Source organism: Gossypium arboreum, chromosome 5 (assembly GCF_025698485.1).
Source record: "Gossypium arboreum isolate Shixiya-1 chromosome 5, ASM2569848v2, whole genome shotgun sequence".
Classification (NCBI taxonomy): Eukaryota; Viridiplantae; Streptophyta; class Magnoliopsida; order Malvales; family Malvaceae; genus Gossypium; species Gossypium arboreum.
The window spans coordinates 8,398,591-8,461,235 of NC_069074.1; the positions used below are offsets into that span (position 1 = coordinate 8,398,591).

Here is a 62,645-nt window from a genome sequence, read left to right on the forward strand (position 1 = left end):
ACGTTAGGAGGGGAATATTATAGCCCAGTCGCCGTGGCCTTCACGAATATATATCTCTTGTTTTCATATTTACATTTACCGATTTGCTATATTTATGTCGGAAACTAAATGTCTCTATATTTAACCTTGGTCAATACCATCGAGGTATTAATAGGAGACACTTTAAAGTTTTTCTACTCTGAATATTGAAAAGGTTATTTAATTAAATTTAGAATCAGACAAAAATTTATACCTACTTTTCTCATATTATCATAATTTCTTATTCAAAAGATGAATATGAGAAATAATTTTTAAATAAATAATAAATTAAAGGTGAATTTAAATAGATGATACATTTATCTATATTTACCATAAAAATAATAACAATAAAATATTAAATACTATAGTAATATTATAACTTTAAATAATAAATTAAAAGTTGAATTTAAATAGATGATATATTTATCTATATTTAGCATAAAAACAATAACAATAAAATATTAAATACTATAGTAATATTATAAGATTAAATAAAAATAAGATAAATAACCGCATCTCACTGCTTACCTTAAAACCCTATCTAATTAACTATTACCTTTTTTACGGTCATCATTTCATCAAGTCAAATCTGTCAATCAAAGAAAGGACATTTATTGGAATATTATACAATGTAAACTTTCCTGATATGGTATGCTCCAGACCTCTTTTGTTTAATGGATTTTTCATACTTGCGGCCAACGTTTATTTTAATGCCTCTACTCTAGCTGAGACAGCCTAGACTAGATGTGCAATTATTCATTCAGGGTATTAAAATTTTGAATTTGGAACATTTTTTTAATAAAAATAAATGACGTAAGTCAGTCAGACAAATCTTTTAATATATATGAAAATGCTATTGTTTTAAGTACCTGTTTATTTTTAATTCAAATTATTGTAAAGCATCTCAAGACTAGTTTTCAGCATTGTTACACGGCTGAAATTCGATGTTGTTAAAGTTGTAAACTCATATGTGAGTGGGGCGGGGCAAAATGGAACTAGGCTCAGACAAGGAAGTTAATGGTGCTTGTGTTTGTGAACCGGAATTACTAACTTCTCAAATTCACTATTTGATCCTTCTCCGAAATCAAACTCATTGATATTCGTAATTTTATAAATATATCTTAAAACATTGGTAAATGTGTATAATACAAAGTTAATGGGATAGAGATGCAGATTGTGAGTAAAATATGTGAGCTTTCATTTTGGGGACGTGGCAATTCAGAAATAAAAGTTTTGAGGGAGAACAGATGCACTACACTAGTAGCATGTGGAAAAAAACAAGCAGCCACCTTAAACCGGCAACTGTGAGCGCCCAGCGGAAACCTATTAACTGCACCCCGACCATCGCGCACTCTCAAAACCCCCCTCGTGCTGCACACGCTACCCTTTTGTTTTGTTTGTACGGACGAGTAGAGTCAGGTGTCATGGAATTGGAATTCATATTAACCCTTTTTCGCCATTACCGATGTTACACATTTTTAGCTATATAATATTTAGGTTGATAAATTCAACTATCCGTATAATATATTATTTATTTGTATCATATGATGGTATGAACGTCTAAAATAAATCTCATTCCCATGATGAATAAAAAGGAGAGTGGCGGGGCCGCCCGGGGAGTAAATCATTGAGTGCCGGGCCACCACAGTGATATATCATATATTCCCATTTTCTCTGTATGAAACCAAATAATACTCTACTCAACATTACATTTCTCAATCCAATTCTTAATCTACAATAGAATACAATAGAACCCCCCCCCAAATTTTTTTCCTAGTGTAATTTCTTGTATTTGGACGTCCCATCATCTATTTGATTTTGGTTTTCCTTCGTCTTTTTGGTTCTTTTTCTTCCTTCAAAATCTTCTATCTTGACTCTGACGATCACAAATAAAGGAAAACAGAAGCAAATCTTTTCCGTGAAAAGATTCACAGGGCCGGGGACGGGGAAGAGAGCCAGCAGTTCTTGGGATGAACCCTAAACACCTTCCACCGTAGTACTATTACTGTTTGCCTGATCAGACACAAGCCATGGCTACAAAGAGATTGTAATCTGTTAGTGAAAGATATAGGTAGCTTAGAATTTAGATAGTTTAGGCAGAGCCCTCCCTTCGGCCTTGTCTCTACTCTCCGGCACTTGAAATCTAGACAAAAACAAAGTCCAAGTTAAAAAAAAAATAAATCCCACAGAGATAACCAAAACACCAACCCTTGTTTTCATTTTTTTTTTTTTGTTAATGGATTCTGCTTCTGTAGGGGGTGCTGCAACCGATCCGAATAGCATCAACGAGGGTCCATCATCTGCTGTAGTTACAGCTCTAGCAACGCCGCCCACGGTTTCACAACAAGGTGGAGCTGGTGAGTCGTCTTCTTCCCCAGCTCCACCGAGTCGCTACGAGTCACAAAAGCGTCGAGACTGGAACACTTTCTTGCAGTACTTGAAGAACCATAAGCCCCCATTAACACTAGCTCGTTGCAGTGGTGCCCACGTCATTGAGTTCTTGAAATACCTTGACCAGTTTGGCAAAACGAAGGTTCACATAACGGGTTGTCCTTATTTCGGACATCCAAATCCACCTGCTCCTTGCTCTTGCCCACTCAAGCAAGCATGGGGTAGCCTCGACGCGCTGATCGGACGGCTTAGAGCTGCTTATGAAGAAAACGGTGGACGTCCAGAATCAAACCCTTTTGCCGCGAGGGCTGTGAGGATTTATTTGAGGGAAGTGAGAGAAGGGCAGGCTAAAGCTAGAGGGATTCCTTACGAGAAGAAGAAGCGAAAAAGGTCTACAGTCAACACTACTGCTGTTGGGGTCAACTTCTCGGTGGCAGCCACTCAATCTATTGATGGTGGTGGGGGTAGCGGCGGTGGCGGAGATGATATTGCCGGTGGAACTGCTGCTAATGTTGCTACTGCCACCACCGCTACTGCTACTGCTACCACAACTAACGTATAGTTTTTTTATTATTTACGTTTTACTGATTTTATTCTTTCCCTTTTCTTCTTTTAATAGCTCTTTTATATATATGATTATGAGGTATATATCTGGCGGTTCTCTCTGAATATTGGATTGATATCCCATGAACCAAATTTAGTTGAAAATCTAGTTTTCAATCTCTTGCAAAAGATACTCTCATATTTTATTTCCCTGTTTGATAAGACTTTTTATCTTCTTTAATTTCTTGTTATGCATGAACTTTACTACTCTGCAACTAGTTACAAAAGCATACATATGAAAGGTGAAATACAACACATGAAGTTCTAATCCATTTGGTATGTTTCGTCTGAACTGTTTTGATGGGTTGAATTTAGGAAGAACTGCAAGTAGCCTTGAAAAAGAAAAGAAAAGAAAAGGCCTTTTTTATTATATTTCTGTCTCTGTATCTATCTATCTTCTCTCTCAACAAGAAGCAAATGGGTAACTTTGCATTCCTACAATGCCTCCTGGTAAGCTCCAATTACTTGCATGCATTTGTGTGGAATTCAATACAAAGAAGAAATCTATATTTTTGAAAGGAAAAAAAATCGGTTTATTCTTCTCCCTTCCCATTATGGCCATACATTACACAATGTATAAGAAATCCACCATTAAATCTTCAACAATTGCGTATCTTTTTTTTTAACTAAAAAAAATAATTGGGCATGTTTTTATTGTTTGGGTTTACCACGAGTGTAGGGCTAAGATTGGATTGTAGCAAAGGCAAACTTCAAAGAGCGGGGACAGGAGAGTGAAAGCAAGAAGAGGAGGGTTGTTGGGAAGGTAACACTCACAACACAAACACTTGTAGGCTTTTGCTACAAAAATATTTCTACTTCAGCTGGGCTCCCCCAGCCCCAGCTCAAGGGCCAATTTCAGTGCTGTTGTAAATGTAACATACAAACCACACGTGCTCCTCACTGAAATATTTACATCTTTGCACTTTCAGTTTCAGTGTCAGGTGCTGGAGCCTTTATATCTTGATCTAAGATTTTGGGTGGGCATTGAGTTTTGTTTTCTGTTTCTCTTGATTTACCCGTTTTTCTCTCGGGTCCTCTCAAGCTCGATTTCTCACATTCTGGTTCTCTCTTTCTCTCTCTCTCTGATACCTATGAAAACAACATTTCTTTCTGTGATAACAACAACAACAAAAAGATATATGGCTGAAAGCATCAATGAATATTTAAAATAATCCTAGTGATTGCTGCCCTTATTATTTTATTTGGGTAACCACCACTCAGGCTCAGTGTGAAAAGGACCTCTAGCCAACCATTTTTTCTTTCTTCCACCCTATTGCGTTGCTTAACCATATATCATCTTATTATTAATTATATCTGATTTCACACCCAATTTGTATAATATTCTGCTTTGCTATAATAACCTAGACAGACCCACCAGTCACTCTCCAACATAAACCCCATTTCTGGACTCCATCTTATCCAATTAGATTATTGCTACATTTATTGCTCTTTTCTCATCATCATATCTTTATTTCAAATTGAATTCTATTGTTGATTTGTTTTCGGTTCTTGTTCATCCTTTTTCTTTTTGGCTCTTTTTCTTTTTCTTCTTTTCATCAACTATTTTGATCCCTCCCTCTTCAAATAATTGAAGGGAACTTTCTAATTTCTTTCTTTTCATGGCTTAAACTATTTATTTGTAGTATTATTTTGTATATAGTAAATCTCTTTTCTTTTTTTTTAAATAAATAAATAAAATTCTGTATTAACTTTAAGTACCCTATTGGTTCCACATATGAAGTCAAAAAGGAAGCTAGTAGATCCCTTTTGTCTTTAAATCTAATCATCTAAATGCCTCCTCTTTCTTCTTCTTCTCCTAGCCTCCGCTCCATCCTCATCGGATACAGAGTACAGCTAATTCAAATTCTTATGATTTACATAATATACTGAACCAAGTATTTCGAAAACACGTCCAATTAAAGCCCTTTGTGGTTATGTATCTTACATGTTACTAGGGTACCAAGTGGGATAGGAGTTTTCTGAGTTAAAGTGCTAAAAGGGCAATGTCACTGAGTTCATTGTATGACAGGGAAAGCCCTTCATGGCTCTGCTAAAGTACTTGTTTCAGTTGCCGCTACTAAAGGGTTTTCGTAGTTAGTTTGGTTGGGGCCAACGCCCGAGGGTCCTTGATTTAATTTTAAGAGAGAAAGTGGGTGGGCCGTGGGGTTGTCTAGAGGCACCTGCCTCGACTAGTCTTGTCTACCGCCACCGCCAAGTGTTATTGAGGAATGGATCATTGAAAGGAATATACATAGTTAATTTATTTTATGGCTCACCATTTGCATCCAAAGAAGGAACCGAATGCCCCGTTTTATATGCACAAAATTGAACGGACAACACCTTAACACGTGGGGGGGGGGGGGAGGGGGTTTAATGTCAATGGCTTGATCATGATTTAGATGACAGACCAAATTTTGAGAGGCCCCAACGAACCCCTTCCTGCGCATTGCAGTTTGCTGTTACCGGCTCTTCAATTCATGTCTTTGGTTTGGCCATCTAACTAGGAGAGTGTGTTCGTCGCAGATCATCTCTGTAGCATTGGGATACAGTAGAGAGCCTGAAAACCTTGCCCGGGTTTCTGTGCACAAGTTACACGGTAATGTTTCGGGACAGCGATAATTTGTCTTCCAGTTAAATAAGTTTGTCGAGTTCCAAATATGGTGCAATTGACATGCTTTGAAGCGAAGCATGTAAGAAATCAAAGTAATGGAGTAATAAAGGCATGAAAAAGCATGCATGTGAAACATCCAAGTGCCACTCGGATAAAGTTGACTGGGCACTTGGTCGGCACCAAATGGATGGAGCAACCTTGAGAAAAGGGATAATCCATTAACTAAGTAGTGTTGATGATTTCAATTTGGTACCAAATTGAATTAATAATACACATATATGATGCTGGCATGTTGTTAAATTAAAATAAATAGAATACTGGTGAAATTTCAGCTGCCAATCGAGGTGGTCATTTAAATAATTCTTGTCATTTTTGTTTCTGTCTTGTATAATAATATATGTTAATTTAAATTTGTTTTCTACCTCTTATAGTACATCAGAATCACATGCTTGTTCATTTGAAAGGAGTAAACCATTTAGATTCTAACACATGGAATTTGTAAGTACATATTATATATAAAGGCTTTTTTCAAATATATTCAAAAAGATGACGTTACTCTTTAATTAATCTTTATTATAGCTATTAGATATATATTGAGTTTCAACATACACCTGCAGGATTAATGGCTTGCTTGCATACTATTTTTATGTCATGGACCTCACTCTCTCTGGTGCAGCCATTACAAACAATATAATGCTCTACTTAGTTCGTTTTTAAGTATGAAGAAACTGCCCCATGAGATTTTTATGTTCTTTTTCCTTTCTTTTAGGGGCAAAGCTAAATTTTTTTTAAGGGATCGAAATTAAATTATAATTTTACGATAATAAAAATATAATTTCACTATTTTAATAGTTTATATCTTTATAATTTTGTAAGGATTAAATCAAATTTTATTATTTTAGGGAGTTAAATGTATAATTTTATTTTTATTAATTTAAAATTTTAAAATACTTAAATAAAATTTTTCTATTTTAGTGAGAAAGCTCTCTTGCTTTCTTTTCTTTAATTTTTTTTTATTTATAAGGGAAAAAAAAGCAGGAAAAACTAGATTGAGCAGAAGAAACTAAACTATTTAGCTACACAAAACTAAAAAGTGGGACAAAGTTAGTGGTAATAATACCGTTGGAAAAAGAAAAATTGAAGATTAAGGCTGGTTTCTGTTATTATTTAATGGAGTAGGCGGATTTTTATGAGGTAACTATGGAGTTGAAAGTGCGCATTATAGCATTTTTTTTTTAATCTTAAATTTAAAATTTTTTAAATTCGGATAGTTGGATTGACACATGAATAAATTTTAGATGAATATGATGATTTTAGAAGGTTGTATTTTTCAATTATTTCGAGAATCTTGGGCATAACTTTTCAGTAAGACATTTTCAACAGAAGTATTTTTAAAATTTGTGAAGTTATGTCTGATTTTATTTGTCAAAAGAAAATGTTTGAATTATTTTCCCAACATTTCTAAATGTGTTTTATGTCTGGTAGTAGAGGCTTGTTATAGAAAATAGAAGCATTTTCATATCCGGTAGTAAAGGTTTCTTGTAAAACGAAGATGATATTGAGAGATTTTTCAGAGTTTAAATAGATTTTATGGAGAAAATTTGCATGTTGATGAGAAGAGTGTTGACATTAGTTGTTTTTAAGTCAATTAATTGTAGGCGCCACATATTAAGATTTATTTAGCATTAGAAGAATTTAATCAACTTCAGTATATATGTTCGTGCGAATTGCTGCCTTTTCAACTCAATAGAATATTTATTGAAGTGCTTGAAATTTTTTTCCAGCTATATGATTCTTATCCGACCACCACTAAACTTGTTGAGCACATTCGTAACGACTGATCCATCCATTGAAAAATCAAGTTATAAAACCACATCTTCAAGTGTAATCGTACACTTATCACATGATAAAAGCATCACTTACAAGGTGTTCTTTTGTCACGATAGATTTTAATTCAGTAAAAACGAACTATTTCTCTAATTAATCGAATAATTGATCTATTTTTAATTTAATTTTTCAATCTTGATATCTTGTAAAATTTTTATTATCTACTTGCATTGATTATACTATAAGGAGATGGTAGGCTTTTTACCTTTTATCTATTATGACCGTTTAGCGGTAGAAATTACGATACAAAAAGACTATTTAATAACACACAAGAAGAGAATTTAAGCCTATCAAATAGATGATTGATAGGATCCAAAGAAATTTGTCAGCATGCATGTCAATGGCTTTTTTTCCCCTAAGCAAATATTAAATAGTGTAAAAATTCATATAACATAATGTATAATTATTAATAAATATTAAAATGAAAAAATTATATAAGAAATATTAATTCTAAAAGAAAAGAAAAGGGGGAGGGATGATGATGACTGGACCCATAATAATTGGCGAGAGAGAGAGGAGAAATACAAGCAATAAAGCGAAAGTCCAAGAAAGACTGAAAAAAATAAAGAAAAAGGAAGTAGAAATGAGATGAAAATGGGGGTGGGAGTGGAGTGGGTCCTTTCCTGCTTTGAAAGACTTGTTGTTAAGGTCGCCGACAGCATATCTTGGGTGTAGATTTCTCTAACAAACGCAAAGGTGCATTCATCATCACTATATATGTAATGTAATGTATGTAGGTATAATATGCTTTTGCTCGCTTTTTTATTATTATTATTATCTCCTTTCAAATGTAGACGTAGTCCTCTGACATGGGATTCCACCCATGCTGTAGAGGTAACTCATTATTTTTTAGGTGAAATTATGACTATATAGATATTTTTCTTAGTAAGAATTATTGTAGTAAGATAATGATTAGGAGAATTTGAAAGGTATTATGACATTAAAATTTTTAAGGTTTAGTCAAGGATTAGCTTAAGACCCCACTATTCATCTTATTTGATTTGCTACCGTGCACGTAGGCACTTGAGAATCGAGGATACATGTGGGATGTCCTGGTCTTGGGCCTTGGCCTAGGCCTGGGGTAGCCATAAGAGCATGAGGTCCGTATTTTATTTCAAGAAATACCCAAACCTAAAGCCCCAAAAGCAATGCCTTGGGCTTCAAACTATACAGTTGACGCAATTGTACTATTTATATGCCTGCAGTGGAAGAAATAAGCGGAAAGACGGCCTTTATTTATATATTTTTCACTTCACACATACTACATATCATTGCACTGTAGTTCTGTTTCGCTTCGTGAGGGATAAGATTAAGAATACCAAAAAGCCCTATTTACATCTTTAAAGGATATTATGTACGGTCAGGACGGAGGTCAAGTTGCCCATCCTTACGACGGTGGTGGTGGTGGTGGAAATGGCGGTTATGTTGGCGGCCGAGGAGGAGGTGGGGGATACGGTCCTAGTTCTAAAAATCGCGGTAAATTTCTTTGTGCTTATTAATTTTATTCTGTTGATTTATGGGTTAGTGTTGTTAACCCTAATTTCTGGCACTTGTCTTGTCGGGTCATACAAGATCGATCCGGTTTTCCCTGTTCTTATTTTCAATACAATGTACACGGATTATTCAGTAGGTGCTGGAGGTTATCAAGGAGGAGACAGTGGAAGAGGTGGTGGCCGTGGTGGAGGAGGCAGAGACGGTGATTGGCTTTGCCCGAATCCCAGGAAAATTTATCTGTTCTCTGCTTTTGATTTTTTGTCAAGGAGGCAGGGTACTTGTACGGTTTGTCTTAAACAGCTAAATTTTGGTTTGTTGATATTTCAATGTCATTATTAGTTGCCTAGATTTGTGAAATTTAAACTGGTATGTCTTTGAAGTTGTGGGAATTTGAACTTTACAAGAAGAGTTGAGTGTAACAAATGCGGTGCATCCTCTCCTGTGGGTTCTGTGATCGTGGTAGTAGTGGTTATAACAGAGGTAGCACTGGGGGATATGGTGGTAACCGTGGAGGTAGAGGAGATGGGGCTAGAGGGGATATGATAGTGGGAGGAATAACAACTACGCAGGCAGAGGTGGAAATTATGATAATAGAAGTGGTGGGTATGGTCATGTTCCTCCTCCATCACCCAGTGCTTATAGTGGCAGTGCTGGTGGAAATTATCCACCTGCTCCTAATGCATATGATGGGAATACAAATTATGGAATGGATGCAGTTCCTCCTCCTACAAGCTATACTGGTGGACCCACATCATACCCTCCGTCTTATGGTGGCCCTGCAGGTGGTTATGGTGGCGGGGGTTTGAGTGATGTGAGAAGTGGTGGCCGGGGTGGTCATGCTAGTGGATATGACAGTGGGTATGGGCCTGGTGGTCCTTGTCATCAGGGAGGTGGTTATGGAGGTCATTCTGCCGATGCACCAGTTAAGATCAAGCAGTGTGATGAAACCTGTGGGGATTCTTGTGACAACACAAGAATCTACATATCAAATTTGCCGACCAATATTACTGTTGAAGAATTAAGGGACCTTTTTGGCGGCATTGGACAAGTAATGGTCATTTCTTATATTTTAAATCAATGTGTTGTCTGATGGGTATTATGTCATCTACTTCGTATTGTTATTTATTTATTTATTTATTTATTTATTTCCGGAGCTGGTATCATGTTTGTTTAATGTAATTGTTCTTTTGATATTGGTTTTATTCTCTGGTTCCATGTTTTGATGGAGTCTCTTCTTGTTTAGGTAGGAAGAATTAAACAGAAGCGCGGCTATAAAGATCAGTGGCCATGGAATATTAAAATACGCGAGGATGAGAAAGGAAACCAGAAAGGTGATGCAGTTTTGACATATGAAGATCCTCAAGCGGCACACTCTGCTGGCAGTTTCTTTAACAGTACGCAGCTGAACTTCTCTTTATTTAGTTTTTCACCTTCAATGTTTGTCCTCACCCTAGTGGAATTTTTTCTCTCAGATCATGTCATGAGAGGCTATACGATTAATGTGGCTATGGCAGAGAAGACTGCACTTACAGTATATGATCATGGGTGTCATTTTAACCCTTAGATGAACTTACTTATAACATGTTCCATTTAGATGCTCTTTCCTGACAGGAAGTAATTCAGATGTCCCCTTGGCCTTTTCTTCAGTTCATATGTATATATTTGATTTAGATGATTTGTTTCAACATGCAGTTTATTAACTTATGATGCTTAGCTAGATTTTTCTCATTCTATTGTATTGTATTTTGCCATGTTGAGTTCCTTTTTTTAGGCTTTGCTTTGTTTAATTTATTTTTGAAACCAAATTCTCAAATGATCACCTTTATCTACTGTTAACAGCTTTCCTTAACAACTTCTGTATGGTTTGCATGTGATAGTATATGTTCTCAAATGATCCCTTATTACTTTGTCACTGTGGAGTAAACAATAGAAAGATCACCCATTTTTTTCAAAGTGAAATTGTTCTTGGCTTAACTAAATTGTTTTGATTGAAACTGCATTACTGAATGTCGTTATGTGACAGGGGCAGGAAAGGTGGCTATGGGGACAGGCGCAGGGATAATTACAGAGGTGCAGGATCTGGGCCAGATAGACATCACTATGGTGGAAACTGTTCACGCCCATACTGAGGGATATTCAGCGTCAACTATTTTATGTACTAAGGATTTGGAACTGAGGGATCTAGTTGTGTTCCATTCACTGGGTTATTCTTGAACAGGAGACTGAGAGGTAGGTTGTTCACTTATTTGGGCAATACCCTTTTGTCCTTCCTCCTTTATCTTCTATTAGCTTTTCTTCAAATTGCTTGCTACCAAGGTAGGTTGATAATTTCAGGTGGGTGCTGCTTTTTCAAATCACAAACTTATACCCTTTTATTTGGGAATAACCCCTTGGCGGGGGACTTAATTTTGTTGCTCATCGTTTAATGTGGTGGAACAATCTTGTGAATTATATGCATGGATGGGTACCCTTTAGAGTTTAAATTGAAAAATGTGCTTGCTATTAAAGACGATGGGATTTAGCCTTCCATCCTAGAACTAGATTCCATTAGTGAGTCTCCAAGTAGTTAAAGAAAATTCAATTTTGATTCTGATCTTTGTATGGCTCCATATCTATATTCTTCACAGTTCTTTAATGTTGGCTAATAGGTATCTGTTTCGGCCTCGAATTGTAGTAAAAATGATAGTAGTTTTATATGCTGAATGCAATTGTATGTCGGTGTGTGTAGTGTTATTTTTTTTAACTAAATAAATAGTTGGTTGGGCACGGTAAGTTGTCGGCATTTGATGACGATGACTTTATGCATGGCGTGGCTGCTGTCACTTTCCTCAACTATGAGAAGAAAGTTGCAGAACAGTGGGTGGCGAGTTTCAAGAGCTTTGTTTCTTTATGATCTTTTTGTGACTGGGAGTTGAACGTCACCTTCGGTTTTTCTTTCAAGGAGTGATGTGAATTGAAATTAAATCCTGTCTGGTGCGCTAATAATTATTTGTAACGCCCATGGTAATATGGTTTAGGCAGCACCATAGCAGATGCTAAGAAAAAAATACCTTGAATATTTCTTGATTGATAATTCATTTATACCCATTCCTTGTTCCAATGATTTCATTTGATATATGCCTCTTATTTTTACTTCATTATTTATATATATTTACATACTCTTTAGAAGGTGATTTAAATTACTTTAAATACTACATATGAATTAGTTGATCTCACGAGTAGTTACATATATTATACAATCTGCGGTTGTGAAAGCACCGGCAAATGCACATTTTTCCAGGCTATTGCGATTGCAAAGAAATATAAGCCCATTTGGGTTGGAAAAAATTCCAAATTCTGGACTAGAATTTTATATACGAGTTTAAAATGGCTATAGCTGAACTACTTGGTTTTCTAAAGGAACATTAGACACGGATTGTAAACCAGTTTGATTGACATTAGGTGTATGAGACCCTTGACCCTCTAAAGTAACAGGGGGCATCGTCCCAGCCCCAGCTCCAGGCACAGATTGCGGGCATGTCGCACCAGCCTGAAATCAATTATTAAGCATTTCTCAGTTACCGACTCTTGAACGCGCGAATAAATTACAAGTACAAATCAATCAGACAATCATCCTTCCACATTTTAAATAAAATTAAATCCATGTTCAGTTGCTTTCTTAAATTCCATCTTGTCTACCATCTCCACGACTCCACCTATGTACCCGATTGCAAGTCTAATGTGAAATAGGAAATGGCTTTTTGTATTTGTATACACGAGACATACCTGAGGCATGGAATAGCTTCCTCCATACTTGGCATCAATATTTCCATAGTTTCCATTGTATGTGGGGACTAAACGTAAAACAATATTAAAGGTCAAGGATTGATCTAAGGAAGTAAAAGATTATACTTGGGAGAGAACAAGACAAGAACAGATCATTACTTGGGTTGGCTGTTGCTGTTGCTGTCGCTGTTGTTGGTGCAGCTGCCTCCCTTGCTCTCTTCTCTGCATTAGCAAGTCCAAGTTGTGCTTGAAGTTTTTCTAATTCCCGAGCCACGAGGACCATATTTTTCTCCAAGATTTTACGTTGTTCAAGGTTACTAGCACGTGTCTTCTTTTCAAGTTCAATAGCAGTCCTATTACAGACAAACAAAAACATAGTTTCACAAGGTAACATCGATTGGCGCGTTACTACAAACTTACTAGTTGATTTTCTCTTGCATCAACTACATCCATATATAAAAACCACTACTTAATATGTAGGGAAGATATAATCTTTCAACAGTGAGTTCTTATTTGCCATCTTGTACTTAAATTTAAATGGTGGTTCTCATTGACACAGATTAAACACCTTCATTGAATTAAATGGGAACCAGCAGTTGGTTGAATTCAAATTAGGAAATGGGTATCTGAGCATCCACTCCAAGGCAAATACTGCATTTTGAGGTAATACTAGTCATCCTCATCCGTTACCATGCGTAATGATAGGATAGGGGTTAAATGGAGCTAGAACTCCCTCATTCTCAAATCTCAACACGCTTTTTAGGGCCAATTGTATATCTAATACTAATAATTTCAATCTTGAACTAGTGCATAATCAAACATACTCGTTCGTTTCCTTTATTTGAACTTAGCCTCTCGACCCATGTATCAAATTACAATAGCATTTATAGTAGACGTGAAATTGATGACTTGCTTTCCAATCCCCTGCATTCCCAATCTTGTAATTACCAAACCAATTTCCTCACTATTCTTTCCATTAGGAGCATAAAAGAAATGATATTCAATAATTCACGAATTTCCATTCGAAATCCGGAGAAAAGCAATCAACTCTTTGTCCAAAAAGGAGAAAGTTTGCAGAGCATTACCTTCCTTTATGGATTTCTTTCCGTACAGCTTCCATATCCGCCATAAGTACGGGAACTTGCTTCACTTCCATTCTTGCCTTGGCTAGCTCATCATTAACAGCCTCCAATTCCGCAGTTAGCTCCTTGTCATCCGCCATAAACTTCTTCACATCAGCCCGTACACAAGCCAGCTCAGCGGTCATAGCATCCACGGCGCGCGCTTCGGCGTCCATCTTCAATGACCTCTCGTAGACCTCCCTCACCTCCGCGTCCCTCTCAGATTTGACGTTGGCAGAGGCTGCCGTTAAATGACGAATTTCTTGCTGGGCGAGTGCAAGATCCTGCTTAAGAGCCACATGGGCGGCGGCGAGGCGTTGGTTGTCGAGGAGGAGGGTTTGGATCTCGCGGTGTTGGATGGCGATTCGGTCTTCGAGGTGGTGGTGCTGATGACTGATGTGGCGTTCGGTGACGGAGCGGGTTAATGATGACGGCGGTGTAAGGTGGTTACGACCGGCCATATTCGCCGTCGATACAACAATCCTTGTTGCTCTTTGTTTAATATGCTGCCAAACTGCCTTATGCATTGTCTAATTCATTATCCTTTTTCAACATTTTCCCTTTGTGGGCTTTCAGGCCCAAAATAAAGGTCATTTAAAGCAATCCCTTACCCGCCCAATTCCCTCCTTCATTCTGCAATGACATTTGCGGGTATGATTCTTATAGGCTTTGAGTTGGTTACTTTTTTTTAACAAATCAATATGATAAATTTTGAAGGTTATAATATACTTTTTAAGATTTGTATTCTTTGGGATTTAATTTTCATATTTTTATTTTTATATTTTTTAATTTAAAAATAAGTTCAGTTTTGTCATCATTAAATTCTTCTATTAAATTTACTTGTGTAACTTTTGAGATTAAAAATTTTTATTTACAGTAGAATTGAATTTAACATACAAAATTAATTGTGTTAATAACTCTTAAAAATTAAATTAGCATTTTAATATGAAAAAGGTATTTGGCTTACGTAATGACATTGAAAAATTGAAGTTAAAAATTAAATCATAAATTTAAGCATAATAAAAGACAAAATTGAAGTTCCATCATTATTATGTAATTTATAAAGAAAAATACAATGCCATACTACTTTGCCATGTTTATAATTTATTTCTTTTCTAAAAAAAATCTACAAATAACCTCTTTTTTTTTCTATTCTTAAACACTTGTAAACATATAAAATCACAGAGAACCTTAAAATTAAAACATACATTAAACAATAAAAATTAAATTTATTTATTAGAATCCCAAAATTTGGTCCATTGCTCAAGGGCATTCATGTCGTGGGACTGAGTTGCAAAATTTGCATGCTACTGTGTGTATGTGGTAGTAATTTGCTCTTTCGCTAGTGATGTGAGTTGTATGAAAATATATATTTCTTAACATTCATATAAATAATATAATTTATAATGCATAAAATATAAATAAATAATTATAACATAGCATAATTATTTTGCATATAGTCATTGAAAAATTTAAACACCACAAACGGAGTTGAGATTTTGTTAGTGTACCAAATAATTATATTAGTAAAAATAGAAATAAACTTAAAAGTCTTATTTTAACGGATTTAAAATTTATAATAACTTATTATGTAAAATTGTAAATTAGATTATTAGATATGAGCTAATAGGAAAGATTTATTATGAAAATATAAGTTGCAAACACGTATAAAAGACAGAGGGTTTATGTTACAATATTTCTCTCCACAACGGCTTATTTATATTCCTTGTCATATGTAAAATTTTTATAATGTAAGAAACTTACCATGTATAAAGAGAATCTTGTTATACATAATATATACTAATTTTATCACATCCAATGTATATATCTATTAAAATATTTTTATTTAAAATAAAATGACTAAAAATAAAATTTGAGTTCTTAATTTATGATATTATAATAATTTAAGAAAAATAATATTTAAATATGTATTTATTTTAATATCTTTAATGTAATTCCATATAAATTAATACTAATATATATACTAAATAGGTATATATTTAAGTTAAAAATTATCGTAACTATTGTAGAATTTTAAATAATTGAATTAATTAATATAGAAAAATAAAATAAAAATATGCGCATTATATATGTATTTATTTTGATATTTTGTTTAAGATATTATATCTTACATACTTTATATGACTTTTTAAAACTAGTATTACCATATTTTAATCATAATTAATTGTATTCATTTAAAAACATTTAAACCGACGATAACTAAGTATTTAAAAAAAAACTAAAACTTACATTTACATTGTCAATATATATGATTAGAGATAAATTCAATCAATTTTATTCCAAATGTAATTAGACAATATTTGATTTATTAAATATTTTAAAAATATATTTTCATTCGGTTATTTCAAAACTAAATGTGACAATTACAATTTAATAAGGACTAATATTGTAATCTTAACAAAGGTTATTAAGTATATTGATTCCAATAATATTTGGAAGAGGGATTAAATTGTGAAACTATCAATATTCAAAGAATTTATAAAGCAAATAAGCAAGGACAAAGCTAACAATTTATTATTGCAGGGGCCAAAATAAAATTTTAGATTTTGAGGAGGTCAAAGTTTAAATTTTTGTTTAAAAAGAGCTTAAATTAAATACTTAATAACTAAAAGGGATATATTATGCCCTTTAGTTAAGGGAGTACCAAGGCGACTTCCTACCCCATCTAGCTATACCCTTGAAAACCCTTGAAAATAAGTCCAAAAGGGTATGAACATATGTCAAGACTATATTTGATAAATTAAATAATTACGTGTTGAAAAATAAATAGTAAAAAATTAAGTATTGAATTTAGGTTATAAAATTGTTTAGTATATTACTTAAAATTAAATATGGAGTATAATTAGATTATTTGATAAAGATAATATAATCATAAAATAAATAAAACAAAACTTTTGTAAAAAAATTTGGAATAATATTTTATTCAATGTCGTGTATAAATCTTATACATCATTAGTGAATAATAACATGATACATTATTATTAAATTAAACAAAAAATATGGAGGATCAAGGGCAAAGTCAAAAAAAAAAATTTAGGACGGGCGAAATGAAATTGTATTTTTATGACATCTGAAATACAATTTTACTATTTTAATACCTTATATATTTCCAATTTTAAAGGATTAAATTAAGATTTTATCACTTTTAGAGGGTTAAAGTACAATTTTATCATTTATTAACTTAAAATTATATAAAATTTAAGGAATTAAAATTACATTTTACACTTTAGGAGGAGGGAACCCTGCCAGTCCCCCTCCCTCCGTTCTTGTGGAGGACTTATACATAAATACTAGTAATTTTATTTAAACATTAATAGTAACTATTATAAAGAAATATTAATAAGTCTCACATTTATGATCTTGAGTTTAAGGGTTTATGATTTAGGGTTTTAAGTTTCGGTTTCAAGGTTTTAATATTTATTTATAATTAATTGTTATTTAATTATATTTAAATAAAGTTATTAGTATTTATTTATAAGTCTTTCACTATTTTTTTTGTTTTATTTAATGATGAGATGTTATGTTTTTATTCATCGATGATGCATTGACAATATATCAAATATTGTCTTAAAAAATTTTAACCACTAATTTCCATTGTGGATTATCAAATGTATTATGAGTAAATTATTAATTATTAATGCAGGATAGAAATTATAAGCAACTCAAAAAAATAACCTAAAACTTAACATTTTACCATACTCAGTTGGATACAACGTTTAAAAGATGCATAATAAGGAAACATCAAACATGTGCATTCATTCATTCATTCCACATTAGGCGAGCACCGCAACTGAACCATTATAAATAACCATTTTAATCTCCGTTCTCCCCAACACTAATTCCTATTCTCAAGCAATAATTTTGTACGTTAAACAAAAGATTCGTGTGCACGATTGGATAGTTTGGTTATTTATTTCTGTTTAGAGATAAAAGAGTCATGAGAAGTTGTTCACCATGCGCAGCCTGCAAACTCCTCAGGCGTCGCTGCGCCGAAGATTGCATCTTTGCCCCTTACTTCCCTTCTCAGGACCCGCACAGGTTTGCTATTGTTCACAAAGTCTTCGGCGCTAGCAATGTCAGCAAAGCGTTGCAGGCTAGTTTCCTTTCTTCATTTACACCTCATTTGATTCTTTTTTTTTTTATTTTTTTTTATTTGGGAGCATGCACAAATGTTTTCATTGCATCTCAATTGGGTAATTTGCAGGTATCATTGATAATCAATATAAAATACATATAACAAAGAAAAGCCTTTTGATTTGTTTGAAATAATCTTGTAGGAGCTTCCTGAAGACCAGAGAGGGGACGCTGCGAGTAGCATGGTTTACGAAGCAAATGCAAGAGTGAGAGATCCTGTTTATGGATGTGTTGGGGCCATATCCTACCTTCAAAATCAAGTTTCCCAGTTGCAGATGCAGCTTACCGTGGCTCAGACTGAGTTACTTCGCATTAAGATGCATCAAGATTCGCCTTCGCCACCTTACCTTGCACCCACTAACAACTTCAATAACATTGATTCTCAGCCTGAATACCTCAACTTCCCTCCTTCTACCAATGTAATCCAAGACCCATCTCTCAAAACTGAATCTATTTGGACTTAACTGTAATTCCCTCCAATTTTATTTTTGCCTTTCTCAAATGAATTTTCATTTTAAGCAAATTGTTGGGTATGTATGTTTGTTGGCGCCTGCAAGAAACAAGAGAACCATCCTCCATTGTTAATTTGAGCGAACTGGGAGAAAAAAAAACCTCATTATAGATTTATGAGGCTTAATCTCTATATTTTAACCCACACACTGGTCGACTTCTACCCTACAATTAATTTCTTTTTATCAAATCAGAATTTTGGAAATTTGATAAACTATCAAAAACTTTTAGTAACCACTTGAAACTTAATATTTTATTTTTAAATATGTTTAATAAAATTACTTAACAAAAAAAAATGGAAAATGATAATTAAATAGAGACTTATTTATCATGAATACATTCAATTCTTTTTATTTATCTTTGGATATTCTTTAAACACTTTTACATTTACTCACACTTTTTCTTCAATTTATTCTTTTTCAATAAAATTCTAAGTTAATTTTTATTCTTGATATAATATTGTTTACAATATTTTATATTTAATAGTATAATAATATTACAAATATTTCATATTTATAGTCAATACTTTTTTAGCTATCTTATTAATGTGGTTAATTTTTATATGACAACCAATAACACATACTAACTTTTACAGTTATTTTAAGAATTTTATCCATTGGGATTGACAGGGCTCAAACCCACAGCTTCCGCCTTGACAGGGCGGTGCTCTGACCAATTGAACTACAATCCCAGGAAAATAAAGAAAAGTGTACAACATAGATAGTCTTATAATTCCATTCAAGTCATTTTCTATTTAGATTTGATATTTGAAGCCGGGTTATAACAAACAAAGGCGCGAGTGATATATTGATATCCACATGGGTATGCACTTTGAGTGAGAGCGACGCGGATTGCTAGTTACTAGGAATCCTTTTGTTATTGCCAAATAAATCGATCAATAATTAATTTGAAAATGAAAACAAAAAAGAATCTTCTTTTTTGTTTACTTTACTTTTTTTCGTTTCATTAAACTTTCTATTTATTGATCCTGCTATGAATCTAGAGCGTTATCAAAATTATAATTTATGGAAACAACTAAATAAATAGAATAAACTAAAAACAAATAGCGGTAGAAATGAATACGTAAGTTTAAATGAATTAAGATGTGTATTTATGTAGATTAATTGTGAGGGTGTATTTTATTAATTATATCTATTAGTTTGAGGATAATTATATAACATCATAAGAATAAAATATAAAACCTCATGTCTTTGGAAAATTACGACGTATTTTGGCAAATTTTAGAACTTTTATAGTTATTATTATTATTATTATTATAAATATTTGCAGCATTGTGTTATTAGCTAATAGTGCCAAATGATTAAAATAAGTATTTTCAAAAAATACTTGGCGGCTAGCACATGGCATTATGATATTGGCAAATATTTCCAAATGATTAAAAATTTGACTAAATAAATTTAGATGCTAAAAAGAAAATATGAATTAAGGGTTTCTAAATTAAAATACTAAATGCAGTAAAAGGAAAAAAGGGTACCATCTACATCTAAAAACTAAATATGAACCCATTTTATAATCCTGATTGGTGGGTCAAACTCTGCATGTGAGGTATAGAGAATATTAAGGTTTAGACATTGGAAACTTTCTCTTTCTTGATTATAAAACAAAAGCTTTTCATCACCCCCAAAAAGTAAGTTCCATCCTGTTGTAAACACAACCTTCTTAGTTAAAGTTAAATGAATCTAATCTGGTTTAATAATTAATACTACCAAACTTAGTAGAATTAGTTGGGTTCAGGGAAACATCCTACGGCATCCCAACCTTATCTTCACTATTAGTTTTTCTTTGTTTAATATATATACACATAACCTACCTACGTACAGTTATCAACTGCTCATAATGCTTATACGTATGTATATTTAATAATAATACTAAGGTAGATAAGACTTTCCTTGTAATAATTCTAACTCTTATACGTATTTTATACTCTACTCAGATATATCATTTATATCAAATTCTACATAAATTATTAAAAAAATTCTAACTATTCATCTTATTTAAAAAAACTTTCTAACTATTACATATAAATCAATATAGATAATATTTTAAATTGATATGATAGAGGTATCAGATCGATTCAAAATTTTAAATGCATGACAAATACTAACATATTAATAAGTTTAATGGTCGAATTGTCAAAATATTAATCACATAAAAAGTTATGAAATGAAATAAAACCACTTAAATTTTACATCAATGTAAATGAATCTCTCCCATATATATTATAAAGTTGAATACATATTATGTACTAGTGTCACGGGGTTAGAACTTTAGTCGCAATCCGTGCAACTTTAGGCTATTTTTTTATTTCAAATCCGCTAAAGTCAGTTTTAAGGCACTGAAAATAAAGCCGAAGTCACTCAAAACGAAAAAGCAATGAAAGAATAAAAAATGTTACAAAAAGCAATGCATACAAGGTGTTTGAGTAAATGTAGGGGTGAAGCCAGAAAATTCTTTTAGAGGGGTTGAAATTAAATTGTAATTTTTACGATAATAAATTTTTTTAATAATTTTTAAAGCATTAAATCAAATTTTTATCATTTTAAGGGGTCAAAGTGTAATTTCACTTTTACTAATTTAAAATTTTAAAATTTTTAAAGGACCTAAATGGAAAATTTTCTATCTTAGGGGGCTGGGGCCCTGCCAGCATCCTTGGATACGCCCCTAAGTAAATGCACTAAAAGTATATCTATTACTTTGAAAGATTACAACTAAGTGATTACAAATGGGGAGAAGACTTCTATTTATAGTTGAGCTCCTCTAAAATCAATGAGTAAAAATTGAGTTACATCGATGATCAACATTAGAGTGTAACGAACCATAGTCACAGGTGTCGGAAAGTGCATTTCTGGGACTCCGTTACCGTAAATCAGACTTGTAAATATTTTTAATTTTACGAAGCTAGTAGTGTGGTTAATTAGGTTTTGGTTAGGTGAAATAGCATAAATTAAGAGTAATTAAGTGAAAGGACTAAATTGCATAAATGGTGAAAGTTGAATTATTGAGTTTGGACTCCCTTTTCTTATAATTTTTATGTTTTTGGAATCCTGGTATTAAATACTACCCGGTCAATGTCAAAATTTTAGAAATTATTGAGTTTTTAAGTGTTGTCTTTGTTGAATAATTTTAGTATTAGGGATTAAATTGATAGATTTTTAAGTTAGAAATGAAAAAAGGATTGAATTGTAGAATAAATTGTAAATTTTAAGTAATAGGGACTAAATTGTGAAAAATTCAAAATTTAGGATTTAAGTGAAATTAGAGATTTAAATTTAGTTTAAAGTGAAATTTGTGTGAAAATATAGGATTGATTGTGAAAAAATAAAATTAGTCTCTGTTTAGGGACTAAATTGGAATTTAGGTAAATATTGAGTAAAAATTAAAATATTAAATATGAGATTAAATTGTGTTGTATTGATTAATTTTAATTGTTTTAATTCGTAGCTAACGTCGTACTGAATAGCTCGAAATTTCTAGTTTGTATTTCTATAATCCAAACTAGTTATTAATTGTTGTAATTTTTATTTAATGTATATGGCAAGTGTTGAGGTAAGTAATCGATATTTTAATAATTGATTGAATGAATTGAATTGGTAGATATATAATATTGAATGGGATGATTTTTGAATTGAAATGATTATATGTGTAATTATGTGATTATATGAAAAATCAATATTGGATATTGATTATATCTGAAACGTGAAATTAAACCTTATTAATTGTATCAGGCTAAGTCAGATATAGATGGTATGCCATAGGATTGGAAGAGTTCAGGGATTTCTTCGACTTCGAGTCGATGAGACACTGAGTGTCAATTTACTACTTCGGATTAATTCGATGAGGTATTGGGTGCCAATTTACTTCGGTTTAGCCGATGAGACACTGGGTGTCAAATTATTACTTCGAATTATCCGATAAGACGTTGGGTGCCAAACTTGTGTGTTTGGTTGGATCCGTGTATCTATCTGAGTCCGAGTTATGTTAATAGGGGTAAATGAATAATAAAATTTTATGATTGATATTGAATTGACATGGTATGAGAAATGGAAGTGAAATAGTGAATTGAAAATAAAATGTGAAATATGTTGCAAATATATGGAATATATGAGTTATATACTAATAAATTGAATATAGAATGGATAATTCCATTGTTTGAATGGAGTGTGAATCAAATTGTGAAAAGCTATTTATATAGCAAGTATGAAAATTGGGATATTGTGAAACAAATGAATTATGATATGCTATCATGTATGAATTCAAAGAGTTGGCATATGGTAGTTGTGATGATTTTTAATTATTAATATGTGTCTATATTTCAATTATACATTTGTAATCTATTGTCTTTAATTATTCAGATTATAGAAATACTACTGAGTTTTACTCAGCGTATGGTGTTATTTTCCGTGCGCAGGTTAAATACTAAATTTTGATCGTCGATTCAGCATGCAACAACGATCCCGAACTCAAATGTAGTGACGTATGTATTTTGTATCAACATGTATCTAGAGTGTCTAAATGTCAACTATTTTACGGATTGACTGTAAATAAGATTATAAGTTAATATTGGTTGGTTATATATATATATATATATATATATGAGTATGTGTTACATTAATGCTATAATATGGCATGTTTTAAATTAGTTCATAAATGAACATGATATAGGCAAATTAGATTGAATTTGGTATCTTTACAAATTTGATTTGAATGATGTTTAAATTAATATGTTTTGATGATATAATTGTGATATCTACGAGGATATATTGGTTAGACACCTAAGTTGATTGTTTTGACATGTTTTGGGTGTGTTTAATCATGTTTTGAATAGGTTAAACGAATGATTTTTGAATTGCTTAATGTCCAAGCTTGTAGGGAATGGTAAACTTGTTATTTAAGGTACATTCTAGCCACATAGCCATGGGAACCCTGCAGTTTTGAAATTTTTTATTATTTTTCAAAAAATTCTCTGAGTTTCCAAATTAGTCTCGACTTCTTTCTAATACGTAATTTGGGCCTCGATGACTCGAATAAGAGACAATATGTATGAGTTTGATTAATTTTGTCTTTAATATTATATGATGTGAAATGCTTGAAATTATGTATGTTTGATCGATAATACTCCGTAATCCTATTTCGGTGACAAATGTGGGTTAGGGGTGTTACATAGAGTTTATCTTTAAGATTACAAAATTAATTTTTCTAATATTTCTTTTCATATTTATCAATGTTGTCCTAATTTTCCTTAATGCTTCACTAGGCCACCAAGGTTTCAAGGAAATGAGCTTATCCACATGTTCTGCGAATCTGGCCAGTTCAAGTGGATTAAATGAACTTCATTTAATCGATTGACCTCTATGAGACACTTTTTATGCATTCATTAAGGGCTTTCATCCGCAACCCGTGACACTATAACATTCATGCGAAACAGAGAATGGATAATTAAAATAAACAAAACATCATTTTCCTTTATTTATGCATGCAAAACTCAGATTTAGAAGCTGTCTCTGTCTTGATGTTCTCTTCACTAATTTATCTTGCTGCTCTTTGTTTACTGGCAAAAAAAGCCACAGACCTAGAGACATTTTTGTTGGTAAAACCTAGCTATTTGAATCCTTAGAGCGTTAACCTTTTCAGGGATTGATTAATCAGAATCTCTCCTATACATACTAATCAACTAGTATCATGCCTAGCTAGTTAAATTATTAAGAGAAACAGGGTAGCTGCAGCACGATAATGGGCGTTAAAAAATCCAAATAGCCTATGTATATTCATCATTCACTTCGTTGATTTTGAGGAATCCAATCTGAAATTAAATCTCTGCGCCTTTGCCTTGCTCTTTCTTCCCCGGTTTTGCCCTTAAACTATCAACTATTACTGCTCTGTCGCCCATATAAGTCTCGTTAACGTGCTCTTGCTGTACTCCTACTTGTGGCCTTTAACTTCTTCCTCTTTGTTATGTTGAGTGATAAAAGTTTAGTATTCATTAGGTTAAGTTGAAGTTCAAGTTTTGTGGGCGAAAAAAAGATATCTTGAGGAAGCTTGCTACTGTCTAAACTCAAGTCTAGATTTAGTCTAAATCGATATAATTATTGTATATTAAATATTTCAGAAAAAGAAAAAAAGTAGCATGGAATGGAAATAAACTTTCTTTTAATCACGTGCTTCTTGATATGATGAACATAAATATTTTCCTTCTTTTTCCATTGGAGAGAGAGAGAGAAGTTGATTAGTTGATATTTCAATTTTCAATTTCCAACAATTAAAAGAAAAGTGGTCCCGATATGAAGCAAAAAGGTTCAAAAGGCCCCATTGTCTTATTCCAAGCTGGAACCCAACAGCCAATGGGGAGAATGTATAGGGGGAATGGACTAATAGAAAGAGGATAAGGTGGCACGTAGGATAAAAAGAGAACGGAATAGTAGATGTTTAGTTGAAACAGGGGTGCATAATAAATAAAAAGGGAGTAAAAGTAGAGTAGAGGGACAAGAGCAAAACTAAGATGGGGTACAATTCAATGTTAAAGACCCCCAAGAAGGAAGAACAACAAGTTCCAGATGCGAGTACCGCTCCTGAATTCGACGATACCAAAGGAAGCTATGCCCATGGAGAGATTGATATTATTGAAGAACTGGAAGGTATTTTGGGGGTTGAAAATGAAGAATTGTCAGGGGATAAGGTACATGCTCATCTCACTTGGGACTTCATGGATTGGGAAACAGGGTTCCAGAATGCGGAAGAAGAAGAAGGTGAAGAAGAGGAGGGAGACCGGAAATACTTTGAAGAGTATAACCAGGCTGTAAAGACGGAGCATCTTGGTTTCTGGGAAGTAGATGATGAGAAAAGGGTTTCTTTGAACTTGAACTTGAATTATCAAGATGTCTTGGATGCATGGTCCGATCGTGGTCCTCTATGGGCAGATGATTATTCCATTTCAACCGCCACAAATGGCAATGCCTACTATGTTAGTATTCCCCTTTCCTCTGCTAATTCTTGTACGTTTCTGTTGAATATGTCTCTCTCTCTCTCTTCTTCTTTTTTCCTACTCAATGTTGAATATGTATTTAGGAAGGGAAAAACAGAGGATTCTGCATTCTAGGCTTAGATTTCTGTCAGAGGGCTTCCTTTAATTTTGGATTTTGATGGATAAGAAATGGTAGTCTAATTATGAGTAATCTAAGTGTTGATAATGATATATATATAATTGAGTTTAACAATTACAAGTGTGTGTAGATGGGAGAAGTGCCAATGATGGAATTAGAAGAAAGAACAAGAAGGGAAGCTAGTGTTCTAAGATACAAAGAGAAGCGTCAGTCTAGACTGTTCTGCAAGAAGATAAGGTATCAAGTCCGCAAACTCAATGCAGATAAAAGACCCAGGCTCAAGGTTTGTCCTCTTTCTCTTATTATAAATTATAATTACAAAATACATGCAATGCATTCAAATTTGGATATTAAGAATGCCGCTACTTTTTGGTTGCTACAGGGCCGGTTCGTGAAGAGAGTTTCCTAAAGAGAAGATAACCCAAACGTTGTTTCAAATATCTGATAAAATATCTTTTACTCTGTGGACTTTTTCATGCATAATCTGCCCTTTTTTTTTTTTGTTTGTCTCAATGAAAAAAGAAAATATCTTTTCCGAGTCTCGCCCAAAATATATAATTGTGATTCGCCAAATATCTTTTCATCCCAAGCTTTGTGGGCACTTCCTAATGGGGTGGCTTTCTGTCGTGGACCAAACCTCCATTATGCACATAAATTGACCCTGCCATTCAGTATCATAAATCATAATCACACCCAAAGAAGAAGGATGGTGTATTTGTAGCATTTTGTGATGGGCTGCATCTGCGACTGCATGGCATCATCAACAACAATGCACAAAGCCTAGGAAAAAGGTTTTCATTGTATATTAGAAAACAAAAGGTCAAATGTCAGTGAATTACTATAAATCAAGTTCCTGTGGGGACTAGACCAGTGGTCCTTTTGTATGCTCATGGTTGATGGGTTTTATCTCGGGTCTTCCCTCTTTATGGATTACCCCCCCCCCCCTTTTTTATGTCTGTCTACTGTCGTTTTCTGATAAGAGAGAGGCCGGGAAGGAGACTGCCAATGCCATTGATTATTGATATAATTGGAGTAAAATCCACAAATATTGTGCTGTTTTAACTTTGTCAAAAACTAGCGAGTGTGCTTGCTTGTTAAACTGCAGACTATTACTTGCCGATTCAAGATTACGTATCTTGACAAGCATTTATCCTTGTAATTAACCACAGAAGATTCATATAAATATTATATTCTTCCCATCTTCTTTCCTACTTTCAATTCCAGAAAAGGAAAAAAAAAAAAAAAACCGAAATCTATAATTCATTATCTAGTTAGTGTAATTTTGAATCGTTAAAGAACATTGATCTCTAATGACAATTTGTAAAATAATTAAATATTAGACGTTTTCAACCGCCAATTATGAGATCCGTTGGAGGCTTAATTTCCCCGTATCTTAATTACGAAAAGTAAAGGCACAATGTCCTTTCCTTTTTCTTTTGGAGGACATTGGATTAGATATTTCCTACCATGATATCCGTCGTCATTTATCAGCTTCATAAAAAAATATTTTAGTATTTAGATTTTAAATTTATGTTTTTCTTAAATCATCTTAAAATTTAACTTTGCTAACTTAAATTCGTATCAACAATTAATTAATATTTTAAAATTAAAAAAATTAATTAATTACTTATGCGACATCCACGTAATGATCTCCGTGTATATCATGTCAGTAAAGTTAAGAGATATTAATTTTTTTGTCCATAATTGTACTCGGTAAAAATGATGAAAAACTTCCATCAATTACTTGATAGAATTAAAAAAATAAAATAAAATATTTAAAATATATATAATTTTAAACTAATATTCATTTCTTTTATTTTCTCTCCTCGTATTTGTTATTTGTTATTGAAGTAATTATTTTTATAAAATTGGAGTACAAAATAATGCCTTATGCTTTCCCTAATTTGGAGTGGTCCTCGCTCAAGGACAAAGAATGAGGCGACTGTCAGCCCATTTCCTTCTCTTTTAGTCCCCATTCTTGTCCACGATGCATCTCACTAGTACTCAAAATTATATAGGTCTAATAGCTAATTTAGATTGTAAATTATAGTGAAAATATTAATCTGATAGTTTTGTATTTTATTTAAGGGTAAAGTAATTATTTAACTATTATAAAAAATTATTATTAAATAATAAAATTTATAAAATGATTATCTAATTATTTGATTTTTTAGCACTTCGTTGCTAAATTATAAATGGGAAGATGACATGGCGGCTTATAAAATTAATATAATAACAAATTGGACATTTCATATTTACACATTATGTTAATTTAGTTTTAATATTGCGCATTACCTAATTTTATCCTATATTTTACATGGAAACATAATACAATACACATGTGTAAGTTAAAATAAAAACAAAAATATATATTTTTAAAAATTCGTTTATTATTAAACTAGACAATTCTCAAATACAACGTGTAACACCCCTATCCCGTAACCGTCGCCGGAATAGGACGAGGCGTTACCAAAAAATTTGGAAGCAGATCAAAACAGTAAAATTTTGAACATTTTTTTTTCTTTTTCGTGAATAAAGATTGTTCATGGCTTATTCGCATGGCTTATAAACAATAGTTATGATATCATTCTAGTATAATATATCCTATTCATGCCATAAGCTAAATCCAAATCACAAGGTTTCCATAATAGTAGATAGTGTGATGAAGTGCTGATGATCCCCGAGCTGGTAATCAGAGTCCACAATCTATAAAACAAAGACAAAAGACAAACGGAGTAAGCTTACATAAGCTTAGTAAGTCTTAAGTAAAACGATAATTTTGCAGAATCAAATTTAATTATCATTTATCACTCGATTTTTCTAATCAATGAAGTCAATCTAGAGCTCCATAACGAACTATAATTTCAACAACCACATCATTTAGTTACCACAAATTATTTCATGATAATGACCAAAATGGTCAAATATTCGTATGCTCACAAGGCACACTTAGCTCATAATTACACTCCAATCTAAATGCCTCTATTATAGTTTAATCAAATACATTCTTATGGCATAACACATTGGCCAAATGTATCATAGTCACATGGACTGTGGTCACATTTGCATTTATACACTTATTCACATATGCATCGCTTTGTATACTTTTGATCTAATCCAATTGAAAATCACATACGAGTACCGATACATACCGCCAACTTAATGTCTTGAACATCTTTAACGTCGTTTCATTACTAAGCCTCATCGTCTTAGACCTTGCAGAAACCCCTTTTAACAATATCAAGAGATCTCACCATTCCGTCAAATAGTTCAAGCCTCATGCACGCATATATAGTTTATCTATTTCTTCCAAATTTGATTCACTTAGTCCTTCGCATCTAGAAACCTCATATCTACTTCTAATTCAATCAATCAAACTAAAACATAATACTTTTACCATGTTTAGTTTCCATATTTAGAAGCACATAGTAATATCATAATCTATCATGAATAGATTCATAGAGTCACTACTCATTTAGCATAACATATACTCTTTCAATAATCATAATCACTTGCTCAAACGTACTCGTTTCATGCACATACATGAATATATATATATATATATATATATATATATATATATAAAACTTAATTCCTTATTTCATAATCGCATCAAAACTTTCGAGTATTTCAACGTGGCATGTATTGAATTACAGTATGGGTACGCAAAGAACCAAACATAAACCTTATCACATATACGTAGGTTGACAAAATACAATCCTTCCCTTGCATTTGTACATCTTGTAACGCCCCAATTTTCGGGAATCCTGTGAATGTTGGCATAGGTTTAATTATGTTAGTGGGCCTCTAGAAAGCCCAAACTTAAGATAGAACCCAACAATTTTAGTTAATTTTTGTTCCATAAGAAAAAGGGGGTGAAATTATGAAATAGGACCTATGTGAAAATGTTTGAAAATGTTATAGATTAAATTGAAGTGGCCAAATAAATAGGAGTGCAAAATAGGAGGATTTGCATGACAAACCTCCCATTTTACATGAAGTGGCCAGCCATCATGTTGTTGTAGACAAAATGTACACTTGATATCCATAATTTATGGTACAAATTGATACAAATTGATAATAGGTTAGGTAAATGTTCCATGATAATAGGTTAGGTAAATATTCCATGATAATGGGTTAGGTAAATGTTTCATGATAATGGGTTAGGTAAATGTTTCATGATAAGAATTTCATGTCTTTTGTATTAAAGAATTAAATGGATGAAATATGAAGTTTTATTAAAAGAAAAAGGGGTGAAAAGAACAAAGTTTTGTCCATCTTTGTTCATCATAGCTGAAAGTTAGAGAAGAGAAAGGAGAGGAGAAAGCTCTTGAGTATTCGGTCATTAGGAGGACGAAAATTGAAGGTAAGTTCTTGGTACCTTGCTTCAATTTTGAGGTTCATGAGTTCTTCTTGATTCTACCTTAACTCTTGAAGTATATTTTGATTTTTAGTTGTGTTGTGAGCATTTAGTCATGAATTAAAATGAAGGAAATGGTTGTTGTTTCATGTTCTTTTGATGAAAAATGGAAGATAGGTGAAGTTGAGCCAAACAAATGAGCATGCATGTGCCTTAGATGTTAAAGGGAAAAATCAGCTAACATGTTGTGCTTTAAAATGATGAAATGGAGATTATACTTAAGTAAACTCATAGATATGTGATGATTGATTGGTGATATACATGCTTAAATAACAAGCATGCAAGTTAGGTGTGAAAGAGTGATTTGGTAATAAATCTGCTTAGGACAGCAGCAGTAACGTATTTTTGGAAAATCACCATAAATTGTGGGAGATGAGTTAGAAGCTGCATAAATTATGTAATTAAAGCTTAATGAGTCTAGTTTCAAATGGAATAAATGAGAACATATTTTGAATTCTGTACAATGAGAAATTTGATTCGTAATGAAGAGTGGTCAGATTAGTCAAACAGTGAAACATGAGAAAGTTTGAGAAAAATCTGGTATTGATTGACTAAACCAAAAATTCTGAAAATTTTATGGATAGAAGATATATGAGTCTATTTTTAGGGAAAATTAACGGAACTTGATTTGGAGTTTCGTAGCTCCAGTTATAAATGATTTAGTGACTGTTGCTCAGGAAGACAGCTTGCAGTGAAATTATGATTATGTGGTAAACATTGACAAAAAATTGTTAATGAGTTGCTTATTGTTTTCTTATAAGCTTACTATGATCTGTAGGTGTGGTTGGCCGAATATTGTAAGGGGTTAATGCGTAGTTTGTATTTGAATAGTTAGATTAACGTGTTAGTAATCCAATTGTAGGCAGTTTGTGTGTGGATCTCGTCAAGATATCGTCGCAAAATGTGTGTGTAACTAACACCTCTTTCTTAGTCTGGATCGGCAAAAGTCGAAAAGTCGAAATGCCGAAAACCGGTATTTTGTAGATTTGCGAGTGTGCGAATGCTCGTGAGGTAAATCGATTAATGTTTTTGGTAAGCTGCAATGTTTGGACTGCAAAGTGCATGATTTACGTGCCTCGATATTTTTGGGCCTAATGGGCCAAAATTGGAATGATGGGTTAACGGGCCCAATTCGGTAAGAACCCTCGACGTGATTCGTAGTACGTGAAAGGTAGGAATATGCATGAAAACCCTAAAATAGATAAATTATGAAATACCTTTAAAAGTGAAAAATTTACGCTTTACCCTAAGAGATAAATTACCAAATACCCCTAGGTTAAATTGACCTAAATGCATGTTTGATTGTTGTTATTTACTGCATGCCATGTTATTATTATCGATGCATGAGACCGGGATATTGACGGAGGAAGTCTTGAAAGTGGCTTGTCCACGTCTTGGAGGCTTTGCCTCAATTCTTTGATAATCGAGCGAAGAATCTTTGAATCGTGAGTGTTGAGTTTGGGTGGGTTGAGCTATCCCCACATGGAGTGTATGGCTGGTACGGTGGAATGTAGTGGTTGGTGGGTTGAGTAGTCTCCCCAAATGGGCTTGCATATGTTATTGATGTTGCATGTATTTCCAAATGGGCCTATGGGCCATACTGTTATTTGAATAAAGGGCTAAGGCCCAGTTTATTGTAATCTGAAAAGGGCTCTGGCCCAGTACCACTGTTACCTGAATGGGCTTAGGCCCAATGGGCTTGAGCTGACTTGGGGTTTGAATGGGTTTTCCTTACACACGAGTTTCCCCAAACTCACCCTTTTATATTCATCCACGCAGAAATCCCCAACCATAGTGGGCTTGGAGTCGTGAGGGAATTGGAGTGGCCACCGCTCGAAAGTTTGATTTTCTTCGTGAACTGGACATCCTTTTATTTACGTTTGAAGTTTTGGGTTTTAAATGTAATAAGGTCGCTTAATTATTTTTGATGGTTTTAATATGTATTACTAAGATAGGTATTACTTATTTTAATGTTGAAATTGGATAGCTTTAGGCGCGTTTTCAAAAACAACAATTGATTTCAAAATAACACTACAACAAGCAAAGCTTCCGCAATGAAAGTATTTTCCAAAATTAATCACTTTTCCTAAAAATGACTTAATCAAATCGGTTTCCTAGAAATATCTATGACGTTAAGGTGTGGCAATGGCGGTATGCATGTCTAGGATTGGATCCAAAGGGAGCTTGGTACTTAAGCAGTTCGATGGACTCACCACCTCTTTTCCGGTTTTCTACCTGGTGCACAGCTTCCATTCACTTTAATATTTAATGAATTAATCTTTTGAACATCAAATACGATTTTCTGGACTTAGAATGGAAAAAAATTTTTTTTAACGTTTTTGATGTGGTATGCCAGATCCGGCCATAACTTCTGGGCCGGGTTTGGGGTGCTACACATCTAGCCGAATACAATTTATTCTCAATTTATAAGGCCTTTTTGGCCGAATATGCACAATTACATATATAAATCTCAGCACATACTTTTCTTTACTTAAAGCTCATACGATAAATTTAAATCGAATACTTTGTCATACTAACAACCATTGACCGAATAGATTATTCCCTTATTCAAAGATATAATAATCATTCCCACATATGTATCGTTCTTTAATACTAATAATTCACCGAATCGTTGGCCGAATGTACACGAGTACATACATGAAAGCTTAGTATATACTACATTGTACAAGCATACCAAGACTGATTAGGTCATCCTCATTTTTTCAATATAATAATCAATCACATATACGTTTTTCTTGAATGCTAGTGATTCACTTTGAGGTAAACTTACAAATGAGGAGGTAATATGTATCTGAACATCTTAAATGTATAGTAATTACTTGATGGTAGCTCACTGCGAACATTCAAGATCATAATCTTAGTTAATTCACCAGCATTAAGCCTGCGGGACTTTAAACCCGGATACAATCCCAGCATGAAGCCAGCGGGTCTCTAACCCGGATACAATCTCAGCACAATTCATTTAATATATATTTATATTTTTACTAACTTTGGCCTCATTAAATATCTAATATTGCACACTTTTCACAATTGGTCATTCGGCCTTATCACATATTCACTTACACATATATCACATTAACCATTCGGCCTTATCACATGTATGCACTTTCACATTCATCACATTGGCCATTCGGCCTTATCACATATACACACTTTCACATTCATCACATTGGCCATTCGATCTTAAGCTAGATATTACGCCTTGTCATTTTATTTCGTCTTAGGTACAAAATCACATTAGTAAATTGATTCAAATACGTAAAATTTTCCATTCGGCCTTAGAACATATCATGGCCACATCATATTTTTCAATTTAGCCATTTCTATAATAGTATCCATTAATCAAAACTCAAAATAGGTTTAATTACTTAGAGACTTACCTCGAATGTCGTCTAGCGACTACGGATCGGCTATTTGGTTAGTTTAGCTTTTCCCCTATCCGAATTAGGCTCCTTAAGCTCTTGAGCTTAATCTAAAACAAATTTAACTTATTAAAATCCCATTGTGCTTGCTTATGGCCGAATACCACAAGAAATTTAATAGGCCATATAACTACTTTTAGCTCAATATAAAATAATCGTACACATCTTTAATCACCTTAAACAAATTACTAAGTATTATAGAAAATCAAAGCATACTCATCGTTAGCCTTATTCGGCCATCTCAATACGTTCTAAGTGACCATATGTATATACGTCTATACTAAAGTGCTTTACATTAATAACACCATATCAACAATGTATAATGCCGACCCCTTTAAACCAATTATCCATACAAATATTATTTGTACACATTTCCTTACCTAAATTTCACATTCGGCAACCACTTAATCAACTTAACAAATTTTCTATACTTCAAAACCACAAGTAAATATCATAATTTGTATCATTACATCGATTAAACTAAATCATGCATTAGCTTTTAGCACATTCGGCCATTAAAGAGACAACCCAATTAACATTCAAACCTTTTTAAGCTTAGATTTCCCAAGGCGAATATCACATAAAAACCTTTAATACACATGCAAAGTTTACACTTTAACTAATTATACATATACTAATAAACCGAATATTATTTAAACAACCATTTGAATAATTCTTTATCACATGTTCACAATCGGCATAACCATGTTACAAATTCAATACATAAAAATCTTCTTATCCAAGGCTATATTTGACCTATATGTATTTTCTTTACAACCATTGATCAACAATTAAGCACATGTTTAATGGCCGAATGCACATACCTCTTACTCATCCTTAACAGAATTTTTTTTTTATCAAGCTTCCATTTCCACTTAACTACGAACCATTTAAAACAATTAATATTTTACACATTGCCGAATGCATATATATATATATATATTCATCCAAACTCATAATTTCACAAGCTTAGCCTCATTTAATGACTACTTGTTCATCAAGACATTAAACACATCATGCATAACATACAAAGCATCCTTAGCCAAAAAAATACTATCACAAAACTTCTTTGGCCAAATGTCATCTTTTTCCATTAACTAGATTTTGCCATGGGCTTGCTTCAATACTTGAGACCACTCAAATAAATATTCAAACTTAATCCTTCATTTCATTTCTCATTTTAGCACATATTCGGCTAATATATAAATATATGCTATCAATTTAATTACAATTATAAATTTTCAACTCAAACTCATTCTTTACCTCGTATTTCACCTTAATTCAAATTCGGCAAGTATATAAACATATATTAGCAATTTAATTATAGCATTCCACAATTAAGCACAAGTTTCATACTTCACTTTAATTGCCGCATACAATTTGCTCATTTTAATCACCTATAACCTCACTTAACAAAATTCCTAAAACCACATGCACTCATTTAACCACCTTTTTATTCATCAAGGCAATTAACACTCAATTTATAACATATTGCAAATTCACGGCCGAATGCATCAATATTTTAATAAACAATAATTTAGTTCAACTCCCCATTCAATTCCTCATTCGGCATCCGTATAATTACAATCTAACATTTAAAATATAATTTCCAAGAACTTGGCACAACCTTACTTTACACTTTAACAACCGAATGAAATTTTACTCAAACTTGCCCTCATAGCAAATTTAATTAGTCTATCCTCATCCATAAACACTTATCATCAAAACATCCACAATCTAATCCTTGAAGCCATGACCGAATGTTTTATGAAATAAATTCACAAAAATTAACATATGGGTCATGTTGTGAGCTACAAAACTAACAACATTTCTCAAAAATTAAAAATAAAATACATGAAATCTCACCTTAATTCCCAACACCAAGTGACCAAGTGCCTTTGGTGTTCTTTCCTTTCTTTCTTGCTTAGTTACGGCAATAAGAGAAAACAAAGAGAAAAGTTTCTTTGTTTTTATCACCATTCTTTTTTTATTTAATTCATGTTTTCAAATTATAAACTATTAAATATTATTTACTAAATATAATATTCACATAATGCCAAAATCATAACATCATTACCATCCACTAATGTTAAAAGTGGGTCATTTGACATGCAAGTCCACAACTTTAGTAATTTAACATTTTAATCACTTGGACATTTGCCTATCATATTTTTAAAGTTTCTCAAATATGTCCTTTTTAGCTAATTTCACATCCAAATGACAAAATTAAAACATGAAATTTTTACACATACTTATTCACAAATAATAAGTATAGAATATAACAATTAATTATTTTTGTGACTCGATTTTGTGGTCCCGAAACCACTTTCCGACTAGGGTCAAATTAGGGGTGTCACACAACGCTTTCTTTATACCTCAAATGTCTAAGAGCTTGATATCTTTTAATAATAATTAATTTTTTTTTGTAAGCTTGAACTAATCACCATTGATGAAGCAAATCAAAGTTTACTTCTTCTTTTTTAACATGTTAGACTTACAATTGGTTGAATTAATGAGGTGAGTATTTTTAGACTTACAATTGGTTGAATTAATGAGGTGAGTATTTTTTTAGGCAATTGAATTGATCATTTTTTAAATTTAGGTCATTTTGTTTCTTGTCGTTATTCATTTTTCCATCGAATCAAAAACCCCAAATTTCCCAAATCCCCCAAAGTTTTTTTAAAAATTTACCAAAAAAAATAAAATTTAATAAAAAACCCCAAAAAAATTTGTTAAAAGGAAAACCAAATTTCCAAAAAGGAATAAACAAACCCCTTTAAATTAGAAAAAACAAAAAAAAGGGCCCCAAAAAAAAATTAAAAAAAAAAAAAAACCCAAACCAATTCAAAATTTAAAAAGGCCCAAACAATTTTTTGACCAAATTTAAAAGGGGTTTTTTTTAAAAATACCAAAACCCAAACTTAATTTTCTTAAACTTTAATAAAGAAATTTTTAAAAAATATTTAAATAAAAAAAAAAACAAAAAAAAACCCCTTTTAAAAAAAATTCTCCCAAAACCCTTAAAAGGGTTTTGCCCCCAAAACCAACCCTTTTAACATTTTTTAATCAAAATTTTTTTTTTTTTTTTATCCCCAAAGGGAAAACAAATTTATAAAAATTAAAAAAAAATTACCAAAAAACCCAAAGGTAAAACCCAAAAAGGTAAAAAATTTAAAAAAAAAGGAAAAGAAAAAAAAAAAAAAGGGGAAAATTTTAAAAAAATTTCAGTAAAAATTTTTCCGGGTTTGAAAAATTTAAAATTTTAAAATTTTGAACCTTAAATTCCCCAAAAATAAAGGGAAAGAAAAAGATTATTTATGAAACCCAAAGAAAACTCTTAAAATTTCCCTTAAAAATTTTAAAAACCCTAGTTTGGGAAAAACCCCACAAAAGAAACAATTTTTTAAAAATTTCCCAATTTAAAAAAAATTTTTCCACCAATTTTTTAAAAGAAAAACCCCAAAATTAAAAAAGGGCAGGAAAAAACAAAGGTTTAAATTTTAAAAAATTAATTTTTTAAAAACCAAGAAAAATAAATTTTTTTCCGCTTTTCCCAAAATTTTAAAATTTCCAAAAATTTTTTAAAGAAAAGGGGAATTTGGGTACAAACGAACAAAATTTTCCCAAAAAACCAATTAAAAAAATGTAAATAATTTTTGTAAAAAATTAAAGAATTCCCAGGGAAAAATTTAAAAAGTTTCCCAAAAAGGGAAAATTCATTATTGAAGGGTTTTAAATTTTTCACAAATTTAATTTGGGGAAAAAGGTTTTCCTTTTTCAAAATTTAAAAAGTAAAAATAATTTTTAAAAAAACCCCAAATTTCCTTTATTCAAAAGGGAAAAAAAAAAAAAACCGTTAAAAAATTTGGTTTTAAAAATTTTAAACCCCAAAAAAAAAAAACAAATTTAAAACTTTCCATTAAAATTTTTTCCATCCAAAAATTTTTAAAATTTTTTTCCTAGCCCAAATTTCCCAAATAATTCCCAAAAGGGAAGCCTCCCAAACAAATTTCCCCAAAAAAAGAAAAAAAATTAAAATTTAAAAAAAACAAAAAAAACCCTTCTGAAAAATTCAAAAATTTTGAACATTAAAAAAATTTTTTTTTTAAATTTCCAAAAAATTTATCTAAAAATTTTAATTTGAGAAAAATGAAAAAAAATTTTATTTAAAAATTTAAAAGCCCTAAAGCCTCCAAATTATTTTTTCTTTGGGTTAAATTAAAAATAATAATAATCAATTTTGGGGTTTTAAAAAATATTTAAAAGAAATTGGGAAAATTTGGTAAACAAAGGGAAAAGAAAAAAATTGGGAAAAAACCATGAAAAAGGGGGCCCCAAAAAAAATCCAAAAGGGTAACCCAAACTTTTAAGGGAAAAACCTCCCGGTCCCCCAAAAGTAACACTAATTTAAAAACCAAAATGCCCAAAAAACTAAATTTGAAACCCTATTAATTCCGGGAACTCAAAACTTTTTAAACTGAAAAAAAAAAAATTTTATTATTTAAAAAAGAAAACCGTTTATTTTAAAATTTAAAAAAAAAAAATTCCTTTTTTTTTAAAAAATTTAACAAATTTAAACTTCATTTTTTAAAAATAACAAAAACCCCTTTTTTTAAAAAGGGCCCAAAAAAAACCCTTATCACATCTGAACCTCGTTCAAGTTAGCTGTGGACTGGCAGCTGAGGTTATAACCTGACCCACAATCACGGTGATATCATCAAGCTTTCCACCTGCTCCCAAAAAAAAAAATAAAGGTCAAAGGACAACTGTGGACGAACGCAAATGGAATCATTGTCACAGGAAAAAACAAAAGAAAACCACACCTGTTAGCTTCATCCCCAGAAATTTCTTCCAAAAAGGAACATCTAAACCCTGTGTGTAAGCGAATACCAACAAGACTAGTTAAATAAATTCATGACGGGTTTTAACTTCAAAAAATTCTGACAAATAGGTGGGTTTTTTTTTTTTTCTTTTTAAACCTTGGATCTGGCCTCTATTGTGTAGGGAGAGTCGAACCTTGAATCCAGAGAGTGATTGCTTGCCAGGTTAGCCAATGCCTTCGCTACCATTACATATTGATCATGCAATTTAGCCACTGCTACTCTTTACTCTCGAGATCCGAGGTGTGATACTATACTATAATATACTAGTCCTTTAACAGACACAAGGGTAAGTAGAAAGAAACACATACCAGCCTCCACAACATCACTATGAGCCGCCAACGTAGAAACGATCTCTCCATCAAAAACATTGTCAAACAACCCATCCGAGCCCATTACTATGGTGTCTCCTTCCACTAATTCCACACTGCTAACCTGTTTTTACAGGCAATATAAATAACAAGCAAGGCGTTTAAGTTCCTTGCAAATTGGAATTGTTTTGACATGGTTAGTCGATTTTGGTTGGTTCTAAACAGCAGTGACTGATAGGATAACTGATAAACATATAGCATTACCACAGCATCAAGATACGTTTGGCCAACTAACTCCGAGCTCAATTGATATGGGCAGTCGAAGTAATGTTCTTGTGGGGTCGTTGAAAATATTATCTGCCCTGTTGTAAACTTGATAACATCAACAAACAAACAAACAAACAAACAAAGACAAAATTTGGCATTTTACCTTTGCGGATAACTCTTAATCCACAATCACCTACACTGGCAACCTTCATGGTTCCATTCCTCTCTAGCATGGCAACGATACTACAGTATCGATTGAAAAATGAAGGTTAATGACAGTGTAGAAATAGAAAATGTTGGCAGGGAAGACCTCTTCTTCAGAATATTATGGACTTACGCAGTAGCCGAACCTTTAGAGCCAGTGGCGGCATGTGCTTTTCTTATCAGGATCTGGGGATCGTAATTAACCTGGTAAAAGATGAATTCAGATATAGCCCCAAAAAGAAAAAAACAAAACAAAAACCACACTAATAGACGCGTAAAAACAACCTTTGTTAATTTAGAAGATTAACAAACACTCAAATTTTATATTTTAAGCAATCATTCAAAAAAAAAAAAAGAAATTACTACCTCCAAATCCCCTACAAGAGATGAAGCATTAGCCATTAGCTCCTTAGAAAATAATGAAGGATCCACATTTTGTTCAGCCCAACTGGCAAACAATAGGCAAATAAAATTGTAAAAAACGTCAGGGGAGAAAACCTAGTTCCACAGCATGCATAATGATTTTTCTGTTCACACAATGGCACAGTTTACCTACTTGTTTAAGAAACCAAAGGCATGTTTTAATTTTATTTAAACTAGTCCACTTCATTTCCAGGCAAATAAAAATATCAAGGACTGTCAAATAGATTAATAGAGAAAAGAGTTGAAAGTTGTTAATTTAGAAAAACAGATGGCGGATTCATTAGCCAGTAGTATACCCAGAAACACCATCAGCAACAGCAATAACTCCCCCCTTGAAGTTGCTAACAAAGAAAGCATCTTCTCCACCTCTCTCCACCTAGTAGAATCAGAAAATCAAACTTGTATTAGTATCGGATAAAAATTGAAATTAAACATGTGAGGTACAAAATTTTAAAGCTTGGAATACCTTGTTTGGATGAGGAATGAGGTGAGTTCCAGTACAAAAACTCACTTCTGACCTAAAACCAAACCAAAAGTACGTCACCACACTGGTGCTCAAGAATAAAAATAAATAAAGAGAAGATGAAAAGGTGATGTTAATGTGCTAACCGAGCAGGGTTGAGTTGTGATGAAGCAAAACAGAGCAAGTTAGTCTTCTTGGGAACACAATGTTTATTCGATAAACAAGGTTGAAAAAGCAGCTGAGAATAAGATTGAAGCATCGAAGCTCTGTAGATAGAATTCGCCATTTCCCGCTTCAATCCTCTCCCTCCTGCAGTCGCACTCCCACATTACTAAGCTGCTAAGATCCCTTCTTGAATGTGTGGTTGAAGTCTCCCGATCAATGATATGATACATATTATTAAAAGGATTTTAGTTCCTCGGAACAATAAGCACCAGTGGTCTAGTGGTAGAATAGTACCCTGCCACGGTACAGACCCGGGTTCGATTCCCGGCTGGTGCATTTGTTAATTCAATTTTACGATATTTCGACAATGAAGTTGTGGTTTTGTTGATAAAACATAGTTTTTCGGAACAATTAGCACCAGTGGTCTAGTGATATAATAGTACCCTGCCACGGTACAGACCCGGGTTCGATTCCCGGCTGGTGCATTTGTTAATTCAATTTTACGATATTTCGACAATGAAGTTGTGGTTTTGTTGATAAAACATAGTCTTTCGGAACAATAAGCACCAGTGGTCTAGTGGTAGAATAGTACCCTGCCACGGTACAGACCCGGGTTCGATTCCCGGCTAGTGCATTTGTTAATTCAGTTTTACGATGTTTTGTCAATGAAGTTGTGCTTTTGCTGACAAAACATAGACAACTATCACCATTACAATATAAAAGCAAGACGGTGGGAACTGAACTCTCTTACAGTTTCTGACATGGATTTTGTTTTATCAAATGCTGGCTCTTGTTTTCCTGATCAGAATCTGTAGATTTTGTACCATACTGCATTTTCGCTAGTATTTATTTTTATCCTCCTTCACCTTTGGGTTTTCACGTTATTGAGTTAGACATTAGTGTCGATATTGGGCCGGGTTAAGTTGGATTTAAGTAAAAATTTAGATCAGTTTGCTAGGTTCGGTCTAAAAAATGGGCTTCAAAATTTCCTCAAGTCTGATTCGGATAAGAATGCTAAAATTTAGGCTCGACTCGGCCCACTCATATTAATTTTTTTATATTATATTTTTTTCATAATTTTTAAATATATATAATACATAAAAAATACTAAAAACATTAAAATAAATATTTTCGAACAAATTGAAAATAAATTTTAAGAAATATGTAGACTTAAATATCTTTGAAATAGATGCAACTTAATAAGAAAATGTCTCTAAACTAATAATAAGATGAACAATAAAACAAGTGTTATATAATATTCAAACAATAACAACAAAATAGTTGCAACATAATAGTGAAATTGTAGCAAAATAGGAAGAAAACAAGAAAATATCATTAAAATAACAAAAAAGATAGCAGATTTTTTTGTCATTTAGTGAATTTGGGCTAAACTCGAGTTAAAAATATTTTACCAAAGGCTTAGCCCATTTTTAAAACAGGCCTTATTTTTTTTTTTTTGCCGAAATCCACTTTTGGGCCTATATTTTGTCCAAACTCTTTCACTTTTCAAGCAGCCCTTGGAGCCGGGTGGCCCGACCATGAGCAAGTATAGTTGACATGTACTTTTAATATTTTGCATTTCATAGTTTTTTTCGCGGTTACTTTAACCATTATATCTTGGGGTAAGAATTTATGCAATACATTTGCCAAGTACAGGTAGTTGATATATATTGTTAATAAATTATAAGTTTTTGTGAAAGATAAAACTAGGATTAATCAATTACAACTATATAGTAGCGAAGTAATTAATGAATGATGGGTAGATGATTTTTATTAATTTGGCATGCATTAGACAAAAGAGATTCAGGACTTTCCTTACATGTTGCAGCTCATATTTGTCTCCAGCAAAAAGTCCAGTGTAGGTAGCTATAGTCTCAGGAAAAAGACCCGACCCATCCCCTGCGGCCGCACACCGCACATCCATTAATATTTATTCCATTGCATTATTAACGCAAGGTAAAGATGGAGGTATGCCATTTTCTTCTTCTTAATTCGGGCATTGCGCTCTCTCTCTCTCTCTCTCTCTCCATATATATATATATATATATACACGTTGAAGAATATCGTGGATAATAATAAATCCTGTTAATTGACAAAACAGCATAACAGACGCCTTATTACTAGCTGCTCTGCTTTACTGCCTTTAATTTCTCAATTCCAAGTGAGAGGCAAGGCCCAACTGTCTCAGTTCTCATTGCTTCCTCTTGTCTTGTGGTATCCATAGCATAGCACCCCGACCCCATCCTCCACAAAGTTGCCAAAAATATCACTTCTCTCTCAGAATTTATAATTAGTATAATATATTTGTACTATTTTACGTACATTTTCTTTTGTAACATTAATTATGCCAAAGAAAACAAATTTTGCTTTATTCATAGCAAACAGAAGAAGCTCATGTCATGCATGCAGAAATGAATATATAGGAAAATCCTGTATGTAGTACAAATGATGTGAAACTAAATAAAACAAAGACACAGAGAAAAGTTAAGACTTGCTTGTTTTATTTTCTACAGAAGATACAGAATAGAATAGAAAATAGAAGAAGAAGAAGAAAGTAGTAAAAGAACATTTGCATGGTTAGGTACATCCAGTGCGGAAAAAGGGTAGCATATACCACAGGCAGTCATGGGATTTAAAGGAGGCACAAAGTTCCTGACCTTCCACCGTGGAACTGCAGCATATCAACTGGTGTGTTTTAGATCACAAATATCTAATCCCGTAGGCCTTGTCTATAGAGAAAACCCAATCATGTTATCTTTCAATGTCATCCTTTTTGCTTTAATCTTGAACATTTTGCTCTCTCGGACCATTCAATTACTTCTCAAGCCTCTCAGACAGCCTAGGTTGGTGTGTCAGTTAATTGTGAGTATCTTTATTTATTTATTTATATTAGTAGCAATGCATACATATGATATATATCCGAGTGTGAATGGTGATGATTAAAATGGTTTCTTCAAGGGCGGCGTCATGATGGGACCCTCTCTCCTGGCTCGGCACAAGAGCTTTACTAGTCTGGTGTTTCCCTTTACTTCTGATTTCGTGCTGGAAAACCTGGGAAGAATGGGGGTCACGTTATTTCTTTTTGTAATAGGAGTGAAAATGGATTTAGGGTTGCTAAAGCGATCGGGAAAAAAACACTTGTATATTGCCTTGGCCAGCGTCTTCGGACCTCTCTTAATAGTGAGCATTGTAGCAGTTCTTACCAAAGAATCTATGGACGAAGAGCTTGCCAGAGTTTCTTCAATCGGAGAAATTGCCTTGTCATTGTCGGTCACAACATTTCCGGTTCACTATACCATACTTGAAGAATTAAACCTGCTTCGCTCCGAGGTTGGGAATATGGCATTGTCCATAGCTTTAATTAGTGATGCGATTGGGATAAATTTCATGGTGGTTTTTGAGGCAATGAAACAAGGGGACAGTTCGGCTCAGAGTATAATTTGGTATTCAATTTCCTGTGTGGTGATGGCAGCATTCACGCCTGTCATCCGACGAGCAATGGTGTGGATTATCGAACAAACCCAAGAGGGAGAAGCAGTAGATCAGTTCTACGTGATTGCCATCTTGTTGGGATCGTTTGTGGCAGCGTTTGTGACAGACATGTTCGGTTTAGGCATCGCTAACGGCTCATTCTGGCTAGGACTGATGATGCCAGACGGCCGGCCGCTAGGGTCAACCTTGGTGCAGAAAAGCGAGACAATTATAACTGAAGTATTTATGCCTTGTTCATTTGTCTTTATGGGACTCTCCACCGACTTTTATGCGATGAAGGAAGCTGGGTGGTCTGCTTTGCGCCCGCTATTTGGCTTGGTTATTTCTGGTTACTTGTCGAAATTCTTCTGCACTATGCTGGCTGCTAAGGCGGTAGGTGTGTCATGGAGAGATAGCCTTGCTGTCAGCCTTATTTTGAGCTTAAGGGGTTACGTGGAGCTTGTTCTCTACGTCCATTGGGTGGACAGAAATGTGCGTTGCTTGCTTGCTGCTTTGCTTTCATTTATTTATTACTAATGTATTTAGTTTCTTTCATTCGATCTTCTCTCTTTAGTTAGTTTACTTTTCTTCTTGTTTACAAGCACAGGTAATAGGTTTACCAGGTTACTCTTTGATGATATTGGGAACGATAGTTGTAGTGGGGATTCTGACACCTTTGATCAGCATTTTGTACGACCCCTCAAAGCCTTACATGCTAAAGCAGAGGAGGACCATTCAACATACCGCTCAGGGTGACCACCTTAGGATACTAGTGTGCATCAGGGACAAAACCAATTTGCCATCCCTTGTTAACCTGCTTCAACTCTTTCATCCTACTGTTCAGAACCCTTTCTCCCTTCACGCTTTTTACCTTGTGGAGCTCATCAGCCGTGCCAACCCTGTGTTCGTAGAGCACCAAAACCAGGAGCTTGAAGACCTCTCCGGTAGGTTCCCTGACTTGGAAATCATCCACCATGCTCTAAAGCAGTATCAAGAAGGGAGAGAAGAATGCGTAGAGCTCCATCTTTTCTCTGCCGCTACCGTTAAACCAACCATGTATCAGGATGTGTGCAAGCTTGCTTTGATAAGCAAGGCTGTTTTCATCATTTTGCCTTTAAAGAAGAAATTGGCCGGCGAGATGGAGACAACGGAACAGTGGGGTGGTGAGTCTGGCTCTATTATCACCCAAATCTTGGACAATGCACCTTGCTCCGTTGGACTTCTGGTTGAAAAGGCGGAGCGATGGCAGCTCCCCCAGATTGCTTCCTACAACTTTATTGTGCTATTCCTAGGAGGACCAGATTCTCGAGAGGCTTTGGCCTTTTCAGATAGGATGAGTGGGAACCCCTGTGTGTCCCTAACAGTAGTAAGGTTTCTTGCTTCAAATGCAGAAGGAGATGATGAAATGCAACGGAAGCTGGACGATGGGGTGGTGACTTCCTTCTGGGTCAAGAACGAAGCAAACGAGAAGGTGAATTACAGAGAGGTGGTGATAAGAAATGGAGCAGATACAGCTTCAGCAATAGTGGGAATGGCGGCGGAGAAATATTATCATATGTGGATCGTGGGAAGGAAACAAGGGATAAATCCAAGTCTGTTGGAGGGGTTGTCAACCTGGTCTGACCATAAAGAAGAGATGGGGATTCTTGGGGATTATCTCTCCTTTTCTGAAAGTGTTAACTCCGATTCGGTGATGGTGGTGCAGAAGCAAGTTTTGACAGGCAAAGGCCCCAACTTTTTTACTCCTCCTGGTTCTATAGTGAGTTTTATGCGGCGGGGGCGCTTGTTTTGGTGACCACACCTACATAATTTATTTCTTTGCCTTTTAGTTGCTTACTGTTAACCTCCCAACACGAGCCTTCCTCTTTGTGGAAACAAGTCTGAAACTTCACATTCAAGTTTCATCGCCTGTAATTTAATATTTATGTTGGAATAAAATTTATTTTGATATACTCATGCTTTTTTAGTAGTAGTAGTTGACTCATCCTTCACTCTCCCACAACAAAGTCATAGCATGCATCAGAAATCTAATCTTGTAATACAAGAAAGAAACACGGATCGGAGGAGCTGCAGCGTTCGTTCATTTACTTCCTAAATTATACACATCACATTCATGTCTAAGTAGAAAATAAAGCCAAATAATATTTCTGTTGTGAATTTTGTCAAATATCACGGGAGATAAGATCATCCAGCTCATTGTTTGCCTGATTTAGACCCAGTTACGAATCGCTGGACAACCATTTTCCCATGAGAAAGTACGTAGACACGATACCAGCTATTATGTGCGTGTGCGTTAATACAAAACACTACCTTCCACTCTCTAACACCGAATTGCAAAACTGTGGAAAAGGTAACTTATATTTAATATTATACGTCAATCACAAACTAACATTCATAGGACCATCAAAACCTGCTGATTAAAAGAAAATAAAAAATAATAATAATTCAAGAACAACAGACAGGCAAACAGGAATCAAATGTCGAAACCTCGATTCCTTCAACCTCTACTCCTCCAGTAGGACCTCTCCTAACAATCCCAAGGATTTTAAAAAGAAAAAATTTAAAGAAAAAAGTTGGCTTTATCCCTCCCTCTTCACACCAGAGCTATCTGCTGCTTCAATGTTTTCAGTGACTTTATTTTTGATTCACAAATACGCCAAAATTCAGACAGTACTCTACACTGTCCGGTTACTATTTTTCTTCCCACATCAACTGGACTCCAAGACCTTAAAGCCTGGGATATTCGATCCCCAAGCTCTGTCTCATTTGGGGAAGATGCCAAAGTTTCCAAAATATTGAAAACCTTTCCAGCTCCTCCATTTCTCTTAAGAGACGACACCAAAAGGTCTATCTTATTGTCCTCTGGGCTCTTAATTTGATCTTGTGACCATTTTGCAACCTCTTCTAATACGCTGCATAAACTCTGTATAGCATCCCTAACTGCATTAGATAACAATGAAATCGACTGATCTGTAGATCCACTCTTCTTCTTCTTCTTTCCCGATGGCAGGCACGTCCGGACACAAGCCTGAATTACAAGGCCATGCCACGCCAAAGGTTCTGTAACCAGTTTGACCAATATAGGTAAATCACCCTGTGGAGACTGAATCAGAGGACCCATGGATCTCAACTTCCCCAAAATGTAGTTTTCCAGCAGAGAATTCACAACATGCCAACTACCAGGAGTACGTTCACCTCCTTGCCGTCCAGAATCATGAGAATTCAAGCTCCATGCATTAAAGAATACGGCAAAATTCAACCAGTCAATCACATCTGAACCAAAAACCTGTATAACTCAAAATTAATTTTGCTCAAGGTAATTAACATTATATGATACTTAAGCAGCATAGGCATCAACATCTACTAGCAAATCTAGGAAAACTGGAATCAACAACCTTTTGGTAACATCAATAAAGGCAGATAAGCATCTGCTGTACGGGTAAGAGAAAATGTTGACCATCATGTGCCCCAGATTGTGATACTTCAAGCAACATGCAAACTAGAGACAATGTAAATAAAAATTTTAAATTACCTAACATTACCTACTTCCTAACATATATTGACTTCAGTGGAAGAATATCTACATCTTTACATCTGTAAGACTGAAGCATTGCTTGACAAGCACAAGAATATTCACTACATGATATCATCAGCCAACATATTAAACTGTAAATTAAACATATGACCCTATCAATAATTAGAATGCATGAGCATATATTAACTGAGGATACGCATACGGTCAAACAGATACCTCATAAGACTTTAGCCCACGGGAAACTCCCACAACAACATCTATGGCATCATTTAAGGAAAATCCCAGCATTTTTGCATAGCGTTCAAGCAAAACCTTCAGTTCTGTTGAGATTTTGGGATCAGCTAGAGAATCGTTTATTTCACTGTTGTCCTTGTATAAGACTGATGCACTTTGAATGGACAAATATATCATCCGAGGAAGAAGAGACTTCCTCTCAATGAATCCCCGTACATTTTCTTCCCTTTCCTTTGTCTAAATGTGATCAACAAAAAGGACACTAAAGATTAGATAACCAATCAGAAAGGCAGAAGAAGCAAGGCATAAAGCTAGGAGTAGAAGGAATTGCAGGCAGAGTTCAGTACCAAATTTTCTTTAGGACGGTAGGAAATTCCTTCAAATGGACCTGCAGCAAAAGTTTCAAAATGATTCAAGGAATATAACTGGAGGAATAGTTCCGGGGTTAAAAGGGAAGACCGAAAAAAATATCAACAAGATAATGGACAATAAACCAATCAGGTATTACCATGCGGCATTGTATATACAGACCTAAAAGATAGTTTTTCTCTGTAGTTGGTGTCCACCAAGGTCGTGACTGGAAATCTTCATTGAAGGTCAGCGATTTTGACCCAATCTCATTAGAAAGCTCTATGAAGTCAGCCCCGCATTTCAAGCTCTCAAGAATGCTCTAGAAGAAGAAATCTTAATGTCATATGCATACTCCAATACAGCAAAACCTCTTACATGTTTACCACTCAAGAATTTCAGATACACTACCTCTTCTTCTTCAATGTTGTCAGCACCCTGCTTTAGTTGCAGAATTGGTGCTTCAACCCTCGCCACCAAATATTGATTGGAATGTTGCAACCGCTCTTTGAACTGAACAAATTCTATTACCTGGAGTAAAAGGATAAATATTTCCTCAGCTATATCTCCTACAAAATGTAGTAAAAGAGAAATTTTTGTCTATACTCATTGTGTAAAAATTCATTAACTAGTTTGCAGGCATGAAGGTAGCTACAGAAGGACTTGATCAGCAGATTAAAAAGCTAAGCAGAAAGTTATATTTACACAGAATATGTACAGAACCTGACATTTTCTTTTAGAGAACGCAAGTAAATTGAATTTTCTACATCCTGCAGGCATAAAGTTTTTCTTTATTTTACCATGTTACTTGGCAACAGACATGTTAAATTTTTTTGTATGTCCTTTTTCCTCTGTTTATTATTTTAAATATAAAATCAATTATTAATATTTAGTATTTGCACAAGAAAAGCACAAGCAAACAATTAGCATCAACTTGAACTATTCTCAGCAAGATTATTGAAAACCGAAACATTTGTATTTCCATTTTTTGGTGGATAAAAGTCAAGGGGAGAAATGTAGATTTGAAAGCAGTACCAACGAAGGCAAAATACATACTTTAGAGTAATTTCTATGGCGATAAGCAAGAAATGTAAGATCTGCAGATTCTCTGAAGTGATCATCCATAAACTTGAGATAATCTTTCAGCAGATTGCTTAAGTCTGCCCACAGAGGTGATGCCAACATCTGGGGCAAAATGTGATGTGAAACAGTTTCCATCAAGATATTCTTCACATCCAATGATTTATACCTAAAAAGGAGAGAAAGGAGTAAATTTAATTACCTAGAGAAGAGGATGAGGTGCATATAGAGCATCTAGAAACATGTTAATAAATTGAATATGTTGTTAATTACCAAGACAAAATAATGTTTTCAGAAATAATCACACAATTTACCTTTCATATGCCAAGGGAAGAGCACCAAAGTATGAATACAAGTGCAACAATAAGATTTTGTACTGAAATGTGTATCTGCCAAAAAGAGCAGACTGATGTTATCTCCAAGAGTAAGAACCTCTGTAGTGAAAAATTCTAGCCAAAAGTTATTTTTAATATTATTAACACCCACCACAGAACATCGTCATCTCACTAGCCAAGAACCAATCGGTCAAATTAAACAATCAGTGATATACAATTCAAAGTAATTATTCAATAGATTCTGCAATGCCAAGGAAGAATATAAACATTTCCTGACCTTCTGATGGTTAACCCAAACTCCAAAACCATAATTGCCTCAATGAAGTAGCCAAGGTCTCTCGTGCGCCAAAATAACTAAATCCAAAATTAAATGTCTTATGTGAATATCAACCTTAGAGATATAATAACAGGAAACATGCACCCACAAAATAACGTACTTCCTTGTATCAATTCAGATGATAGCAAGAAGATGAAACATAAAAGGGAAGATATACATCTTGCTTTCTGATTAGCTTTGATACTGAGGTAATTCTAAATCAGAGAGAATATCTGAGAGAATATACCTCTTCAGACTTTGAGAAATGATGTAACCATGATAATATTCTGGTACTAGGGGTATAAATTAACATAGCTGAGCAGAACTGAGCTGAGCTTAGTTTTGTCTTGCTCAAGTTCAGTCGGTTAAATTTTAACAAACTCGAGTAATTATCAAGCTTTTGCTGTCAAAACTTGTACCGAAACTCAGCTTGGCCAAGTTAATCGAGTTCCAAGCTGAACACGAACTTTGTTTAAGCTTCAAACATGAGTGTTGAAAATGGACCAAAAAGCAACCTTGAAAAGCCAAAAACCGCTTACATGCCAATGGAAAAGAGGCCACACCATAGCTCAAATCCCACATTGGCATAGGTTCTGCAAGGGTAAGCCAGACAAAGCTATTTATAGGGAAATTTTCCTCCTAGCCTTTAGTGTCCAAATTTCTTTAACTTGTTTACTGTCAGTTTCTTCAATTCGTTTACCATCAGTTTTTAAGCACAAAAGAAGTACAGCTAAAACAATAGTTTCTAAAACATTATGAAAGAACCCCGAGTTGTGGCCTATTGGCCGGGCATTGACCTTCCCCGGGAATAGCTTGGGTTTGAATCATAGTTGTACCAAAAAAAATTATGAAAAATCATCAGTTGTTAAATCTACTTTCAATGATTTTAAATTTAATTTTGATTAAAATCCTGTAAATAGTCATCTTCAAAGGAATAAACAAACACTAAATGAGCTTGTTAGTGAATTAAAACAACTTAAAACACGTGTCCACATTCATCTAGTTTAACAAATGAGCCTCAAACTCATTTCTTTAACTTAGTAAACAAACATACAGAGGAAACCCAGCCTATTCATGAACAGCTCTCTAAAAGGCCCAAACTAAAATTGAGCTCCACCTCAAAGACCCATGAATTTCAAGAACAGACACTTATACCTCTCTTTGAAGAATGAAACCATTACCACGAGATGAGACATTATTCTCCACCCCTTACATCTTATATAATATGTAAGTTTTAAATTCAGAACCCTATTTATTTTAACTTTCACAGTAAACATATCAAAACATATTTCAATTATTTGTTTAACTCCACATTATAATGTAGATCAAAGGAGTTAAAACTGCACACTGGAACAAATCTGATAACAAGCAACCAAATAGTCTTTTCCTGCTCCATTAAAACATGTCCTAACAAAACCTACACAATGTACTTCTAATCACTCAGATTTTTCTTTGGTGGAAAATATGGATGCACCACAAGAACATGAACCAAGTATGTAACTAAAAACCATAAACCACAACCAAAAGAAGAACAATTGACTGCCTACATAAGGAAAAACACAAATAGTACAAACAAAAATGGAATGAATACAAACTGTAATCTAGCAAAACAGTTCGAAAAAGAAAAGCAACAGATTGAATGGTGAAAAAAAGGGGGGGGAAATCAGTGCACCTGAACCAACACATTGCAGACAATAGATAACAGCTCTTCACCATGCATGCTTTCTTGTGGATCCAAATCCTTGGACAGTGGAAGGCTTTTACAGTACAACTCAGCCATTTGTACAGCAGAGCCTTCAAGTTCTGGGAATGAAGAGCTGAGTTATATAATAGATCTATTATTGAATACAATCCAATAGTAGAACAAACTACAGATAAAGCAATGTAATAAACCATTGCAAAATCCTCATAGAAGCTAGTAAATTAGTGATTGAACTCACCAGCCACAGAAAGGTTGAACATGTTTCCAATCAGTTCTTGTGTTTTCAAGAGTGTTATTGACTGCCCCAGGGCTCTAGTTGGCACTACTGAAAGGGAATTAGAGTTTTTCATTAACTTATCCAGAAACTCCATCTTCTTTTCAGGTGGTAACACTTGAAGAAAGGCCTCAACATCAGAAGTGAAGCAAGCAAGGTGACCAAACCTGTATCCAGCAAACAAAGGCTCTGTATAATATTAATAAAAAGTTATCATGTGTATTTACATTACTAAGAACCGAAGGTGCAAATAACATTGAATTCACAGCATCATTATTGCAGATAATTTTTGCAACATCCAAATTCACCAAATAAACATCAGGAAGAGAAAGCACCAAAAGAGGAGCATTATCAGGTGAGCAAATCTGCAACTCTATCAAAATTGATAAACATTAAAAACCAATTAAAAAAAACCATCAGCTGGAAAAATGTCACATTAACAGACCACAATAGGATAAAGCCAAAGTTCAGGTAAAGAATTCACCAGGTACGTAAAAGACATAAAAGACCAGCAAGTACACAATAATTAGGGAAGAAGTTCAGTGAGTAATAATTGCAGGCCAAGGCATACCTTGAATAATATTGCAAAAGAGCTTCTACAAGATTATCATCATTGTTCTTTCTAAACAGGCATTTCCTCCTCTCAATTTCAAGATGTGCCAAGCATGGATTTCTTAAAGAATCATTACTAGCTTCTGCTTGTAACTTTTGTACAAATGCTGAAGCATTTTCCACACAAGAATTGAACTGCAGATTGACCAGATTGAACTTTAAATAAATTACTGTTGTGTAAAATTACATGAGATCTACCAAGGTATAAAATCTAGCAAGTAATATTCAAAAGTTTATCAATATACCACTTCATCTGTCAAGTGTGTAAGCTTGCATTCCACATATTTCGGGGGATTAATTGGAGTATTGATGGTTTCACTAGCCCAACTGCTCTCATCCTCAAATAAACAGCCTAGATAATGTAGGAAAGCCTCCCAATCATCCCCACTGTCAGTTAACAACAAAAAGAAAGAAAAACCAGACCGTTAAAGATGGTATGTTCAGGATTAAAATTCAACTTGGAACCCAACTACATGCTAGTAAACTGCCATAGTTACACATGCAAAGTTTTTCTGTAACATCCATAAGCATACCATAGTTCTAAGATTTTCTGATATACATTGGCAGCAGCGGCATAGTCACCTGCCCGAGCAAGAAGCTTCCCCTGTCAACTTAAAGTCAAAGAACATAATTTGATAAGAAAAGAAAAGCAGAAAGAGAACTCCTCATGAAAATAATGTTCAATATTACGACATCCATGTGCAAAAGATATTTCCAATATCAACATTTATATACTCTTAACAATGAGGAATATAAGCTTCAGAAAATACCTGTATCCGTAGCTTATCAACTTCAATCATCAGGAGGGACCCTAGTTTCCCTCCAAGAATATCCAAAGCATCACCATATTTAGCTTGTTGCTCCAATATTGAAAAGTAGACTATAAGAGCTGCATAGATGTAGGATAGGATATATGTAAATGAGAACCAATGAGTGAACCTGTGGGTTGCCTACAAAGGCAAAGAGATAGAATCAAAATTGTACCTTCAGGCTCATGCAAACCATGGGAAGCAACATGCTTCTTGAGTAAACCCTCAGCTAAGAGTAACAACTTCTCTCCACCATTGCCACAAAGGACCTGACAGAAGTTCGGACCCCAAAAGGTAAGCAGCTAAAGTAGACATATTCTACATTATAATTAGCTCTGAAGCATCTATATCACTCTTGTAGAGACCATCCCAGTATAAGGTTCCATGGAACAATCAAGTATACTATAAATCCCATCTAAAACGAGGATAAACCAAGCAAGTCTTATTGCAGTTTGACACCTATTAACCATGCACATGTCTGGCTTTATTTTTATGAATGATAAAAGAAAATTAACATTTTACAATCTTCATATTTCTTTGGAATAAATGTTAATCAATAGTCTTCCATTGTTCTACAAACAAGTGGAACAAAAACATAGATCTTTTTTGATGCACCAAAACAACCTTATCAAACTGAATTGGAATTTGAATTGAAACTGAAGAAATAGAATTTCGTAAAGCTTTTGAAAACATATAAATAAAATCAGTAGCACCTTGATGCTCAACACCAACTTAGAACTTTCAGCACATATTTATATTTCTCAAAAGCCCGGACAAGGCTATGTATTTTGTAGCAATTGGCAACTTGAGAGGTAAATTCATTGCCATAAACTGACATCATTCTTAAAACCTCTTTACAGAAAGGCTGCAGCATTTTCAAACCTGAAACCAGATCGGACTGTTGAGCCAGTGCAACCATCAACAGGTTCGATCTGATCTTGGGTATGGTGACAGCAAGTTTTTGGAGTAACCCAATTGCATACAAAATATTCTTTCAAGAGGGTTTTTGAATTGAATAGACTATTTTTCAGTATTTTTATTTTTCACACTGTTCAGTCATGGCCACCTCTAGCAAAAACACAGAAAATCTTCAGTCAAGACCAACCGAGAAGAGATGGCAGTTTGTATTCAATTCTAAACATGGAAAATGTTCATATTCCATGGTAGATTGCTAGTTCCGAAGCGCCTGCTTGTTACAACCTTTTTGTTCTATTTATGAAAACTGCACTTCTTCTTCTTTTTTTTTTTTTTTTTTGCTATAACCAATACCAATTGGTAACATGCTTGACAAATTAGAGGGGAAAAATAAGCAGCTAAGGGAACAAGCATAACCTGCAACTGGATGCTACAAACTGCCCAAAGCAAAAACCTTTCTTCACCAACGAGCTTGTACATTTTGATGGCTGTCTGGCAGAAAATAAAACCGGAATAAGTAACACCAGTAATCGTTCATCGTTCATAACGAGAAATGTCCGTCAAAAATCCCTACAGTTATTTTCTTTTATAAAAAAGAAGGGGGGAAGGGGGGGGGGGGGACGAACCTGTTGCTGCTTTACAAACGAATATTCCCGAACATAACAGTTGAAAAGCCCCATCATCAGCTCTAAATTGTTTGGGAATTTCCCGCAAGCATGCTCGTAACAGCTAGTAGCCAACTCCACTGATAATTATAAGAAATATCATATGACAAGATACCTATCGACAATTAAAAAACTAAGGAGAAAAGGGAAAATAATGAATCAATCAGTTTAGTCAAAAAAAAAAAGAAGAAAGAAAACAGAAACTAACGGTGGTCGAGTCGTTGAAAAACAATTTGCAGAGTACTAAGAGTAAGATCATCCATTAACAAGGACTCATTCTTATATAAAAGCTCTTTCGCATTTAAACAAACAGATAAAGCTTCGTCGGGTTTTCCCATCCTTTCCAAAATCAAAGCCTTGAGAGCCTGCAAATAACCAAATCCGAAAAACAAGAATGGTCATATAAGCATAAAAAATATCATACTTGGAAAGAAAATGCTTAAGTCGAAAAAAAGACATACAAGAGCGTACGGAGAATGGGGATGTTTGGAAAGGAGAGTGGTGGTGAGTTTGAGAGCATTTTTGAACTGTCGAGAATCTATGGCGTCCCAAATGGGTCGAACCCGACGCTCCGGAATTCCACCAGCTAAACCTAACTTGGAAGCCATTTTCTGCTTAATTCCTGGTTGGAGTCTCAGGATTGCAATCAAATACTGGATACCTGGCTTTGTACTGTTGCCAGCAAGCAAGCAACCATATAACGAAGGATATTGAAGTGAGAATGTAAGATATGGAAACCTAATCAGCGTGTTTGGATGCAAGTTTAACAGGTTTGGTTTTTACCGTTTACCAGATCTGATCGACTCAAGTCTCTTAGTCTTTGCCTTTTTGGAGTTTGGACTCCGCATTTTACGTTTCTTTTAGCCGTTTAGGCTCAGAGTTAAACCCAGTAACCCCCACTCACACCCAACCCAACCCGACCCAAAACAGTTTTACCTTTTTTGGGCCACATGTACCCTTTCTCTCTATGCTCTCCCCGCGCCGAGAAGGAGCCTCCCACCACCGCAACAATAACTTCCACCCCAGCTATCAGAGGGCCACCTCATCAATCTCCGGTAAGCCGCACCACCCGTTTGTCTCTGTCGACTCGGATCCTTTACTCTTCCGTCCACTCAATTGTAACCCTAACGCATCTGATAACAACTACATCGACTGCGTTGATGTCATCTTCACTCCCTTCAATGGGAACGCTGTCAACGACATCAATGGCCTTGATACGCCTCAGAATCCAGAATCTTCATTAACATTCTGGACATCTCCATCATCCAGCTCAGATTACATCAAAATCACGGTTTCCCACCCCACAAGTGAGCAAGAGACCACGCATACACTCGTGCCTGGAGGTAAAACTTATTTCACTTATTTAATTACGGCGAGAACGGATATATCCAGAATTCGGCTCCTCTGAATTTAATGTCAGAAGAAGGTTTAGGGATGTAGTTTCGTTATCCGATCGGTTAGTGTGGATATTTTATTCCTCCAAGGCCAGATAATAATGTGGTGGAATCTCGGGTGATGCAGAAGCAACAATTCGTGGAGCAAAGAAGGATTGCATTGAGGAAATATTTTAGGTTTCTGGCGGAGCATCCGGTGATTAGATTAAGCAATTGCTGGTGGAAGGATAGCTTCCAATTCCAACGATCACTGATGTGGCTTCACGGTTGCTTGATGGTGCTGTCAAATTATGGAAGCAGTTGTTTGGCGAAAGTATCTCACTGGTGACGCCACACTAGGTGGTGCAGGCTGCAAAAGGCGGGAGGGATTTGATGAGTTTGTTTAAGGAATTGAGACTGTGTTGAAAATGATTGAGGTGGTTCCGAAACGCATGAAGTGGAGCAGGACAAGCTGTTTATGGAGAAGAAAGAGTGGATTCATGATCTTAAGCTGCACCTCAGCAGGTAATCTTATTGGTTCTCAGGAGTTTTGACAATTTACATCTGAATCTTGTATGATAAGTTTTTGATGATTGTGATGTTAATTTTCCTATATGCCGAGGCACAGGAAGACAATGGGAGAATTAGGATGTGCACAGGAGGAGGCTACATTCAATTCTCAACAAGTACGTGCTGCTGACTTGAAGCCAAAGCCAGCCGATTTTATAGAGAATTAAATGCACAGACCGTTGAGCAATTGGTAATGTCACCTCATTTTACTCTTTAAACTTAAGGCATGGGATATTCATTTGTTGGCAGTTTATTTTAAATGCCAATATATCTGAGTAACTTGTTTTGGGGTACCGCTGCAGTGCCTATCCATTTGTGAACTTGTTTGATTGAAATGCCAAATATCCTATCCCTGAAAACTTTTTTGGTAAAACTTTCTGTTTGAAACCTTCATCACTTGCTGGACCTAACTAATCAGCCCTGTTTGCTTTCGTCTTTGCATTAAAAACCAATGTAGATGTATTTGTTTTCAGTTTCATGACCATACTTACTTTTGGTTAACACACGCCATAAGTCACTGTACTCCTAGAAAATTAGGAATTTACTCCCTATTCTTTTATTTCTATGAATTTCCAAATTTCAAAATTAAAAAATTAAGGTTAAGATATTTTGTTGGTTAAATTTTGAGGATGGTCCTTGTACTTATCGATTTGTGCGGATTTACTCCCTTTACTTTTCTGTGCTCAAAATTGGTCCCTCTACTTTTCAATTTGCTCATTTTTAGTCCCTCCATTTACTTCTTCCAATAACTCTGTTAAAAAATTAGGTACAGTCACAAATTTAGCCCCTCTACCTTTATAACTTTTGTCAATTTGACCCCTACTTTAATTATTTTTGTTTTCATTATTAAAAATTAAAATTTATAGAAAATTAAAAAAAAAACACTGAAACTTAATATTAATCATCGCTAGATTAGAGACCATTATTTAATGAATTATGAGTTTATTCTTATGCAATTGAAAAGTAATTTTCTTAATAATAAATTTTGAAAAAAAAAAGAATTCTCTTTCAACTTTTCCTACTTTCTTCTTTCATATTCCCTCAACTCTCATGGCTTTCCCTAGTAATTGAAACTATCAAACAAAACATTCACTCTCTTTTTCTTTTTTCTTTTTTTTTAAATGGAGACCCAGGAAGAAGAATGGAAAGAAAGCCTTCATGTCTCTTTTTTTTTGCATGGTTTTCGTTGATTTTCTAGATGCCTACAACTTTCTTTGGTGCGAGGGTCTGGAAACCTGACAAAGCACCACTTTCATTGAAGATTGTTCTCCAATTTTTGTGAAAAATGGTTTTTTTAATTATTGTTTCTGATTTTTGAAAAAAATTTCGAGAAATTTGCTTCAAATATTTTTTTATGCTCAATGAAATATTGACATACAAACCATAAAAGGGAGAAAAATAAATGTGTATTTAATTGTTTGTCTCGTTCCTCTTTCATAAACCAGTTTCAAAATCTCTTTTAAAATCAAAATTCTCATCCAAATCTAACTCATACTTCAATTTTGACTTCTGAATATTTTTTCATTTTTGTTTATTTTTCTTCTTTTTTGTGATTATCTTGCTATTTTATTTTAAAATATGTATAATAATCACCTAAGTAATATCCTATTAATTTTAAAATAAACCCTAATTTAATATTAATCTAACATTAATTTCTAATGTTAATCTAATATTTAGCCTAATATTGTTGTCGACACTAAGAAAAAAAAACAAGATAAGAAAAACAAAAATCTATCTTGTCGTCTAATCGAACTTTAAAAATAAACCTAAAATATATATTTCAAATTTCAATTAGGTATTAATTTGTTTTCATGTTAAAAGGGCAAAGTAAGAATGTGGATTCAGATATTTCACTAAAATAATTTAATAGTGTTAGTGTAAGAGACTCAAGTTGTTAATAATTACAGTTCAATGATGTTATTTTATTAAATTAAATGTTTATGATCAATTTGAAAGTTGAGATTAAGGTCAATGATTTATAATGTAAATTACTTAATGTGGCACCTTATATTCGACTCAATTAGAGCATTTGAATATAAAATGTCACATTCAAATGTTAAAACAATCTATTTTACTATTTGACTTTTTTGAAACGATAGTGTAGTGGTAAAAAAAATTTTAAATTCGGTAACATTTTTGCTTATTTTAGGTAAAAAAAACCCTTGCAAAATTTATATTTCACAATTTATCTATATTTAAATCATCTACCAAATCAATTCTCAACACTTCGATGTTCCGAAACATACCGCAAACTAAACATATCACATTAAAACCATTTAATTAACTAATAATATTTTAATTATAGTAACCAAAAGGTTTTTTTTTTTTATGTCGCAAATACATATCTATAGTCACATGAATTTACTAAAAACTAAATACATGTCAACTTGAAACAAAACAAAATATGCGAAGTTTGTTGAGTCTAGAATTTGTCGGTTGGATAGTGAGAGTATAAAATCTCAAAATACACATAGCCTGCATATGAAAACAAGATCATTCAACGAGTATTAATTTCAAATGGTATTTCTATAACTTATTCAATATAGCATGAAATTTAAATAATTGGACTCGGTTGATTTGTTTCTTCCTTAGACCAATTCAAGTATATTTTATATCAAAGTTTATCCAATACATTAATATACACATGTATCCCAAACAAGTCAAATGCGATGTTTTAACTAACCAATCTATTTTAACAAACTTATTAACACTTTATGCTAACGGTGTATGCAACCTTATTTGATTTTGCCTCATTTTGACATATTTCATTACATTACCAATTTGAATCAAACCATTCTTCCTATTCAATATTGATCTCAACAACTCTTATGTTGAATGTCATTTTATATAAAACATGGCATGATTCATCTCATGTTCAAGCTAAATGCGTAAATTTACTAAATTAAACTATTTTAAATTTTTATACAATTTAACTCTCTATCACTTTAACCTATTTTGTTAGATGGATATCGAGGTTTTTTTTTTATAATTTCAAAATGTCACACCAACAAATTTAACAAAAAATTAACAATATTTACTGTTTAACCTGAATTTTAAAATTTAAAAAGTAAATAAATTAAATTCTTAAAATAAATTAGAAAGACTAAATTATAAATTATATAACGAATTATAACATATTTTAATCGTAACATTTCAATAAAAGATGGTTTCGTATCTTAATTTATGACGGGGCTATCTTCCTTCCCATCTTGCAAGAAGTCGTATTGGAGTGTTCTTTATTCTTTTCTCAACAAAATGTAATGTAAACTGTTTTAATTTTCATCTCTGAATTTCACAGCTTATTTACCAACCGTTAGTATTTAGCCCCTGCATTATTGAGATCGAAAGACATCTTGAAACATAACAACTCATCTTCAGTTATGAAAGTCATCTTCTCGTTATCCCCCTCTACAAAAGATATATGGTTATAGCCTAAAAAGGCGTCCATGAAGCTCATATATTAGTGCCTTACGGAGGCGTCTACCAATCAATCTATAGATGGGGGCAGGAAGTTATCTTTTGGGCATGTTTTATTCAGGTTGGTATTGGCCACATATTGCCGGACTTGGGTACCACGACTGCATAGGAGACCCAATCCGGATATGTGACCTTCCGAATGAAACCTGCAGATAGGAGTTTTTTCACCTCTTTTTGAGTAGTTACGACCATCTCATAAAAAAAAAAATCTTCTTCTGCTTCACTAATCTAGTACTATGATCCACGTCTAAAGAGTGTTTAATGATTCATGGATGAATTCTTGGCATATATTTGTCGTCATCCAAGCAAAAATTTCTCTACATTCTATCAACAGGGACTTTAAACTTTCCTTTTCCTCAATGGGAAGGATCGAGACTATTAGGGTAACCTTTTCAAGCTCCTCCTGGGACAACTGGACCAAATTCGACACTTCTGTTGGTTGGGCTTTGGGGAGTTAGGTCTCTAGTATGGTTTCAAGACTTTCCAGATCGATCCCACCATTCTGATTACGTTAACCTCAATAGTAGAGTGAGAATGCAATGTGCAGCAAGCTAGAGGGGGAGACAGAGGGTTTGATTTTTCCCAGAAAGCTGTAAGGAGACTATATGGCATTCTTGGCCTGTCTTCTGGTTGGCTTTCATGTATAACTTCACTTGTAAGAGTGAGAAATTTCGCTATTATACAGATGGTGGCAACCACCATCTTCATCATCCTCATGATTAGCCTCTCGAAAATGGTGTTGTAGACCGTCAAATGGTCAACCATTAGGAAATCCACCATTTCTATGGTGGTGCACTCACCATTTTACAATACCAACGTGAGGACAATGGACCCCTTGACCACAATGGGTTGGTTGGCTTGCAGGTTTGAGCTATGCATCCTTGAGCCATGTCTGGTAGAAAGCCTTGGTCGTTACTATACCCACAAAGTTGCTTGTATCTACAAAGATCCTTCTAACATGGAAGGAAGATATATTAACCGAGACCACCAGAAGATCTTCACCTTCCGCATCCAAGATATCATTTTCATCTCGCTCTAAAAACCAAAAGTTCCACGGAGAAGGCTTAGGTTTTTTTACTATGGCTGAAACTGACGGAACACTTCCTATGTGAGCCTTCCACTAAAATTTAACGAAACCCACTCCGCACACTTGCCTCCTACCAGAACATCAATAATTCCCCTAAGTGGTTGCTTCCCCCTTGTTGTTGCCTGCGATCTTGACTTGATGGCCATGCTTCTTTGTTTGGGGCCCTATTTGATTGGTGGTGCGCCTTCCAAATTGTTGTTTTAATAACATTTTTCAGATGTGCGCATTGTTCAGTTCGGTGGCCCCGAGTGTCATGATACTTGCAGTGAATATTGGAGTAGTTGCGGAGCTCACTGAGAGAGAGGTATGGGGCACTGCCAGGATTCCTTGGTTTTCTACTTGATCGAACACTTAGGTTGGGGAGCAATTAAGTTCATGGTAGGTTCTGAAATGGTTGTATGGGGCTCTGGGTCGTTGGTCTTGGCCTCCCCTATAATTGCGGATGGGTCCTTGTCGGTCCGTGAACATTGTTCACTTGCCAGTTACTTCTCTGGTTTGACAGATTATAATGTCCATGTCCACGTCCATCTACCGCTGAATTGGTCCTTGGCTGCTGATAGCCTTGAAATCTTCTAGGAGGCAATCTTTGCGGATGGTTGCTTTGGCAGGATGCTGGTGCAGTGGAATTAGCACGAACCTTTCTCACCTCATCTCTTTTTGAAAATTTGTGCACCATTTCGCAGAGGTGGGACAACTTGGTTGGAGTATTCTTGATGATGATGTATTTGAGATGTTAGTGTGAGGTCCTGGTGATGAAGGCTTGGATTGTCTACTCATCAGTGACTCCCTTAGTGACTCCCTTTGTGACCATGGTGGCAGCAGTAAATCTTTTAAAATAATCATGCGTATTTTGAATTGATAGCTCTTTCTTACTCAGTTTGAACTATCTATTTCAAATGTAGTTATTATTATTTGTTGTTAATTTTGGTTCTAAACTTGAGAAAGGTTGGATGTAACACGACTGCCAAACTTGCTTTAGATTTCAATTACAAGTTGTTAAATATCCTGCAAACTTGCATGATAATGATAATCAAGCGTGTCCGAGTAAGAGGCATCAGCTAAAGTAGGCTGAAGGTAGAGCAACAACGTCGCAGATGTATTTAATAAATTGAAATGATTCCAGGCCCAGACAAGGGCCCTTTAGCACAACATGGAATTGGGGGAAGCACTCCTAAATATAATCCAACCAAACAAAAAAACATTTTATTTGTTTTAAGGGTTTTAATTTTAAAGCCCAGAAAGTGGAAAGTAACTGAAAAAAGGAGTGAGTCGGGAGCTCATGATTAGGTAATTACAATACAGCTCCATCAAAACCCAAAGAACCAACACAGTTGACAATCAAAATCAACTACTCAGATTTGGTGGGTTTCATTGTTTTGTATTAGTTTTTAAACATGCTTTTGAGTTTGTAAGTACGTGCAACATGCAGAAGCATTACATATATGTAGAATATCTCAACCACTTGTGATTCTGATCTCTCCACTGAAGATTTCACAAAAGATAAGCAGAATCTTAACAAGCTCAGCATCTATTGTTGTTATTCGGAATCGGAGCTGGGGTTAATTGAACTTGGACACCCAAACTGTGGGATTT

At 34.1% G+C, this 62,645-nt stretch overlaps 9 protein-coding genes, 3 non-coding genes and 2 pseudogenes across 19 annotated transcripts; 11 read left to right on the top strand and 3 right to left on the bottom strand.

The window, feature by feature from the left end:
* The first annotated feature begins 1,600 nt into the window (after positions 1–1,600).
* On the top strand, positions 1,601–4,066 carry LOC108480272 (protein LIGHT-DEPENDENT SHORT HYPOCOTYLS 6-like). Its single transcript, XM_017783201.2, has 2 exons — positions 1,601–2,965; positions 3,692–4,066. Exons 1-2 carry the CDS (start codon positions 2,255–2,257, stop codon positions 3,695–3,697), a joined length of 717 nt encoding a protein of 238 aa, XP_017638690.1. The 5' UTR covers positions 1,601–2,254; the 3' UTR covers positions 3,698–4,066.
* A 4,636-nt stretch (positions 4,067–8,702) lies between these two features.
* LOC108483077 (transcription initiation factor TFIID subunit 15b-like) lies at positions 8,703–9,559 on the top strand. 5 transcript variants are annotated; one of them, XM_053028631.1, is made up of 3 exons: positions 8,703–8,986; positions 9,138–9,284; positions 9,385–9,559. In XM_053028631.1, exons 1-3 carry the CDS (start codon positions 8,863–8,865, stop codon positions 9,396–9,398), a joined length of 285 nt encoding a protein of 94 aa, XP_052884591.1. In that variant the 5' UTR covers positions 8,703–8,862; the 3' UTR covers positions 9,399–9,559. The 5 variants fall into 5 exon arrangements, with proteins under 5 accessions (XP_052884591.1, XP_052884592.1, XP_017641770.1 ...); XM_053028632.1 differs by having other exon boundaries at positions 9,138–9,278; XM_017786281.2 differs by having other exon boundaries at positions 9,083–9,559.
* On the top strand, positions 9,407–11,137 carry LOC108483078 (transcription initiation factor TFIID subunit 15b-like; annotated as a pseudogene).
* A 1,040-nt stretch (positions 11,138–12,177) lies between these two features.
* Positions 12,178–14,454, bottom strand: LOC108483076 (protein FLC EXPRESSOR). The gene is made up of 4 exons (XM_017786278.2): positions 13,855–14,454; positions 12,929–13,122; positions 12,770–12,837; positions 12,178–12,533 (listed from the first exon to the last, which is right to left on the bottom strand). The coding sequence occupies exons 1-4, from the start codon at positions 14,415–14,417 to the stop codon at positions 12,375–12,377; spliced, it is 984 nt and encodes a 327-aa protein (XP_017641767.1). The 5' UTR covers positions 14,418–14,454; the 3' UTR covers positions 12,178–12,374.
* Positions 14,455–17,723: 3,269 nt separating this feature from the next.
* LOC108481847 (LOB domain-containing protein 12-like) lies at positions 17,724–18,568 on the top strand. Its single transcript, XM_017784921.2, has 2 exons — positions 17,724–18,004; positions 18,189–18,568. The coding sequence occupies exons 1-2, from the start codon at positions 17,849–17,851 to the stop codon at positions 18,507–18,509; spliced, it is 477 nt and encodes a 158-aa protein (XP_017640410.1). The 5' UTR covers positions 17,724–17,848; the 3' UTR covers positions 18,510–18,568.
* A 6,411-nt stretch (positions 18,569–24,979) lies between these two features.
* LOC108482383 (zinc finger protein CONSTANS-LIKE 16) lies at positions 24,980–26,211 on the top strand. Its single transcript, XM_017785512.2, has 3 exons — positions 24,980–25,534; positions 25,804–25,956; positions 26,056–26,211. Exons 1-3 carry the CDS (start codon positions 25,073–25,075, stop codon positions 26,080–26,082), a joined length of 642 nt encoding a protein of 213 aa, XP_017641001.1. The 5' UTR covers positions 24,980–25,072; the 3' UTR covers positions 26,083–26,211.
* Positions 26,212–38,178: 11,967 nt separating this feature from the next.
* On the bottom strand, positions 38,179–40,453 carry LOC108483057 (probable protein phosphatase 2C 1). Of its 3 annotated transcripts, XM_017786243.2 has the most exons (11): positions 40,231–40,453; positions 40,088–40,139; positions 39,918–39,997; positions 39,565–39,646; positions 39,332–39,402; positions 39,158–39,237; positions 38,992–39,089; positions 38,728–38,851; positions 38,516–38,598; positions 38,360–38,408; positions 38,179–38,266 (listed from the first exon to the last, which is right to left on the bottom strand). In XM_017786243.2, exons 1-11 carry the CDS (start codon positions 40,368–40,370, stop codon positions 38,193–38,195), a joined length of 933 nt encoding a protein of 310 aa, XP_017641732.1. In that variant the 5' UTR covers positions 40,371–40,453; the 3' UTR covers positions 38,179–38,192. The 3 variants fall into 3 exon arrangements, with proteins under 3 accessions (XP_017641732.1, XP_052884540.1, XP_052884541.1); XM_053028580.1 differs by lacking the exon at positions 38,516–38,598 and having other exon boundaries at positions 40,231–40,450; XM_053028581.1 differs by lacking the exons at positions 39,918–39,997; positions 40,088–40,139; positions 40,231–40,453 and having other exon boundaries at positions 39,345–39,402; positions 39,565–39,642.
* Positions 40,454–40,514: 61 nt separating this feature from the next.
* TRNAG-GCC (transfer RNA glycine (anticodon GCC)) lies at positions 40,515–40,585 on the top strand. The gene has a single exon. It is a non-coding gene; the product is annotated as a tRNA-Gly (tRNA).
* Positions 40,586–40,663: 78 nt separating this feature from the next.
* On the top strand, positions 40,664–40,734 carry TRNAG-GCC (transfer RNA glycine (anticodon GCC)). Its single transcript has one exon. It is a non-coding gene; the product is annotated as a tRNA-Gly (tRNA).
* Positions 40,735–40,812: 78 nt separating this feature from the next.
* On the top strand, positions 40,813–40,883 carry TRNAG-GCC (transfer RNA glycine (anticodon GCC)). Its single transcript has one exon. It is a non-coding gene; the product is annotated as a tRNA-Gly (tRNA).
* Positions 40,884–43,219: 2,336 nt separating this feature from the next.
* LOC108481846 (cation/H(+) antiporter 24) lies at positions 43,220–44,257 on the top strand. Its single transcript, XM_017784919.2, has one exon. It carries the CDS (start codon positions 43,220–43,222, stop codon positions 44,255–44,257), a length of 1,038 nt encoding a protein of 345 aa, XP_017640408.2.
* On the top strand, positions 43,890–45,662 carry LOC128293274 (cation/H(+) antiporter 24-like). The gene has a single exon (XM_053029046.1). The coding sequence runs from the start codon at positions 44,355–44,357 to the stop codon at positions 45,513–45,515; it is 1,161 nt and encodes a 386-aa protein (XP_052885006.1). The 5' UTR covers positions 43,890–44,354; the 3' UTR covers positions 45,516–45,662.
* Positions 45,663–46,051: 389 nt separating this feature from the next.
* On the bottom strand, positions 46,052–55,458 carry LOC108482972 (N-terminal acetyltransferase B complex auxiliary subunit NAA25). Of its 2 annotated transcripts, XM_017786104.2 has the most exons (20): positions 55,329–55,458; positions 55,007–55,217; positions 54,754–54,910; positions 54,507–54,625; positions 54,298–54,372; positions 53,141–53,234; positions 52,927–53,045; positions 52,690–52,760; positions 52,402–52,543; positions 52,116–52,291; positions 51,509–51,711; positions 51,241–51,371; positions 49,530–49,606; positions 49,232–49,306; positions 48,894–49,086; positions 48,249–48,368; positions 48,021–48,159; positions 47,837–47,877; positions 47,472–47,726; positions 46,052–47,006 (listed from the first exon to the last, which is right to left on the bottom strand). In XM_017786104.2, exons 1-20 carry the CDS (start codon positions 55,391–55,393, stop codon positions 46,314–46,316), a joined length of 3,156 nt encoding a protein of 1,051 aa, XP_017641593.1. In that variant the 5' UTR covers positions 55,394–55,458; the 3' UTR covers positions 46,052–46,313. The 2 variants fall into 2 exon arrangements, with proteins under 2 accessions (XP_017641593.1, XP_052885004.1); XM_053029044.1 differs by lacking the exons at positions 54,754–54,910; positions 55,007–55,217; positions 55,329–55,458 and having other exon boundaries at positions 54,298–54,368; positions 54,507–54,614.
* Positions 55,459–55,512: 54 nt separating this feature from the next.
* LOC108481845 (sorting nexin 2A-like) lies at positions 55,513–56,655 on the top strand (annotated as a pseudogene).
* The last annotated feature ends 5,990 nt before the right edge of the window (positions 56,656–62,645 follow it).

Coding starts and splice junctions, on each gene's coding strand:
- LOC108480272 (XM_017783201.2), top strand. CDS start 2,255: ATGGATTCTGCTTCTGTAGGGGGTGCTGCAACCGATCCGAATAGCATC.
- LOC108483077 (XM_017786279.2), top strand. CDS start 8,863: ATGTACGGTCAGGACGGAGGTCAAGTTGCCCATCCTTACGACGGTGGT. Junction 8,987..9,137: donor TCCTAGTTCTAAAAATCGCG/GTAAATTTCTTT, acceptor CGGATTATTCAG/TAGGTGCTGGAGGTTATCAA.
- LOC108483076 (XM_017786278.2), bottom strand. CDS start 14,417: ATGCATAAGGCAGTTTGGCAGCATATTAAACAAAGAGCAACAAGGATT. Junction 12,838..12,928: donor AACAGCAACAGCCAACCCAA/GTAATGATCTGT, acceptor TTTTACGTTTAG/TCCCCACATACAATGGAAAC. Junction 12,534..12,769: donor GAAGCTATTCCATGCCTCAG/GTATGTCTCGTG, acceptor AATTGATTTCAG/GCTGGTGCGACATGCCCGCA.
- LOC108481847 (XM_017784921.2), top strand. CDS start 17,849: ATGAGAAGTTGTTCACCATGCGCAGCCTGCAAACTCCTCAGGCGTCGC. Junction 18,005..18,188: donor ATGTCAGCAAAGCGTTGCAG/GCTAGTTTCCTT, acceptor ATAATCTTGTAG/GAGCTTCCTGAAGACCAGAG.
- LOC108482383 (XM_017785512.2), top strand. CDS start 25,073: ATGGGGTACAATTCAATGTTAAAGACCCCCAAGAAGGAAGAACAACAA. Junction 25,535..25,803: donor CAAATGGCAATGCCTACTAT/GTTAGTATTCCC, acceptor AAGTGTGTGTAG/ATGGGAGAAGTGCCAATGAT. Junction 25,957..26,055: donor ATAAAAGACCCAGGCTCAAG/GTTTGTCCTCTT, acceptor TGGTTGCTACAG/GGCCGGTTCGTGAAGAGAGT.
- LOC108483057 (XM_017786243.2), bottom strand. CDS start 40,370: ATGGCGAATTCTATCTACAGAGCTTCGATGCTTCAATCTTATTCTCAG. Junction 40,140..40,230: donor TCACAACTCAACCCTGCTCG/GTTAGCACATTA, acceptor GTTTGGTTTTAG/GTCAGAAGTGAGTTTTTGTA. Junction 38,409..38,515: donor CAATAGAGGCCAGATCCAAG/GTTTAAAAAGAA, acceptor GCTTACACACAG/GGTTTAGATGTTCCTTTTTG.
- LOC108481846 (XM_017784919.2), top strand. CDS start 43,220: ATGGGACCCTCTCTCCTGGCTCGGCACAAGAGCTTTACTAGTCTGGTG.
- LOC128293274 (XM_053029046.1), top strand. CDS start 44,355: ATGATATTGGGAACGATAGTTGTAGTGGGGATTCTGACACCTTTGATC.
- LOC108482972 (XM_017786104.2), bottom strand. CDS start 55,393: ATGCGGAGTCCAAACTCCAAAAAGGCAAAGACTAAGAGACTTGAGTCG. Junction 54,911..55,006: donor CCCATTCTCCGTACGCTCTT/GTATGTCTTTTT, acceptor GGTTATTTGCAG/GCTCTCAAGGCTTTGATTTT. Junction 48,160..48,248: donor ACAACATTGAAGAAGAAGAG/GTAGTGTATCTG, acceptor TTCTTCTTCTAG/AGCATTCTTGAGAGCTTGAA.